At 35.1% G+C, this 72,089-nt stretch overlaps 1 protein-coding gene across 3 annotated transcripts; it reads right to left on the minus strand.

The window, feature by feature from the left end:
* Window positions 1–16,362: 16,362 nt before the first annotated feature.
* On the minus strand, window positions 16,363–58,096 carry LOC145296724 (peroxiredoxin 2-like). 3 transcript variants are annotated; one of them, XM_080142724.1, is made up of 7 exons: window positions 57,794–57,907; window positions 31,480–31,620; window positions 26,555–26,718; window positions 22,332–22,448; window positions 19,741–19,863; window positions 17,825–17,955; window positions 16,363–16,822 (listed from the first exon to the last, which is right to left on the minus strand). In XM_080142724.1, exons 2-7 carry the CDS (start codon window positions 31,609–31,611, stop codon window positions 16,737–16,739), a joined length of 753 nt encoding a protein of 250 aa, XP_079998850.1. In that variant the 5' UTR covers window positions 31,612–31,620; window positions 57,794–57,907; the 3' UTR covers window positions 16,363–16,736. The 3 variants fall into 3 exon arrangements, with proteins under 3 accessions (XP_079998850.1, XP_079998851.1, XP_079998852.1); XM_080142725.1 differs by lacking the exon at window positions 31,480–31,620 and having other exon boundaries at window positions 57,794–58,096; XM_080142726.1 differs by lacking the exons at window positions 31,480–31,620; window positions 57,794–57,907 and adding an exon at window positions 55,842–56,252.
* Between the last annotated feature and the right edge of the window lie 13,993 nt (window positions 58,097–72,089).

Here is a 72,089-nt window from a genome sequence, read left to right on the forward strand (position 1 = left end):
ATTTGGATTTATCTCCTTTCTTTCTTCAGACTGTTCTCAAGACGGCATCCAATATTTGATTTTATATTTAAAAATAAAACGATCAATTTGCATGGTTTTTGGTGTAGGATATTTGCTTTTCATGTACATCATACAGATTTTTCTTTGTTTTGTTTTTCAGGGAAGGGGTGGAGTTCTGGACAACCACCGTTAACACATTGTAGAAATCAATTTAGTTTTAGCAGTTAAATTCAAGCAAAGTCTCCCGATGCTTGCTGCGGGCTTGTTAAACTAAAATCAAACATTATAAAAAAAAGATATCCAATACAGAATATTCCCAATATATATATATATATATATATATATTGATTTTTTGGAATATTCTGTATTGGATACGTTTTTTTTTTAATCTTTGATTTTAGTCTGACAGGCCTGCAGCAAGCTTCAGGGGACTTTGCTCTAATTTAACCTTAGCAGAAAATCTGTTAATAAAAGAAAGGAATCGAGCAAGGAGACGGATGAGATTAATTTCGATAATCATAATTTTTGTATCATTATTTCCTCCCAGGTCTTTTCTAGAATTAAAAGCTAACAACTTCAATATATTGTTTGAAACTGCGACTAACAAATGTCACCAGTAATTTGGACATGATTATTATTCATTAAAGAAGCGTTAATGCATTTGTGCGGATATTATAAACAAGGCCAGGATAGATGTGACCATCCAAAGTGAAAAATTAATCTTTCGGAACTCAAAAGAGTAATCTGTGCATGTTTTACAATAGACATTGCACTGAGAAAATGCCAAAATCACCAGTATTATTGTCATCAAACGTAAAATAAGTTGCTTGCTGAAGAAGATTTTTGCGTTTTAACATATTTTAAAAGCATTTGGATCGAAAAAAAACAAGTACTGCAGAGTTGGTAAGACTGCAATATGGCTGACATGAAGATGCTATCTTTGGAGTGTCGATAATGGTTCAAAACTCGCAAAATAGACACGATAACACTTATTAGGTGCATTTCTATCAATGTTTCATTCAATTTTCGAGTTTTCAGCTATTATCAGCACTCCGGAGATGACATCTTCATTTTTCGCCATGTTGTGGTCATTTTAACTTAGCGACAGCACTACTTGTTTTTCAAACCGAATAAACGTTTCAAAATTTGTTAAAACACAGAAAAAAAAACTTATTTTGCCTTTGATAACATTTTTTATATACTTGTTTCTTTTTCATTTTTTTTTTTTTTTTGGTTTGTTGTCTATTGCAAAACATGCTTGAATAATTATTTTATTTTATTGATAATTTTTATTCAGTATAAATTCGATTCTTAGAAATTAAAAGAAAAATTATTGATTTTTTTCTTAATTTATTTGTTTATTTATTTATTTATTTTGTATTTCCGCTATTACATAAATTTGATGAAAAAAAAAGTTATGGCATTCCTTTATATCGTTTTGATTGAAATTTCAAGGTTATGAGGGTTTTTGGAACCATAAAACCGATGTAGTTGTTTTTGTATTTAATATTTTATTTATTTATTTTTATTTCAAGCAGTCCCTGTGATCAAGAGCGGCAGACTGCTTGAAATATAAAAAATAAAATATTGAATATGAAAAATAAAATATTGAATATAAAAAAGTAAATATAAAAAATAAAATATTGAATATAAAAAACAGCATTTTTATGTTTCAAAAACCCTTCGTAACCTTGAAATTACTATTCTAGGAGCATACGTAGACATTTTAGCATTTTATGATTAAAATGTTACTTCGTACTGTACATCGAATCGGAACCGATGCGCTCATTTAAACATTAACACTAGTGGAGAAAGGTATGAACCGAACTCACAGGAAAGCTAACAATTTGAGTTTCCAATAGGTTTGTACTTCTGCATAATTCACCCTACCCCCCTCAAAGAGTTGGTTTACCTTAAACAAATACAGGACAAATGGATTTATTTTCACAAACAGGAAGTATTTTTAATTTTTTAAAAGTTGTCATTGTTTTATTTTATATTTTTTTAGAAAATTGTTAGCCCCCTCTCCCCACCACATTACCTTTTTTAATAGGATCAACAACCGATTGTCGATTTTCCTCACGTGTGTCCCCCCACCTCTACCTTCAACGCCAGTTCATTTCTTTTTATAGAAAAATAAAAACACTTTTAAAATACTTGTCTTGCATTGTATTGTCTTTTATTTATAAAAAAAAATCTTGGCACTTTTGCATTTTAGCTTTTATTTGTTTTTCATTTTTGAAGAGTTCGATTTGACATTTAAAAATTCAGGTGATCGATCATCTTCCTCCCAAGAAAGACCAATCAGTCTCCTGTGCGTTATGAGTAAGTTGCTGGAATCTGTTAAATAGAGTAGTCAACCACCTCAGCAAAAATAACTTCCTCAGTGACATGCAATATGGTTTCCGTTCTGCTATATCTATGACACTATTGGTGTCATGAATGCATGCAGCGAGGGGGTGTTTGACCGGACGGGATGGAGTGGAGAAGTGCAGAGAAATGCAAAACCTTAGCTAGGAAAATAGGACCAACCGCCGATATGTCATTATGAGCTTGTTAAAGGCAAAGCAGATGTTATAATGTCTCAAAAATGGAGACAAATTTGGAATTATCTACGATATGTCAAAAGAGATGGTCGTATTAGAAGTGACATTAGATGATAACGGACCACACACACACAGTGCTGGGCAAAGACAAACCCCTGGGGACTGGCAATAGATATCAATCAGTGTGAGCACCCCCCCTCCCAGGAAAGGGAGAGAGAGAGAGGTGTTGAGTGGACAAGACGAAGGGTAAGCTCTGAGAGGAAGAAAGGGGTGTTTGTAACCACTCTCTGAAGGAGAGTTGAGGAAAAGGGGTTGGATTTAGAAAAAGAAATTCTAAAAGTGAAAGCTGCACAGGGAAGTGTAACATTGGGCAAGTATGGTTTGGGGAACATATTGGCTGTGGTGGAGACTTCGTTTCTTTGCACCAGAGTAGTTAGGAGGAACGATAGGCACCCTCCTTAGCTGGCACGTTGTGTTGTTTTTATATTTGGGACTGTTACGAAGAAATTATGGGGTATAAACGGAGATATTTTACAAATTTACAGATGATGGTCGTGCAATAAGCAAAAGTGCTCTGCAGGTTGGCAGGAAATATGCAGTCCATTAAGAAGGTTCTGACATTGTGGAAGTATGAAATATCATCAGGAAATTTTCCCCGATGCCAAGAGATGTGCATGAGCTGAGGAAGTGAGTTCTTTCTCTTCGTGTAAAGAATTGAGTGGGGGGAAAAATACAAAAATAGGTTGAAAAATTGCATGTGTGTAAAAATAATCCCCCAGTAAACAATTTTAGAGTAGAATTAAATAGGCAGAAAGGCCTAGAACCAATTGATATCTCAGGTGATACATTATTTTGGGACAGCAAATGGTGATTGGAGAAGGGCCGAGCCTTCCCAGTTACCAAACAAAATTATGGTTGAACTAGGACTGAAAATGAAAATCTAAAGAAAAAAAAAGATTGTTTTGCATGCATATAGACCAAGTCGTAGAGAAGGATCGAAATTAAAAATGAAAAAAAAGGGGGTTAAAAAGAAACGTTCTGCATGCACATGGTCTGATAGGTTGCCGTTAAAGAGAAGAAAAAAATGTCTTGCATGCACATAGATTAATTCGTGGAGATGGACTGAAAGGAAAAAAAAAGTGAAAGAACCGCCATGTTTTGCATGTACATGGTTTGATGAGTTGCAGTTATAAAGAAGGACTGAAAATAAAGAAGAGAAAACTGTTTTGCATGTACATGGTTTGATGAGTTGCAGTTATAAAGAAGGACTGAAAATAAAGAAGAGAAAACTGTTTTGCATGTACGTAGTTTGCAGCCATATTAAAAGGACAAGTAGAGTGAAAAGAAAAAGAGGAATTAACTCGTGAGAAAATAGAAATAATGCAAAATAATGCATGTGTAGATAAATATAGAATCCCTGACTCAGAAACTGTTGAGGTTGCAATTGAACTTTTTGGGGTTATACTGGGTATTTTGTTTCTTTGTTTTTTTTGACAGAACTGAGTGGAAATGCTGCAATGGCTGCATTTCCCCCATAAGGATGGAAGGGATATGACACTATTGGTGTCATGAATACATGCAGCGAGGTGCATATTGCGGTGAGAGGGGGTGTTTGACCGGATGGGATAGAGTGAAGAAGTGCAGAGAAATGCAAAACCTTAGCTAGGAAAATAGGACCAACCGCCGATATGTCATTATGAGCTTGAGATGTTATATTGTCTCAAAAAGGGAGAGAGATTTGGAATTATCTACGATATTTCAAAAAAGATGGTCGTATTAGAAGTGACATTAGATGATAACGGACCACACACAGTGTTAGGCAAAGACAAACCCCTGGGGACTGCCAATAGATATCAGTGTGAACAACCACCCCCTCCCAGGAAAGGGAGAGAGAGAGGTTTTGAGTGGACAAGACGAAGGGTAAGCTCTGAAAGGAAGAAAGAAAGGGCGTTTGTAACCACTCTCTGAAGGAGAAGTGAGGAAAAGGGGTTAGGGTTAGGGTCGGATTTAGAAAAAGGAATTCTAAAAAGAGAGTAGATTCGTAGCAAACTGAACGGTTGGGCTGGTCCAGCACTCCCGACTTGGAAGCCCTCGGGGCCTTATGTTATGATGTTAACTAGACTGTGTTAATGGGAAATCTGTGACTTTACTTGTCTGGTCTTACATCGTTTGTTCACTGCTATAGTCAGTCACCTCAATTTAGACAGTAACTGTTATGAAATTAATAAATACTTTGTTATTGTTATAAACCGGAGTTCTGTTTGTTTGTGGTGAGGACTCTTCATTTTGCAGCAAGCCGCAAGGACCAGCAGAGTGATTGATGCATCCAGAGACTACACGGGATAGAAAACGATTCGGTCAAGAGGCAAAGCACCCCACCATGAAAACACAACGGGTGAAGACGATCAACAGGCCAACTTGTGACGGAATAATGTACAATCGAATGAACACCTGTCATATCGGGTGGAGTCCGACGAGGTTAAGGACACCCGGTGGTGGTTGGTGCAGTATCGGTCTCGTTATATATCTACAGCAGCTGTGCTAACAGTTATCTCATAGGATTAGCGAATCTCTCAACGGAGGCTTCCTTTCAAGGGCAATTGCCGTTTGATAGAGTATAGTATAAAGGTTTACTCTACAAAATTTTCAACTATGGTATAGCTGAAAATGTCTTTTCAATTATTAACTCTTTTTCTCTCTGATAGGTTCATAAGAGTAGTGATTGATGGGCAAAAATCAAAAGCTCACAGTATTAATGCTGACGTCCCCAAGGGGTCCATCTTGGGTGCAACTCTCTTCCTCAATGATTTCTCAAATCACATACTAAGATCATTCGTAGACATTTGTGCTGACTAACATCTATGGCAACAGTTCAAAGGTTGTAAACAACCAAGTTCTTTCTGATTCTCTCTCCTCTGATCTTGAACACGTGGTGCAATGGAGAAAGGGGTGGCTGGTTAATTTTAATGCATCTAAAACCAAACTTCTATTTTTCCATCATCAATGCTCTGCTCCTCATCTGGCATCAATTGAAATGAATGGCTCTCATCTTTGGGAGGCTCCATGTTTTGACAAGATTTTAGGTCTGACCCTTACTCCTGATTTGAAATGGAACACATACATCGAATTCGTTGCCAAGACTGTTGGAAAAAATGGTAGGATCATTCTACCACTCCGGTAGATATTTCATTGCTGATGCAATTCTCTATCTGTATAAGAACCAAGAACATTCAAGGATGGAGTACTGTTGCCACATATGGGCAGGAGATACTAAAAGCATCTTAACCTGCCTTCACGGATTTCAAAATAGACTTTGTAGCCTAGTGGGTGATGCCCTTTTCTCTTCTCTGCAACTTCTTTCCTACAGAAGAGACGTTGCAAACCTGTCTCTGCTTTATCATTATTTTCATGGCAAGTGCTTGTCTGAGCTCCAATCTATGACCCCCCCCATTTGGCCTGACTTTCACGAAAAACACTCATCTAACTAAAATCACTCAATAATTTCTCTCACTCTTTATCTGTGCTTTAATCCAAACGTAGATTCCATGAACAAAGCTTCTTTCTTAGAACTGAATGCCTGTGGAACTCTGTTCCCTTTTCCTGCTTTCTAACTGACTAGAATATGGTCATAATCAAGTCCAATGTGAACAAGTTCTTGATGAGTCGTACCCTTAAGTAATCCAATTTATCAAATTTACACTATTAAGGATTACTACATTTTCCCATTGACTACTGTACACTCATTACCTTTATCCTCGCGTGGCCTCCAGGCCTTGATAAGTATTGACTTCTTTTTTTAAAAAAAAGACACTAGAAAAAACAATAATTTTCTCCAGAAATGGATGTAATTTTTTGGAAATAAACTTAATTTTAATTTATTTCCAAATTTTAATTTATTACATAAACAGTTTAAAAAAATATTGCTACTACTACTACGTAAACAGTTTTTTTTAAATATTACTACTACTACATAAACAGCTTAAAAAATATTACTACTACTACTGCATAAACAGTTTTAAAAAAACATTACTACTGCTACTACATAAACAGTTAAAAAACTATTACTACTACTACAAAAGTTTTTAAAATATTACTACTACTACTACATAAACAGTTTTAAAAAATATTACTACTACTACATAAAGTTTTTTTTAAATATTACTACTACATAAACAGTTAAAAAATCATTACTACTACTACGCGTTTATCGTTACTTGTTCCCAAGTTCTAGGATTAAACGTTTAGGTCGTGGGCTTCTCTCCACTTGATTCATCCACTGCCAATGCTTCTGTTAACCTATATTTCAGGTCGACTGCCATGTGTTGAATGTGGTCAAACCGTTTCTGTATATATAAATATTGTTGATCGACTTTTTGCTATTTATAAGTACTATTGGTATTTGTGCTAATGCACATAATTGGATATCTAAAAAAATGTCAAATGCATTTTAAGTAGTTATTTAAGTAAAAAAGTTATTACATGATTACGTGTCGTACCGAAATTAGTAAAAACTAGCAGGCTGCCCAGCAATGTTCAGTCGTAAAATATGCTTGAATATGATATTTTGATTAATCCAGATTTCATATATTATATTGGACTCAATATACAGTAATAATTTTAAAAGTTAAAAAAAAAAAAAAAAAAAATGACTCGTGCACTGCACCAGTGCACCACTGCACCATCTACCGAGAATTGAAACCAAAACGTGTAGCTTTGACTTTAATGCCTGACATATGAATGTCATCTTTGCTACAAGGTTAAAAATTAAAACATGGACCAATAGCTACTACGTTACGCATGCATATTCACAATGCTATCGTTCAACCTTTTTTTTTTTTTTTAATTTTCCCGTGGTTTCGTCTAGTGGTCGAATTCATCTTCGGGTCGTCTTCGGTCTCCTTACGGTTCTGCTTTCAAATCAGCTTCCAACCGTCACCTGGGCTATCGGAGAAATATATTGCATTCACAACGGCGTTCCAATCAAAGAAAAGAAGTCAAAACTTAATTGGTTAACACAGAATTGATTATTGTCTTTGACTTTACAATATAATAGTTACACGCTGCCTAGTCATGCAACTTAGGGGGCTGGCAGTTTTGTTTCCTTTACCAAGCTCTCCGTTCTTCATCCACCGTCAGTCCACGGGAAAGAATCAGCGAAAAAGACGACAATTAGCTAAGTGTCTTGTTTTTATCAAAACAGTAATTCCTCCTCCCACCTTTTTGGAGTCACTCTTTCTCTCTCCAGCTTTTTATCTTTTATCGTATCAATTTGTATTCCCTTTCCTTTTTCCTCTTTTGAATTTCCTCTCTGTTTCCCTAATTTCTACTCCTTCTCTCGGCTTTTATCTATACCAATTTTTAACCCTCATTGCTTGAGGTGTTACTTATCAATAATTTAGTCACCTCCAGGTCGACCATGTCACTCCACAGGGTTTTAAAAACAACCTCTTCATTGTTAACAGATCTTTAACAGCCATTATCTCAAAACAAATTCTCGTTTGTCTTTCTCTTAAAGACCCCACCCTGGCCCTGATGTGATAAGCGACAATTATTTATCTCCATGAGTCAACATTTTCGGCTGGCGACCCTGTATTGCTTTTTCTGCCAACTCGAGAATCTCATTATCATTTATTTATTTCCCATCAAAATATTCACTATTTCTTCTCATAAACATCTGTTTTTCCTTGACCAAGTGTCAGTATGTACCCCCCCCCATGCCTCATCCTCTATTTGAAAAGCAAGATCAACTGGTGTCGCCAGGGATCTCGTCATATTAGCTCATTTGGTTAGAGCGCGGCCTCATTGCCTAAAGGTTTTGGGTTCGAATCGTGGTGTGAGATGTCTTTTTTTTTTTGATTTTTTAAATTTTAATATTGAAGCAGGGTTATTTAAGCCATTTTTCACATGTTTTTCAGATTTTTTTTTTTTTTTACTTCGCTTATTATTAGGTTTTCATTAACACCCCCCCCCCCAAAAAAAAAACATACCCGCTAGTATCGACATAAAAATAAAAATACATATGCAGCAAATCATCTTAGCATCAGTAGAGGTTGACAAAGACAAAAAAAAAAAAAAAAAAAAAAAAAAAGTATTTGCTTATATAATTGGTAAACAAACTTTTTTGGATGAGCATAATAGGTGCCTGTTTCCAGTGAAGAATACAATAGTAAAATATAAAAACGTGTGTGTGTGTGTACGCGCGCGAGGGGCCTTTCAAAAGTAATGCTTTTTTTTTTTTTTTTTTATTCCGGCTAATTTGATCAAAGTTAAGCAACAATGAACCTGGCTAGTACCATATGGGTAACCATCTGGGAAGGCTAGGTGCTGTAATGCTGTATGTATCGCACCCAGTAATAGACATTTCCAGGTTGGTGGGTGGGGTGGAATCAAGGTGGAAAGGAATGGGAAACTACCGTCTTTGTCTTCCCAAGATTACCTTAGCTCTACAATTTGAACAGCTGTGGGTGTCAAGACTGTTAAAACAGCAGGGCTGCTACATGCATGCAAAGGGATCAGATGAGATTGCATTGTTATCATAACCTAAAAGTTTCATATCTGTTGCAGATACTGACTGTGTGAGACTAAGAAAACAACCCCTGTCAGACATGCGTCAGTGAATTCCTGGCAAATGTAGAAAAATAAATTCTAGAGCACAAAAGGTTGCTTGTTTTAATAGTATTTTAATAGTATCACTCACATGTTTATAGATTTTAAAGTTAAAGTTTAAAGGACTTTAGGAGGCTTTACTTTTTGGAAACTATCTTTATATATCGCTACTATTATAAAATAAGAACTGTGTGAGGACATTCCCTATGGACTCTAAAATGGCTAGTTCAATTTTTAGGAAATTTCAAACGAAGCTACTTTATGTGCCTGGCAGTGTTCTTAGGTTAAGTATCAATCGAAATAATTTGATGAAAGAAGGAACAGACGATTTTGACCAAAGTTAACATCTTACACAACCTAACACCATAAGTGCATTTCAGAAGTTTTATTACCACACAAGCCCAAAGGCCCAACATATAAAAATCAGCAGTAGGTTTCTTTGATATGACGAGGAGGGGGAGGGGGGGGGGGTAAAAAAAAAATTATACCATGATACTTGACTTTTCATTTTTGAACATAAAATGGAGTCATTATCACCACACAAGCAGTAAAGCCAGGCATATAAAATCAACAGTAGGTCCTTTGATATGATAGGGGTGCATTCGAAATTTTTCCCCCAAAAATGGGTTTTGGGGAAAATATATAATTAAATTATTCATTCATACAAACACTGTTTCATGTTCACACAATCATCAGTGTAGGTAACAATTCCATGCTGGTCATTAGAGTCGAACCCAATCAGAAAGCCACCTTTTGCTCCATGTTTTGAGCCTCTACCAAACAATTGCCACAGGAAGAAAGGGAATTAATTTGATTGAAAATTGGATGATTTCAATTTCAAACACAAAAGTATTGAAAGTGTGGCACATTCATTGATCCTCATTTAATCCCGGGCAATGTCAGTTTTTCCTGCTAGTAAAAAACCCCTGATAAACTTACATCATTTTTGGAATGACTTATGGGTACATACAGATTTTCTTTATAATATATATAGAGGAAATTCTGAGAAGGGGGGGGGGGGGCATTGTGCTTAAAATTCTGAATTTCAGATATCTTTTGCCCTAAAACGTTTTTCAGTCATGAGCTATCACCAATCTAAAGTAAATCAAATCACACCTTTTTGTTCGGCTCAGATTTTCAAAAATTTCACAAGAATGTAATTATATAATGTCCATTGTATTTACCTTTATCATTCTAAGCTTACATACGAGGGGCGTGCAATAAGTAATGCCCCTGACCCACTTCCCATAGCAGTAGATCAACGAAACTTGGCACAGTTATTAGTCTTTCTCTAAATAGGAACCACCAAGAGTTATGCATTTCTCCCATCGTTTGATGCAGCTCTGGAGACCGGTTTTGTAGAACACCCCAGGTTGGTCCTCCAACCACATGATTTCAGAAATCAAGGCTGCATCATCTGTGAAACGCTTTCCTTTCAAAAACAACTTCATGGCTGGTAAGAAGTGAAAGTCAGAGGGTGCAAGGTCAGGAGAGTAGGGAGAATGGGGAAAGATTTCATAACCACATGACCGTGCTTCTGATCTGGCGACATGCGAGTTGTGGACCGGAGGGTTGTCCTGCAGGAGGAGGGTACTTTTGCTGATCTTGCCCCGCCTCTTGATTTCGATAACTTCCCTTAATTTCCTCAAAAGTGAAGCATAATAGGCTTTTTTTTTTTTTTTTTTTTTTTTTTTTTTTACAAAGGCATCACCACATTATCAAGGCCCAGAGGCCACTCAAGGATAAGGGTTAAAGAGTGTACAGTAGAAGTTGGTCAATATAGTAATCATTAGTAATGAAAATTTGGTAAATTTAATAACTTATATGGAACGGCTCATCAAGAACTTATTTACTTTAGACTTGAACAAAACCATATTGTAGTCAGCCGGAAAGCAGGAAAACGGAAGACAATTCCACAGGCGTGCAGTTCTAAGAAAGAAGCTTTGTTCATGGAATCTACGTTTAGGTTTAGGGACAGATAAAGAGTGGGGGAAATTATTGATAGTGTTTACAGCTAGACGAGTGTTTCTTGTGAAAGTTTGGCGAGGGGGGACCATAGATTGAAGCTCAGTTGAACACTTTCCATGAAAATAACGATACATCAGAGACAAACTCGCAACATCTCTTCTGTGAGATAGAGGTTGCAAGGAGGAGAAAAGGACATCTCCTACGAGGCTACGAAGTCTATTTTGAACTCTATCAAGGCAGGCCAAGTCCTTTCTAGCAGCTCCTGCCCAGATGTGGCAACAGTATTCCATCCTTGGACGTACCTGGCTCTTATATAGATAGAGAATAGCATCAGCAGTGAGATATCTACTGGATCGATAGAAAGATCCCACCATTTTTCCAGCGGCCTTGGCAACAGATTTGATATACGTGTTCTATTTAAGATCAGGAGTAATGGTCAAGCCCAGAAGCTTGTCAAAACTTGAGGCCTCCTGAAGACGAGAGCCATTCATTTCAATTGATGACAAATGTGGATTAGAATGTTGATGATGTAAAAAGAGAGAAGCTTGGTTTTAGATGCATTAAAAGTAACCAGCCACTCCTTTCCCCATTGTACTACGTGCTCAAGATCAGAGGAGAGAGAATCGGAGAGAACTTGGTCGTTTACTGTCTTAGATGTGGTACCATAAATGGTAGTGTCGTCAGCATAAATGTCTACAAATGATGTAAGGATATGATTTGGAAGATCATTAATGTAGATCAGGAAAAGAGTTGGGCCCAGGATGGATCCCTGAGGGACACCGGCATTAATACTGTGAGCTTCTGATTTTTGCCCCTCAACTACTACTCTTATGAACCTATCAGAAAGAAATGATTTAATAATTGAGAAGACTTTTCCAGCTATACCATAGCTAGCGATCTTATGAAGTAAACCTTTATGCCATACCCTATCAAAGGCTTTAGATATGTCAAGAGCAATTGCCCTAGAAAGATTGCCACCGTCGAGAGATTTGCTAATCCTATGCGATATAACTGTAAGGACATCTGCTGTAGATCTAGCAGAACGGAAACCATATTGAGTGTCACTAAGAAGGTTATTTTTGTTGAGATGTTTGATTACTTCTGTATTTAATACAGATTCTAGCAACTTACTCATGACGCACAGGAGACTTATTGGCCTGTACTGAGAGGGGGATGAGCGATCACCTGAATTCTTAAATACAGGGCATACTGATGAGATTTTCCAGGGAGATGGGAAACTATTCTCCTTAAGACAACGTTTAAACAGTTTTGTAAGTATGGGCGCTAGTTCAGGTTGAAGTTTTTTGAGTACTATAATTGGAATACCATCAGGTCCAGTTGCTTTACTCGAATCAAGGTTTTTGATTAGCTTCGCAACATCACGTACAGATATACGTATATCACGTAGCGTGTTTTCTGATACAAGAGGAAATATTGGGGGTTGGCGGTCTTGGTCGCAAAGGGTAGAATTAGCTGCAAAGTTCTTGACAAAGAGTTTGGCTTTGTCTGATGCTGACGAGATTACCTCAGGTCCATTGATAATAGTTGGGATGGAGCACACGCTTCTGTTCAGGATTCTGTTTGCTATTTGCCAAAACTGGTGGGAACCAAGCCGCTGCTCAGCTACTTTGGACTTAACAGATTGAGCATATAACTCTCTTGCGTTCCTTATTACTTTCTTACAATGGTTGCTGGCAGTCCTGAAAACAGCTTTAGTTTCCATACATCTATTACGTTTGAAGCAGTGGAAAAAGTGATTTCTGTGCGCAATGGCAGCAGCACATTCTGGAGAGAACCATGGCTGGCTGTTAGGTTTTTGCTGAAACTTTTTAGAGGGTATGAAATGGTCAATACCTACAATTAACCATTCAGTTAGGTCTAATACTATAGAGGACACATCCTTTTTAAACATGGAATGCAGAGGTAGATCAGATATAAATGTACGGAAGCTATCCCAGTCAGCCTTAGTGTATCGATATACTGTACGATGAAGAGGTACGTCTGGGGACTTATTACATTTCATTGTTATCTTAATTGATACAACAGAGTGGTCGGAAGATCCAAGAGGCGACAGAACAGAAACTGAACATAGTTCAGGGCAAGTTGTGAGAAAAAGGTCTAGTAGGCGCTCCTGTAATTGTGGTATCCTTTGCCAGGAAATTTGTCATCACTACTCCGTTCTGGTCCCAGAAGACTGTGAGCATGACCTTGCCAGCTGAGGGCTGCACCATTGCCTTCTTTGGAGATGGTGAGTCCAAGTGCTTCCACTGCATTGACTGAGCTTTGGTCTCTGGATCATAGTGATGGACCCAAGTTTCATCCTGTGTAATCAGTCTTGAAAAACTGACTCATCTTGACAAATTTACAAATTTATCCTCGAGCACTATGCATTCTCGCTTCTGTAATGGTGTGAGCAACCTGGGAATCCATCTGGCAGACACCTTATGCATATGGTCATGAATGAGTTTCCACAGACCCTGTACTAATCTTGACTAATAGTAATGCGCAGATCTTCCAAAATGGCAGCCTCAACTTGACAGAGATATGCCTCATCAATGGTAGAGGGAGGGCCCAGGTCTGGGAGCTGTTTCCACAGACTTCCGGCCATGTGTGAATTCATGGTGCCAGCGTTTTACAAGGTCATGGAGCATTATCACCATAAGTTTCTTTCATTTCATCAAAAGTCTCCTGTGGTGTGCATCCTTTCAAATACAAAAACTGAATCACTGCTTGACCTTCAACAGGCTCCATTTCACACCCGACTCAGTTCAAACAAACCACAATTAGTTAAGAGCTGTAATTTGCCACAACCCATAGAAATATAAATCATTGCACATGCAAAATTTCAGCTAGATCAGACAACTGGAAGTAGGTCAGGGACATTACTTATTGCACGCCCCTCGTAAAATAAAATATTTGATAAAATATCAGGTGACAGGTTTTATTTTTTGTGCTATTAATTATCTGGAAAAGTGCAGAAGACATGTGACCCAGTTACACAAACTGGACAAATACTAGGAATGTTATTAAATTTCAAAGACGAACAGACAAGAACCGGGCATTCTGGAATGTTAAGATCGCCATTAAATATTAAGTGTCCATTCAATCTGAATACTTTTATTTTTTTTATTTTTCAAACAAAGCACATTGCCACAGATATATACTACTGTAAATCCGGGAGTAAGATTTATAAGAGCATCCTAAGTGGGGAGTCATGCAAAGACGATTGTTAACATTACATTTAAGAACCTGCAGGATAGTGAGGAACTAATCTATTACAATAGAAATCCTTCCAGCTTCTAAGAAGCTGGAAAGCGATAGGGTCTGATTTTGCTTAGCAGGGGTATTTACATTGAAGAATGTTTCTTCAGTCACGTTCATCCCTAACAAGGTATATCGCCATTGGGACTTAAAGGGCTACTAATTGGGGCCATGCCTAGGAAAGATTAACAAGATATTGGTTTACATTACATTTAAACTTCTGCATATCAGTACAGTCAGGTAGCATGAAGGGAATTCTAAAGCCTAGCTGTTCAAGGGGAAAAAAAACTATTAGAGTAGAAAGTTTTGGCAATTAGGGACTTTAGTGAAGGGGTGTGATTTTGTTGCTAGGCAGATTTGTTAGGGATATGTACATCAAAGGAGCACAAGTGCAACGAGTTCAGAACACATTTCATTAAAATATTTGTTAAACAGGCAGTGATGCAACATTGCGGTGAGGAGATTGGTTGGAGTTTAGTTGACAAAGTGGAACCTATTTGAAGACTTTCGGACCCTATACAAGAGAGAGACTAGGCACCAGCCCAAATGTAGCAAGAATACTCATGCATAGACGAATGGTGGCTTTGTAGAGGTACAGGATACTCAGGTGTGAGTAGTCTTCTAGCTCGATAGAGGGAACCCACCTTTGCAGTTTTTGCAATGTCCTCAATGTGTTTGTTCCAGTTCATATTGCCATTAAGTTTGAATTTTGGCCTCTCAATATAGATATGGATATAAAATTGCCAAAAGCGAGATAAGCTTGAAATCTTGGCAACTATTTATCAGATTTTAACAAATGAGAGCTCGTTGGAAAGTTAATGACCTGAATTGCGTAGTGGGCTATATGACATTTGCCCTTGGAGGTCGCACATTAAGGGGATCATCCAGAAATTTAATATTTTTCATGTGTTATATCTACCTTCGGTTTTAATATATAAAGTAAATTTCAGTGTTTAAGGTTTATTTGATACTGAGATATATCGTACCAGATTTCCAAAAGAGGGGATATATGAGAAATATAAAGAATCAAGTCTCCCCTTGCTGCTATTTCAGATCATTTGAAACCATAGCAAGTTTTTAGTCTCCCCTCCATCAAGGACAGGTTTTGGGGAATAAAATTATTCATTTATACAAACACTGTTTCAGTTTCACACAATCATCAGTGTAGGTAACAATTCCACGTTGGTCATTAGAGTCGAACCCAATCACAAAGCCACCTTTTGCTCCATTTTCTGAGCCTCTACCAAACGATTGCCACAGGAAGAAAGGGAATTATACATACACATCTATACTAGCAGGCAGAGATGTTAAAAAAAAAAAAAAAAAAAAAAAATTAAAAAAAAAAAGAAATAGATACTCAGGGGTCAAAATTGAAAAACTTGAGACATAGTTCGACATGTGCATGCTCAAACATTTACACATTTAACTGTTTGCCAAGTTTTGATATGTGCGCGGCATAGCGAATACTGCTAGAGAGCTAAGTTTCAATTCTGACAGAACTAAAGTTTTTAGTCACTACTGTATATTCGTATAATATAACCAAGATAATTGGCTTTATAATGAAATCTGCATAAAATCAAGATATATATGCATGCGCTTAAATATATATAGATGGACAATTATTTGGAATCGTTTGCGGTATCAAAATTGGGAAAAATTCTTTTCCGATAAACTTTAATTTTGTAAAATAAACATTTTTTATAATAAAGTAGTAATAAAAAACGTAAAGCTGAAATACACCCTCCACACACACTTTAGAGAAAATATGCACATTTAATATGTAATTGGCAAAAGACTAGCAATTTGAGGAAAGAAAAAAAAACCCCCCGGTAATTGTATCGAAATTGGGGAAAAATTGGAATCGTGCCATCATGATATAAAAAGATGCCGCAGTGATATTTTGCAAGAACATTAACATCTTGGTCATTCTACAAATGAAAATACTGAAAACCTCAAATTTGAAAAATCAAACAAAACAAAATTATCTTTAAATACTTTATTGGTCATTAAATGATATTTGCCACAGTCCACAACGTTTGGTCATCTTACTACAATCGTGCAAGACAAGTAGCTAACCATCCCTCAAGAAAAAAAAAATCCCAAATGTGGGTGGATAGAAAGAAACTAAGGGGCAATGAAGGCCAATCGCTACATCTCTTCCAACTCAATCGAGAAGTCTAAACAAGGCCATTGAATATGAAGATGGTCAGAAGATGAAGAGGGTTGGATAACACGTGATATGTTGCTGCTTTTCTACAACAGCTGCCATTTTTATTTATTTCTTACAAAAATAAGCCTGTTGAAGAGGGGGTGGGGGATACGGCACTGGTTTAACAAGAGTTAAAATTTGGAATTTTAGTTGGCACTTTTGAAGTATTCTTGGCTTTTCTTTGGGTCAGGCTTCATGGTACTGCTACCTGGTTTCCAGCCAGCAGGACAAACTGGAAGAAAAAAAAAAAAAAAAAAAAAAAAAAAAAAAAGGTTTAAATGTTGAACTTTGCTAATTCTCGAACATAATTCGATCCAGGTATAAAAAAGCTTGAATCTATACAATAAACCAACACATTTCATATTTGTATACATGTTTATTGCCTTCAACACGTTTAATAAAAATTGGATCAGCCGATGAGAGAAGAGGATTCATTAATCTAACAAAAGATTACCATTTCACTTTATATAACAGAAAAAGTCTCACAGTTCAAAACTTTTCCAACTATGCCCCCCCCCCCCCGGCGCCAAACTTTCACAAGAAACACCCGTCTAGCAGAAAACACTATCACTAATTTCCCCCACTCTTTATCTGTGCCTAAACCTAAACGTAGATTCCATGAGCAAAGCTTTCTTAGAACTGCATGCCTATGGAAATGTCTTCCGTTTTCCAGCTGACTACAATATGGTTGTCAGCAAGTCTAACGTAAAACAAGTTTTTGATGAGCTGTTCCATATAAGTTAATTTACCGAATTTCCATTACTAACAATTACTATATTGTCCAATTGTTTACTGTACACTCTTTAACCCGTGGCCTCTTGGCCTCGATAAGTGGCGATGCCTATGTAAAAATAGGCTACGAAGTTGAAAGTGAAGGTAAGAATTAAATGAACATTGAGATATATCACTGATCAAAAGGAGGTGGGGTGGGGGGAAATGGCTACAATAAATGGGTGCGTGAATAACAGAATTTGATTGGCTGACTAGCAAACCCAATAGCACAGGAACATAAAAACATGAAGCAGCCGACTTTCACACAAATCCTTACACGGATGAAAGGTGGAAAATTCTGTAACACTTACTACCTAGCTCTACTTGCGTATCAAACACTAAATGCCGAAAATATTTACACATTTTCATATAGACACAATGTTAGCTCAGGTTAAGGGTCCCTTAATTTCCAAGAACTTGCATCTAAACAAAATTAGAAAGACTTTAAACAAGATTAACATACCTTCACCATGCTTGTCTGTGAATTGGAATGCTTGCACCAAACGAAGAGTTTCATCCACACATCGTCCAACAGGAAGGTCATTCAGGGTTATTTGTCTTAAAATTCCATTGCCATCAATAATATAAAGACCTCTACAAGAAAAGAAAAAAAAGTTATGTTTATGTAAGTTATCTATTATAACCGTTTTTACAAGAGGCGTTCCAAAAGTAATGCCTCCTACTTTTTCTATCCCACTCAAATCAGAGGGATTGCAAATTGCATTGTTATGACTTATGAGTTTATAACTAAAAGTTCTGCCTGTTAGAGATATTGACACTAAGATTAAAGAAGCAACCCTGTCATGGACATGCGTCAAAAGCAGAGACAAGTCATTGAATAACTGGCAAAAGTGCGTTGAGAATATGACTAGAAAAATAAATTCTGGAGCATAAGAGGTAACTCATTTTAATGGGACTATTCCTGTGTTCATGCTCTTCAACTTAGAATTAAAAACAGGCTTTACTCTTGGAACAATCCTCGTATATATCAAAATATATTGAACAGGAGAAAGAATTGCAGACATTAGAATCTCCACATGAAAGATTCTAAGACCAGATGTCCAGAAATCTGGTTAGATAGGAACTTGGCGTTTTCAGTTCTTGGTTGGAAGACAAAAGGTTTTGTGCTTTAAATGAACAAGTAGCTGATGCAGGTTCAAGTTTTATAATTTTAATCCAAATAATTTAATACCAGTTTTTACATGTTGACTTTTTCAGACTACCAGACTAGTTTATTTCTGGCCAGGTCTTCATCTTTTAAATTCAATCCTTTTACTTTCGTCTCCTGTAAACTAACCATGCTATCTCAATTCTTCTACAACTAGCTCAAGAACTCAATTCCTTCAGACATACTATCAAAGCATTGCGTGCACTCATCTCCTTAGACTGTTCAAATTTAATCTTCCTGAGGTCATCAAAACTAAGCTTGCCTCGAAGACTCATTGCACATCCATCGTATCATTCTGTTTTCTTCATGTAACAGGTCATCAAATCCTCATATTACAGGGTGTACATACACCCAACAGCCTCTTCACTGTCAAGTGTTAAGTCTCAACTGGTTTGTAACACAAGTTCCTTAAACTTATGCCATCGACCCTTAACTCTTGCAATCTTAGTATGTGCTCCAACAATATTAATGTAACAGCTTCTGTCTGAATAACCTTAGAGGCTCACCATCTAGAAGTACTTTCTCCAGATAATTTCAGTTTTATTTTTAAGGGGCCATTTCACATTTGAATTTTTCAAGCCATTTTGGACACATCTCCAGTTGTATTAGTTATTGTATTTATAGGGCAACTCTTAATATCGATGATTAAGCTTACGTAGGATAAAAATGAGTTACTATGCATTGCTGACCCCTAGGTCAACAATCTTATAAACTGGTAGATATAATCAGCTAACATACTTCCTCATTTCTGGTGTGTGCTACCAGAAGAAGTGACAAGGCAAATTGTCACGGTTTTCACTTTTATTGTTCTTTATTATTTCTATTGTGAAGCTTATTAAAAATATACAGATAAAATAAGTCTATTTGCGCTTTTAATAATAAAAAAAGTTTTATTTGAAATTTCATAAATGTTTAAAAAATTAAATTTTAAAACTAGACTTCAATAATTAAAGCATTTTAAAACAAGACCGAAAAAATTTTCAATAGTTAAAAATTCACCATAAAAAATAAAATGAAAAGTACATGCACAGGAGTAATATAGGCACAAGAGAAGAAAAGCAAAAGGAACTTATTTACCTTGTCACCACTTCCGGTAACAGACATGCTGTTAGTTAGAAAGTATGTTAGCTGATTATTACCACACCAGCAACTTCTAACACCTGTTATCAGACAAAACCCAAATGAGTCAGAGGGAAAGATGCAAGTCTTACCTGAAAGCAATTCCAGCATCTTCTTTCAAGCAGCCATATTTCCTGGAAATTTCCAGGTCTTTGTCAGCCAACAAAGGAATGTTCATTTCACCCAAACCACCTTGTTTCCTGGGAGTGTTTATCCTACACACAAAAAAAAAAAAAAAGGAAACTTTAGCACTAATAATCGAGCAGTTTATGGTTTAAGTCAATATGAGAATCATGATTAACATCCAAGGATAAAGTACATAAAATGAAATTCCATGGAGACAGGATGTATGAAAATAAACATAAGAAATCAAAATTAGATTAACACATTTGAATCTAAAGTTTTCAGAAAACTAGAATCGAACTCCAAGTTTCTACAGGATGCCCCCCCCCCCACCAACTTAATAGATGCTCTGATTAGCTATATTAAATGCATTTTGAGTAAAAATGTTGGTACTTGTACAGTTTAAGATATTCAAAAGTGAAAATATCGAAAAAGGTTTATATTGTACATCTGTTTTGGAGGAAAAGAAAAAAGATTTCATTTAATTTGATGAAATCGTTTTACAGTGAAAAAACGTTCTTATGAGAAGAGCGTGTTGAAGTCAGCCATTTTAGAATTTGTTAAACACACCATGGGGAGAACTCCATGTAAAGTGCCCACACTCCCTACATCTTTAATAGTAGCTTGATATATAAAAAAAAAAAACTTGATAAAATTAAGTGAAAATTTTTTTTTTTTTCGGAGAACTTTGTTCCATATTGGATACGTGCAATATAACCTTTAGATATTTTTATTTTTGAAGGTCTTGATTAAACTGTACAATTACCAAAATGTTTTATGCAACATAAACAAGTCGCTTCCCTTGTATTTTAATTTTCTATGGAGGTGGCCATTATGCATGTGTATCTTGTAAATTTTTAATTGGATACTTATATTGGACTTAAAGTAAAATTGCATCCAGAATACATTTTTGCTTATTCATAAACCAGTTAGCCATTATAATTTTAAACAGCAAGGTAGAATAAAGACTTTGCGACTACTAGTTTAAAAACAGATTAAATAAACCTAAATCAACTTTTAAAATTCAAACTAAATGGAACAAGAGAACAAAATTCCTGGATGTATAGGGTGACGAAAAAAAAGCCCCCCCACCCATGTACACTTTATGTGATATTCACCGATTGCTCTTATTTTATAGGACATGGCAGAATCAACGACTGAGTACACCAAGATCCCAGTGGGAGCTCGGACAAAGAATACACTGTTAAATTTTATAAAACAGGCTCGTTTAAGAAAACCCAGGACAGTTTCATGCGTCAGTTCAAATGTGAAAAGGCTCCATCCAAAAGCAGAATTCAGAACTGGGTGGACCACTTCAAGTAGTATGGGACCGTGGAGAACCTCAACGCTGCCAGAGAGAACCATCCAAGCCACTCAGGACGTCCCAAGAAGCGAACAGCCGAGCAGAGTCTACGCAGGGAAACCCAGAACCATCACAGAACTCAAGGAAGCCATCAGGGAGGAGATGAGAGCCATTATCAATTCGGTCTGTAAGAACATGATGGACAACTTCGTGCTGCGCCTCAAGAAATGCACGGAACTAAACTGAGGCCATCTAGAACATGTGCTGTAGAATGGAGAAAAAAGGCCAAAGACCCAAGTATTTTGATGTGATGTTTTGAATATAATAAACAAGTTATGACCAAAGTTTCATTCGGATAAAACACTAAGAAATGGGGCCTAATTAGAGCTGGGGCCCCGTTCTTTTTTTGGTCACACTGTATATGAAAATTAAAATATTGTACAAATTTCTATCAGACCCTAGCAATTTGGAGGAGGGAGTGGAACAATTCACACCATTTTGATTTTGGACAAAGTCTGTACCAGAAGATTTTTTTAGCTTCTTTACTAATGAAATTACATTTAATTGGAAGTCTTTAATCTGAATACAAGTCAAAACACTCCAATCATAACTAACAATTTAAGAGAAATTTACAGCCATCTTGAAGATTTTCAGGGCAATGGTTTCCAATGTCATATTCCAACTGGCATAAGAGCAAAATTATATTACATTATTTGGTATGATTAAATTTAAACCAATTTTACTTTTAGAAAAAAAAAAAAAAAAAAAAAAAAAAAAAAAAAAAAAAAAGTACTTTTTGTTGTAAATGGAACTGAATTACAAATTTAATTTCAGATTAGAATATGGCCAATACATGTACTTTGGCTTCTAAAAATCATCTATAACATTCTGCTTATTCATTCCTCTGTATGTTATGCTTTAAAAAAAAAAAAAAAAAAAAAAAAAAAAAAAAAAAAAAAAAAAAAAAAAAATACAATTTTTTTTGAAGGTTAAGTTGCTTCAAAAATGGTCAAATTCGCCTTTAGAAAAAAAATCAACTTTATCAAAAGCTAATAATTGCATATATTTCTCATTCTCTAGAATTTCTATGGATCCTGCTAGTCAATATATTTAGCTTAAGGGGCAAACCCTGAAAGGACAAGAGCTGTGGATATCAAGTAATGCCAAAATCTGTCTAAATCAAACTGGGGAAAAAAATTTGACCCAGATTGAATCTTACATGTTTGGATGTCAATGGAGAAATTAAATAAAGCTTACCATGCAAGATGAGAGAAATGACTATCTGTAGAACACGCTACGACTTCACATCCAATCTTCCTGAATTCTTCTACACGGTCACTGAAGGCGATGATTTCAGTTGGACATACAAATGTACTGGGGATAGAAGGTAAAAAACATTGAAGTTTTAAACTTGATGGATCAAGTTTATCTAGAATGAAACAGCTGGAAAAAAATGTTCAGTTCAGATTGAAAGTCATCAACCAGATCACATAAGCCACAAGAAAGTCAGAATTAGACTATCTGTAATCAACACCCAACTTCAGAGATTTTTATAACTGATGAGAGAAGCTTATATGGTTGCAAGTTTACTCGTGCATTAAGGTAGATGAATTTAAAGAAATTTGTTTTAAATTTCTAATATCTCAAATTTCAAAAATTTGAATATCTTAATCATTTTAATTTTTAATGTGCAAACACTTCAATTGTTCATTCTGTTTTTGTTTTTAGAGATGAGAACTTTTGTATATCGTCTCTGGCTGCAAGATTTAGAAAATTTCCAAAAACATCAATTCATTTCAAGCTTAGTCTTTTGGAATCATTTCCAAGACGAAGTCATATTTGGCAACAAAATTCTTATAGGTACCGTTAAAAATCTGCCAGATAAACAAGTATATTATCTGTTCTGATGCATCTCTCTTCCTGTTGGGAAAGAAATCCTTTCAGACAGGCAATTTTTAATTTAGTACCCCCCCTTTTTTGGCAGAGATGATTTTCCCCACATTAAAATCAGATCTTATGTCTGTTCTCATGGAGAGGACAAGTAAATATAAATTTACTACCATTCGACAACTAATTGGAAATTTCATGAAATTGTTACTTAACATTTTAAGATCTTAAATTTGTTTGAAATTAGGAGCGTGATGTAATCAAGTTTGGCAGGGATTGGCCAAACAGTACAGATGATGGGTTGTATATAGTTAAATTCAACCAAATATGTAGTGAAGGTAACAAAAATGCTTGACCCAGGCAAGGCTTGAAGCTACTTAAAGGAGTTAAGAACAAGACAATTAAGGCCAACGATAATCTGGAAAAGAACAATGAAGGTAGGTAGAAAACAGTTAGCAGAAAGAAAATTCAACAAGTGCATTCATTTTGATGTTTCAAAAAACTAATTTTGAAACTGGTTCTGCAAGCTTTCGTCTGAAGTGTCTTTCAGAAAGACTAACAACTAACTTGTACATGTAAACTATGAAAATATCTAGTTTTCAGAGATAATTTGCAATACAAGTGGATTCATCTACAGCATTAGACTTTTTTTTTTTTAATTTTACAGTGATCACCACTTATCAAGGCCCGGAAGCCACTCAGGGATAAGGGTTATTGCAAGTACATTACGTTAGGGAGGAGATTTGATGAAGTGTTTACTTAAGGGGGCGGTTCATTAGGAATTTGTTAACATTGGACTTGAAGACATCCAAGTTGTAGTCTGGAGGGAAGCAGGCAGATGGAACAGAGTTCCACAGGCATGCAGTTCTAAGAAAGAAGCTTTGTTCATGGAATCCGCGTTTTGATTTAGGCACAGATATAGAGTGGGGGAAATTTTTCACAGTGGATTCAGCTAGACTGGTGTTTTTCATGAAAGATTGGCGAGGGGGGGGACCAGCAATTGGAGTTCAGACGAGCATCTGCCATGGAAATAACGATAAAACAAGGACAGGCTTGCAACGTCTCTTCTGTGGGAGAGAGGTTGCAGAGTAGAGAAAAGGGCATCCCCCACTAAGCCATGAAGTCTATTTTGTACTCTGTCAAGGCAGGATAGGCTGTTTTTAGCAGCTCCTGCCCAGATATGGCAACAGTATTCCATCCTTGGACGTACTTGGCTTTTATATAGATAGAGAATTGCATCAGTAGGGAGATATCTTCTGGAGCGGTAGAAGGCTCCCACCATCTTTCCAGCGACCTTGGCAACAGACTTGATGTATGTGTTCCATTTCAGATCAGGAGTAAAGGTCAAACCCAGAAGCTTGTCAAAACATGGGGCCTCGCCCAGACGAGAGCCATCCATCACAATTGATGCCAGCTGGGGATCATAGCGTTGATGATGTAAGGATAGGAGTTTGGTTTTGGATACATTAAAGGTAACCAGCCACATCTTCCCCCACTGAACCACGCGCTCGAGATCAGAGGAGAGAGAATCAGAGAGAACTTTGTCATTTACAGCCTTTGATGTGTTCTCCAAGCAGCAACTATATAAAAGACAAGACTGGTTTATCGTCTTGTCCAAAGTGCTCTTACTAGCAAAGGAATGCTGCAAGAACTTTTTAGACTTTTTTGTAACTGGTCAAAGTACCTTCTTCGGTACAGTACCCACCTCTATTAAACAGACATCTGGTCTACATGGGAAGGTAGATAAAGATTTGGGAAGTGTTAAACTGAACACTCAAGATTCAGCTGTAATAAAACCGTAGCACTGGCTAATTTGCATAGATTTTTTCTCCTGAACATTATACATGAAGACAAAGGAAGCTACAGAGTGAAAGGAAGCTACGGAGTGAAAGGAATCACAGATTAACATTTTAATTTGAATTACAAAATTTTTTTTAAACAATCAGGAAAAATATCTAAATATAAATTACAAAATTCCAGCCCATATGGAATAGCAAACGCTGCTCTTAAAAATAATTAAAATTTGCTTGGGCATAAAATATGCTTAAATGATATTTTAATTTGTCCAGATTTCGTATATATTATGGAGTCGTGATTTCAAAAGTAAAAAGTATTTAGGTGCCATCAGCTAGAATCAAAATCTAAACTAGTATTCAAAGCTGGTGGTGTTACCACAGACGTGACCCGCATATAAACCAATTAAATTAATAACCTAAGATGAATGTACAAAATGTTTAACGATTTTTTTTGATTGACTCATTTTTGACTACTTAAAATTTTAATCAGATGAAGACCCATAAAAGAACCACCCTTCAAAAAAGCCAATCATTTGAGACCTCTAGAGCTGCTCTGCGACTTCCTGGAGATCGTTTGAAAATATAGCAACAAACGGACAGATGTAGCCACTTAGATTAACGCCAATAAAACTATCTTATATGTATTAATCTATCTGGAATAATTAAATTAGTTTAAAAACTATTTACCGAGTTCCATTTGATGTTTCTCATGACCATTAAGACACCATGTCGACCATCTTGTTGCAGTCTTACTATCCTCTACAAGATTGCTCAACCAATAATCATTTCCTATGACATTAAGAAAATTATTCCTGGAAAGGTAGATTCATTGTGGCACATGTGCTTCTTGCAATAACAACCAGACATAAGAGGCAGAGTAATGCTAAACAGACTAGGTTAGATTTTTTTTTCTAATACTAAAAAAAATTTTTAAAAAAAGCTTATCAAGACCTAACGGTCACTCGAGGACAAGAGTTAATTGAACTCAGATTAGCATTTGCACTTATATAAATACAAAAGTAATTTATATACAAGTTTTTTTTTATGAAAGAATTTGGATAATTTTTAAATTACGAGGGATGTTCCAAAAGGCATGTCTTTTTAAACTTTCTGCCCAAATGGATCAGAGGGGAACTGAATTTGTGCTTTCATAACCTCAAACTTTACTGTAGATATTGACCAAAGCAACCAACCCTGTCATGGACTTTCTGATGAAAAGTCCAATAAATTCATCCATGTATGAAAAATTTAACTGATCAACATTCACTGGCACCTGTTGAACACCTCCGAAGCCGACGCAATAGATGTCAAAGTTAGATGGGTTCAGATTGGCAACAGATGCGAGTTATAAAGCACTTTTACAATTGAAGCATCAAAAGAGATGAGTAAAAATGCATTAACAGTGACAAAAAAAAAAAAAAAAAAAAAAAAAAAAAAAAAAAAAAGGGGGGTTATTTTAAAATAGTACCACTCCTATCTTCATAGCTCTTCAACAAGTTTTAGTTTTTGAAAGAAAAACTTTTGGAACGACCCTTGTAAAACAAATCTGAAGTTAAGTAAATGTTATCCAAACTTTTACTACATGTTCTGGTGCCAGCTGAATACTTGTGTAAATGCTTTATTTGTGCATAAGATAAATACAAGTCCACATGCAACAGATATAAAGATTGCTTCTAGAAACTAATGTCAAACATTTCATATCAACCTACTCTTTGAAAGGTTCCTCAGATCTGTATCAAACTATCTGTTCATAAGATATTTGAAACAATTTTAAGAGAAAAAAAAATTAACACTCACAAGTCTAATGGGTAGAAAAAGAGTACCAAATATTTTCCTTTATAGTCTGAGAGACTAATATCTTTGAATTCTCCATCGACAACAGCTGTGCCCTTGAAGTCAGGTGCTGGCTCAGAAGGAAAAATGGGAATCAAGTTCTTGCACACCTGCATATTTTCAGAGTTCTGAGAAAAAAAAAAAAAAAAAATTAATCCGTCAATATAGCAATATTTCACAGCTCAAATTCATTTTACTAGTTTTTATGTCAACTATTTTAAATGAGAATGGCTACAAATATTTACAAATTCAGAGTTACAAATGGTAAAAATCTAGTTTGTACAGATTTCTCTCCTGAACATTAAACCATGAACAGAAGCTACAGAGTGGAAAGAATGACAGAATAACATTGTTAATTTGAATTAAAATTTTAACTTACAAATAAATTCAACAATAAGGAAATACCTAAATATAAATGACAAAATTCCTGCAATTTTGCAAAAAAAATAAAAAAATAATTTATTGCCAATTTGATTTGAAGGAGTTGTATTTTTAGATTGCTATTCTTATCTTTTAGTGTTATTTTCACGTTTCAGTTATCTGATCTTCAGGTCAGCCTTGTTGCATTCAGAAATCTGTCACTTCGGAATCTTTACAGAATTTCATATGGGACCTTTTATTTATTCTACAGATATTAGGTAGAAGTCCCAAGTCATTTGGGATTGTATTCACCCATATTGAGGATCAAACTTTTAACCTCTAAAAAAAAGTAATTTTACAACTTAATTTCACCAAGTACTTCATCTGCTAAGCCACGTCCTTTTGGATTTCAGAATTCGACAAGATACACTTGAAGATTGGGTTACTTCTGAAACATGAAAATAAAACTCCAAGATGAGAACAGTAGTCCAAAGAACCTAAATATCAATGATTATTCCTAATCTATAAAATTCAAATTAAGCTTTCAAAAAAAAAAAAAAAAAAAAAAAAAAAAAAAAAAAAAAAAAAGCAGCTTGATGCATTCAGTTTAGGTAAGCGTTAATTTGATTTAGTAGAGATTAAAAATTGATTTAAATAAGGAATGGCATTCATAGAAATAGAAATGCAGGAAAGCAAGAAGGAATAAACAAAACTGAAAAGAAAAGCATGATAGACCAGGGCAAACAATGAGCAAGTGGTCTGCAGAGCTGGAGAACCATAGGTTTGGTTGTTTTACAGCATATCAACTCTTTTCAGGTTATTTAAATGCCAAATCCAAAGATTCGGAAATTTTTTTTAATAGAATATATTTGCTTTCAAGTCGGTTTCTATTTTACCCATAGTTGGAACCCTAACAGGTACTACTACTCCAGGTCAGAGTGGACCTGTGAGCAATGGCAATTAAAGGGTGGCTCCACACTCCCCAAAGCCCGCAAGCTGGGGCCTCACCACTATATAGTTTAAGGTCATATCCAGGACAAAGCACCATAGGATTAGGATATTTACATCCTAATTATTTAGCTCTTTTTCAAGTTAGACACAAGGTAAATTTTGGAAGTATTTCTGAAGAATGCACTGGATTTCAACTTTGCACTTGCAGGTTTTCAGTAGTTAACCACTAAGTCACACCTCAAGGACATTTCATAGTTTTTCATAAATGCATATGCTAACCTGCATTTCAAAAGGGAGGTGTTTGTCAAGGAGAGACCACGGAAATTTACAGAGAGGGCTTTACATTAAAATTGAAAGTTGCATTTGCAAGTGATTTTTTCAATTATTTTTTCTTCAATTTACCCACAGAACAAATACTTGCAAGTGATTTTTTCAATTATTTTTTCTTCAATTTACCCACAGAACAAATACTTGCAAGTGATTTTTTCAATTATTTTTTCTTCAATTTACCCACAGAACAAATACTTGCAAGTGATTTTTTCAATTATTTTTTCTTCAATTTACCCACAGAACAAATACTTGCAAGTGATTTTTTCAATTATTTTTTCTTCAATTTACCCACAGAACAAATACTTGCAAGTGGCGACTAGAAATGACGCATATCTTTTGGTGATTGTTTCACCAACAATCTTATCGAGTAAAAATCTTTTGAACATTTAAAATGAGCACAGTCAAATTATTTAATTAAAAATTTCAATAGAACACTTTAAAAGAAAAAAAAAAAAGACACAAACGGGGGGGGGGGGGGGGGAAAGAAATTCTAACGTTTATTAAAGTCTCAACATTAAGTTTGTTGCATATATAGAATTATTTATAAACAATGTAAAAATCTTTGTACATACATGTCACAGAACGAAGAGGTCATATTCCAAAAATCACAAGGGGTTTGCTAGTAACTTCTATTTGGTTAACAAATGAAAATATTTAGTTATCAAAGGTCAACTAAAAGATAAGTCCTGACAGGGAAAAATTCAGAAGCTTTTTTTTCAGGCAGCGCTTTCTAATTTCAAAGATTTACTTTTTAATATAATCTATTCAAGCATAGCATGAGGAACTTCAACTTAGGACACATTTTGCTCTTAAAAGATCAACTATGTACTTGCTCAGATAATGTAACATATAGAGAGAAAAATAGATAAGCATTTGGGGGAGAGAAAAAAAAAAAAAAAAAAAAAAAAAAAAAAAAAACTTGATTAGAAGCAACCATCACACATTCACAATGATCAAATTTTTAATCTCTTGTGCTGAAGAAAAAGTAGCAAGTTCTGAGTGGGATCTCACTATAAATTTGAATTTATTTATTTATTTTTTTTTTAATTCAAATTTTATTTTCTGTACATCTATGATATTGTTATGTATCCAGCAAAGAATTTTCCTGTTAATTTGGGACTCCCATAGTTCCACATCTTTCAAGAAGCAACCAAAACTTGCTTTCAATTAGAAAAAGAAAAAGTTCTACTCCAAACTGGATTATCAAGATGCAAACAAAAGCACAAACATCCAAAATCAAAACAATGAGTTGATGTATCTACCAATTTTTTTTTTTTTTTTTTTTTTTTTTTTTTTACTGCAATGGAATCTTGAGATTCCCATTATTCCAGTAATTATAGGAACAACTGGACTCCTGAAAATAATTTAAAGAAAACTATCTTGCAAATATCTGGTGACCCAAGTGCAACAGCAATCCAAACAATTGCACTTACGACAGTTAATCTTAAGGTTTCAGTCGGAATTTATGAAATAGTGGCTGAATGTCTGGCATCTGGCAGGATGCCCTATCTCAGCTTGCACATACAGTGGAAATTAAAATTAGAGCAATTCAATGCCCATTGAATAAATACTTGAAACAAATGTGGATTTCAGATTAGAAACGCTGTAAAAATGTAACAACCCTTGAAGTTATCAAAATAAAGGTTTTTCATATACAAGGTCTGCTATATTTTGGATGATTTTCAAAAGGATTCACTCCTAAACCAATTTACAGATTATATATTTTGAAACAGTTGCAAAGCACAAGGGTTTAAATATAGGCTATATTTAATCTTATGCAAAAAGTTATACATGGAGGGAGCCCCTAGCGAAAATTCAGATACAATTTGTGAAATATTTAAGACTAAAATTTATGAGCACAAGCTCATGAAAACTCATTTCAGATTTGCAGTGAATTTGATCTGATCTACTTGAGGGAATTAATTTTCAGGACTCCCAGACAATACCGTAACACTTAGTATACATGAAAATCTATAAAAAGGGAAAATCTGTGAAAGACTGATAAAATATCAAACGTAAAAAATGTCAACTATATTGGATTTCTGAAGTTTGGAGATTATTGGAGATTATTCCTATTTGGATTCGAACTACTGTTCATCGAATGTCAATTTTCAAAGTTTTGGTTGATGTAACTTTCAGATTTTGCGACACTTAGAGTACTTTTATACTCCACTATTCTAATTTTTACTTCATCCCATTAAAAAATTTTTTTAATGGGATGAAGCTTGTTTTAGATAAAGCACCAATCTTTTAAAAGGTATGGTTAATTAATGAAGTATCTTGTACAACAGTTAACTTTACTATTGGTATTGCATATACATAAGCAGCATGATTAAAAAAAGTTATGCTGTAAAATTAAATTAGCTTGAAATAGTGAAGTGTTCTTATAGAAAGGAAGCTTATAGAATCTACATAAAATCTAAGCATGTATTTTTTATGTAAAATTTTCCAAGGGAAACAATTGAAATGTTCAAAATAAAGTGAACTACAAAGGTACAGCCTTTTTAACTGAGAGTATTTTCTATTCTGAAATTTTAAAGCAAACTTTTCCGAATAATAGAAGAGTCAAGTTTCTACATTGTGCAAGATTTACATTTCCCATCTTTAAGTGATCCCTTGGGTACAGAATTCCCGTAAAATTTAATATCTATGATTAGAATGAACTATATAAATTTATATTTTGCAACGTTTCTGACTATTAGGGAGAATGCAGAGGGGGGGGGGGGGGTGACAGTTTGACCTCTTCGCCCTAAATTAAGTTACACTTTCTAAATTTTTCCCAGAAAAATGTAGATGGCTTAGAAACGAGCGATCCTTGTAGCAAGGAGGTAAAAAATAAATATTTAGATTCTCCCCGGGGGGGGGGGGGGGGGGAGACTAATGACAAAATTAAAAAGGACATTTTCCAATGTGCTAAGAACATGACTGAGCATCTGTGTTCAAGGAAATTAGTAAAAACTCATGCAAGTTAGTCACATGCAAAAAGCAACTAAGTTGAAAATCGTGGTGGAGGGAGGAGTACCAAGAGAACTAAAACTATACCAAGAAAAAAGGTGAGAGGGAAGGAAAAAAAAAAAAAACATGCTTTCTTATTGCCAGATGGGAAGAGTACAAATCAATCTTGCAGAAGAGATCATTACAAAGCTTTCAGTTTGAACCCACTTCAATAAGGGGTCCAGCTAATTTACTCCCGAGACTAGAGCTGTTGGACAAAAGTAAGCTCATACAATAAAAAGAAAGGAACCTACTCCCTGACACTCAAACTGGGATGTTGAGCTTTCATAATCCCTGTCTCTTTGATCTGCTCGTTTTGATGAAGGAAGGGGTAAACTATCATCTCCGATTCGCTTGGATGAGGGTGGATCTATTGCAATGGACATTGGATAATTCTGAAGAAATAAAGGGGGTTTATACAAGAAAAATAATACTCAATAGCAAAGAGCTTCATTATCTCCAGTAGGATCATTTTTAAAGTGAGACGATCTAGTATTGCAGAACGAGATTTTTTTTTTTTTTTTCTTTTTTAAAGAGATTAAAGAGTTTGGTCACATCTTTGCAAAAAATTTCAGATTAATTTGAAAATAGAGAAAATGTTAGGAAATATTTTATTCCTCTCCATGGGGCTGACCCCTAAAAGGGGTTAATACAAAAATGTAGAGAAAAATCCCTAAAAACCAGTCTAAAAAGAAAAAAGCGCATTACAAAATTCAAATTTTGTAACAAATTTAATCACCATCTTGGAGTCTTTTGCAATCACCAGATTATGAGCGAGAAGTCATTTTTCGATGAAGGATTTCCAAAACTTCACCGTTTAAATATTAAAATTAAATCTTTTGTTTTACAAAATCAACTTAAAAAAATAGCCTTAATTCAAGGACAGCTTTGGGAGCAACATGGTAGAAATTGGAATATACAAAGAGCGAAGCAACAAGTTGTGAGGTTTGTTTTTGTTTTTATTTATATTTTATTTGTATTTATGTATAATCTTTGTCTTTTTTTTTTTGCCAACCTTATCTTGACTAAAGCTGGAATACGTTATATGTATTATAGGCAAAATACCGTTTCACTCTTCTATTCCAAGTAAGCTAGCAGGAAAAAAAAGCCTATGCAAAGCAAATCCCAGAAGTTTCAGAAACCTAGACCCCCCCCCAACACACTAGAACTTACGACTAAGTAATATACTTAATATCTACAATGACTATAAACTAACTTGTATTGAATATGTGGCTTCCTTGCTATTTCTAAACAAACCACGGAATATAGTTTCCCTTACTTTCAATTATATATGTACCCAAAATATACAGTGATCTTAGATATGTCACTGACTTTCTGAATAGATACACAATGCCTTGTACCTGACCTAATTGACTGTCGTTAACTACGAATTCCGACGCACCAGTCTTATGGTAGAAACACCCCTCTCTTGTGTGCTACGTATATCCAATATATTCATTTCCTCCAAGACGACTGCCATTGTCTAATTTGCATGTTAAATAAAAAAATTTCTATAACTAAATTTTACTTGACTATAAATTCTAAAAATTCTGTAAGTTAATCCTCTTAAAAACTAAGTCTACTCTTTCTAAGCTGCTACTAACACACGCTTAATATAAAGTTGCTCTGTAACGCGTTATCCTATTCCTAAGCCAACAAATTAAAAAATTTTTCTAAATTTAAAGGAAAAATATTAAACCATATCTTAACTCTTTTCAACCGACCTGTTGCAAATATAGTTGCTTTCGCTGCATGAACTTTTATTCACCCTCTCCTCCAGTAACAATGTAATAGCAATGTCCCTTAATCACTTTCAGGAGTGTAATTTTTCAGTAGACAAACTTTTACAAACTAACCTAGTAACATTCATTAGCCACGCCGGTTTGAAGAAATACCTGGATTAGGACCCAGGTGCGGGGTAAACCCTCTCGGTGTTGGACCCATAGATCTACCCAGGTCATCCGTCAAGGAGAAAGAAAACTGAAGCTAAACCTAAGGGGAGGGAGGCCCCTCCATTCTTGGAGGGCATCCTTCCTAGAGCTGGTGACTCAAATTACCGGTCTGCAAACCTAAACTGCTTAAGGAGTAGATAGGCACTGTCTATCGCCCGGCTTCCATACTCTTTTACCTATTAGCCAGGTATAGAGGTGGAATCACAGGGATTTGACAGAAACACTCAGTGGTCGATCTTGTATCCTGACTAGGAAAACGAACAGTTTTCCCCCTCTCCGGACACATCCCATCCCCCTCTAAACTGGGCACTTGTGAGTGCTTGAACACCATAATGCCAGTATAAGTAGATTGGGTTGACCATCGTCTAATGGGTTGAGGGTACTGGATTGACAGTTCCTGGCTGCCGTTCCCGACGGGTAGTACAGGAGTCCTAATTCTTTGGTAGCGCTTAGAGCGGCTGCTCCATCAACAGTTGAATAATATTGGGATGTTTATAGTGCCATGTCGCGCATGGAAAGGGACCCTGCACTCATCCCCGGTGGGCTTTTGAGGCCAGAGTCTTAGTAGATGGAAGGTCATCTGATGGTCTACTTGTGTTGCATGCTTGGTGTTTTGCATAACCACTTGTTCAGCACCCCCTTACCTAAACTGAAACTAAGGAAGAAAAAAAAAAAAAAAAAAAAAGACAGTACAATCTAAAATTACGCTTAAACCAGGACAAAACTAAAACCAAATTGCCTCCTCCCTTGAGGATTGCATTTATGAACATCTGTGGGCTTAGAACTAATTTAAATGACGTTGAACATTTCTAACAAACACCCCGGATATCTTAGCACTAAGTGAGACTAACCTACACTCCTCCATCCCCTCTAACTACTTTAACATGCCCGGATATCTCCCACTGCCGTAAGGACTGACAGACATATGCACAGGCTTGGAGTCTATATTCGAAACACCCTCCCCTTGACTAGAGAAAGAAAACTAGAATCGGACGATCAAGCCTTTATGTGCTTTAGACTTAACATGCAACATAATATTAGTTACTTTTATTTTCTCTACCGCTCTCCCTCGACCCAGGACTGTACCCTAATAAACAAAGTCTGACAGCATAGATACAGCACTTTCCCCTCAACACTAGCGCACAAGTTTATGTATTTGGTGACTTCAATGTCCACCACAGTAACTGGCTTGGATTCTCTAATTACAGACGCAGCTGGTACCACAACGCACAGCTTCTTTATCTCATTCCTGTCAGATGGTTACGTTTCCCTGACCAGCAAGAAAAACATGCATCAGTTGTAGATCTGTTTCTGACCACAGTTCCTGACGATTGTGTTACGAACACCCACAACCCATTTGGGAATGCTGATCATGTAGTGATAATAGTTGAAATCACCCTGAACTCAAGAGCCAAAATGGAAGAGCCATTGTTCAAAAAAATGAGATATAAAAAGGCTGACTGGGAAGCCATCAGGGATCTCATTAGAGACGCCCCATGGCGAAATATCTTTTCACTTCCTGCTGAACAGTGTTCAAATGAGACCACTGAATGGTTCAAAACAGCAATCTAAGCAATGCCCACACGCGAAAATTTTATAGCAAGCCCCACTCTCCCAATGGTTTACTTCCACATGTGCAGCTGCCATCGCGCACAGGCAGCACACATACCAGATTTAACCGACAAATCCATATATAAACATAGTATATAGAAGCCAAGAGTAACTGTAATAAAGAAATAGCGATAGCTAAGAAAATTTGCTGAAACCACCAAAAAAACGCATCAAAGCTCAGAAATTAGAAACCCGTGACTTCTGGAAAATCTACAGTGTAGCAATCCTCCACTATCCAACAATCATGAAGTTGTTTGCTCAGCAACTGAGAAGGCTAACATGCTTGCCAGTCAGTTTGCCTCCAACTCCACACTAGACCATGCTAACCGCCCTATCCCAGACTTTCCTTTGCAGACAGACGCCACACTTGACGATCTGAAAATCACCCCGACTCAGGTGCATGCTATCATAAAAAAATCTTGACACTGCAAAAGCATGTGGACCAGATCTCATCCCAGCTGTGCTATTAAAAAAGTTCTGCTTAAGTAGCTCCAATCCTCTACAAACTTTACAACAAATGCCTTAATGAATCTTGCTTTCCTGCCAGCTGGAAAACTGCTTCTGTGGTACCAGTTTTCAAGAATTCTGGCGAAAGAACTGACCCAGTAAATTACCGCCCCATTAGCCTCCTCCCACTTTTGGCCAAAATATTTGAGTCCATAATTAACCAAGCTCTAGTCCATCACCTTACAGATGCTAAACTTCTGACCGACCAACAATATGGATTTAGGCAAGCCCGTTCCACAGCAGACATTCTAACTAATCTGAGCGTATATACCATTCACTTGACAAAGCAGGGGAGGGTAGAGCGGTAGCTCTAGATATATCTAAGAGCTTTGACAGGGTATGGCATGAAGGTCTTAGAAAAATCAGATCATACGGTATCACTGGAAGAATCTTTAACATAATTAAATCCTTAAGAGAAAAATCCAGGTTGTCCTCGATGGCCCTACATCCAACCAATATGATACAAATGCGGGAGTACCTCGGGGTCTATCCACCTCTTATTCATAATCATAAATGACCTCCCTGACAAAATTGTCTGCGAGATGGGTATATATGCTGATGATACCACGCTCTATAACAGACACGACAGGAAAACAAATGAACAAAAAAAAAAAAAAAACACTAGAGGATGACCTTCAATCTGCAGTGGAATTATGACAAAAAAAAAAAAAAAAAAAAAAAAAGTTGGATGGTCACAAGCTGCCAAGACTAAACTTGTTTCCTTAAATAACTAAAAAACCTTCCATACCACCAATAGCAATGGCCAAAGACTATCTGAAAGCACATCTTTAAACTCCTCGGCCTAACGTACACAGGAAATATGAGTTGGAACAATTATATTGAGAGCATCGCCAAGACCACTGCGAAAAAGGTTCTCTACCATGCTAGAAAGCTACTAATGCCTGAAAGTATCCTGTACCTAAGGCCACCATTTGCCCATATATGGAGTATTGTCATATTTGGGCTGGTGCATCTGCTACTAGTCTCATTTCTAGACAAGGTTCAAAAGAGTCGCCAACCTAATAGGTCTTGAACTGTCATCCAAGCTTCAACCTGTCCCATCGACGCAATGTAGCATCCCTCTGCCTGTTCTACAAGGTGAATGTTCCGGACTGCAAGCACTTGTACCCCCGCTATGTAAATACCCCTGACAAACAGTACAATCCCACCCCTTCACAGTAGAGATCCTTAGATGTAAGAGTTTTCTTCAAGTAGTTTCTTCCCCAGAACCGCTAAACTTTGGAACTCCCTGCCAGGTTCCTGCTTCCAACTGTAACGTGAACCGACATCTTGCTGCCCAATTCCCCACCTAGTGCCCGTGTAGCATGTGCCCCCTACATCAAAGTGGCAATGTACCTTGTTTAGGGTAAAAAAAAAAAAAAAAAAAAAAAAAAAAAAATTTACAGAAAATTAAACTTGAAAAGTTTAGAATAACTCATTTAATATATAAAAAGTAAAGTAAAATTAATTCTCCAAGCAGGAGTTGAACACCGATTTTATGTCCACCCCCCTTAAAGATTAAAAGATATGCTAAACTGTTTAAAATTTAAAACTCAATGCATGATTTTGATTCTACAAATGTCTGACATTAAGCAGTTTTTACTTGTTAAAATGTAGACAGTGAAGAGTTTACAGGTAGGGGGCATAACTCAGCATATTTTAGATTACATCGTTAATGGCTTCCAACATTTGTAGCGTAGAGCGATAGATTATTTTTACTAAAGCAATAGTTCTCAGATTTATGTTAGTATTTCCATCCATATCCCTTGAGGGGCATAGGCCATCTACAACTTTTGTAGATGTTTTTGTAGCGAGGAGTTCTTTTACAGGGTGAGGGTGCTGGCTCCACGCCCAACCTTCCCAGAACATACATACAGCACCTTGCCTTCCCAAATGGTCACCCATCTGGTACTGGCCAAGCTCAATGTTGCTTAACTTCAGTGATCTGGCGAGAACCAGTGTGTCAACGTGATTGTGACGCATGTTAGTATTTGACATGTAATATTGTTTTTGCTTTCAGCAACAAATAAAATTGGTTTGTTGACCATCTAAAGCACAAACTTTAGGGAAAACCTGATAACGTTTAATACCATTGTTAAAATTCCAACCTTTTAAAAAATAAACTAACATAATTACATCGAACGTCTTGCAGCCATGTTCTAAAACATGACTTATCAGAGTGAAAATGCACAACTTGTATAGGTAAGTGCTAGAGAGCTTTTATAGGCTTATCGTCAGCATTTCTTAATTCAAACATTTGTACAGATGTTCACAGGACACAAACGATTAATTCTAGAAGAATCTCATCCTTTTCAAGTACTGAATACACTTTCCATTTACCCACAGAACAAATACTTGCAAGTTTGTTTGAAAAAAGAAAATGGGTTTTCAAGAGCTTTATTTGCCCGAGCAAACACCAAGATAAGTGCAAGAAATACTTCACAGAAAACATGTCGATTAGAAACAATTCCAACTGCTATTTGTACAAAGTTATGAATAGAATTAGAGTTGCGTTATCAAATTGATGGCTGCATAAAAATGCCGGGGGGGGGGGGCTAGAGAATAAAATCAATCAGAATAAAGATGCGAAAATATGGAAAAAAGAAAAGTACAAGGAACAGATTTTGTTTGCCAATCACTGAATTGTGATTTCACCGTTTAAACATTGTAAAACATTCCATTGTTTTTAGATGAATTTTTCGTATTTGGGATGAAGTTTTACATGCTGCCAATTGTTGGCCAGATCATTATCCTTCCAAGTCTTATCACTTATTCCCATGGCCTTAACCTGTGAACCAAACCTGCTACCTCAACTGTTCTACAGTAGCAACCCTAAAACTCTTCATTCTTTTGACAGCACAGATCTATAGATCTGATTCAATCTGACCAAGGTTATTAGATCTATGCTAGATCTACTCACATTCACCGTCCTCATCCTCAGATTTCACATCATTGCATACACACACCTGATGAACTCTTCGCCTGATCGACAACAGCAATGCTTTCCTGGTTAGTAACGACAGAAGTTCTCTGAACTTAATCCATCCATTCCTAACTCTTATAATCACTTGCAAAAATGGTATCAAAATTTAAACTCAATACCATTGCATCTAATGGACAACTAATGGAAATGGAGGAAAAATACATAGTGGTATCAGAAAAATTTGCCTATTTTCTGATGTCAAAAACGATTTATTAAGAGAAAAAAATTTCATTGCTCATACTAACGAAAACAAATTTTTTTTTTTTAAATCAATTTATACATCAGCTCCTGCTTAGCAAAATCACACCCCTTCACTTGAGGTTCCTAAATGCCCGAAAGCTTTCAATTTTAATAGCTTCCTCCTTCAAACAGCTAAACTTTGGAATTCCCTTCCCGTATTGATATGCAGAAGTTCAAATGTAATTACAAACATCTTTTTAGGCACGTTCCCAATTAGTAGCGATTGGCCTTGTTTGGGGTGAAGGTGAGGTTAAGAAAACTGACTAAATATGTAGAGATCTTAAAGTATCAGAATAGAGTTTACAGAGATCATCCCATGACTAGTCAAAATATACTTCTCATTGCCATATTGTGCATGCACATTGCAACCTACCAACAATTCTGCCATCAATGCTTAAAAAAAAAAAGCATTTTGAAACCTTAAGGTTTAGACTAGTATATATATAAAAAAAAAAAAAAAAAAAAAAAAAAAAAAAAAAACTCCTGGAGGTGAAGATTCCATCGAATAAGTACTCAGCAATTCAAGGTGTTTAATCATTTATGTGAAAATTAAAGCCACTATTTCATGACAAATATGAAAGGATTAAATGATTAATCGACTGAAAACAATTACTAACAATTACTTCCACAGATAGGAAGTTCTTGAAAACTGCTCATGGAGACTCAATTTGATCCTATGTGTACAAAGGAAAATCTTTCTGAAGTTGTGGTAGGAAGCCAATTAATAGAGACTTGAATTTAAAGTGCAAGAGGTTAAAGTTTAACGTGGGGAGAAGAAACTTGTTAGAGAGGATCAGTTGATCCTCTAAAATCAAGAAAAAAATAAACTCATCGTAAGAGATAAAAAGGTTTGACTGAACAAAATTTATGGTCAAATTTTTTTTTTTTTTTTTTTTTTTTTTTTTACTATAAATTTGTCCATAAAATTCAATGAGGAAGGAAAGAATTTGCATAATCATAAAAATAAAACTGAATCACTAGGGCTATGACAACAGAATATTGTTTTGACGAGTATATATCCAACACAGATACAGTTAATCAACCGATAACATCACTATATAAAAGCATATAAGATATCAAAATGGATACACACTCAAGAGTCAAAACAAAATATTTTGTCCTAATCATTAACTTTGATAAAACACAATAGCAAAAATAGAAATTCCTTTGAAGACAAGTAAAATTTCATGAACAAGATTCACGCCTACAAAGAAATGCTACAAACAAGTTTAAACAAGACTCGTTTATAATTACATTGCACATCAATAAAGAAAATCTGATCAAATGTCAGTTTTAAGAGAAAGACTGACGTAATGGAAGTGGTGCTTTTTATCAAGACAGTCTCTTGGTGGCTCCTTTTGTTTTCATTAAGGGAGGGGTAGGGAGTAAAATAAGTTCTGTGCTCTGCCACAGAGTCAAATTATCTTGGAATATACCAAGAGGAAATTCCAACCACTTTGGTAGGAGACGCAAGATACAAAGCCACTATACTTAGTTTCGAGTCGCTAGTTTCAGAATTGATACCCAAAACTAATACTTAGCAACATGAAGCAGTAATCAAGCAATTTCTTTTGAATGAAAAACTCAAAGCCACTGCCTCCTAGCATCACCAAGTTTCAAAGGGATGGGCATGATTCAAAGACCAGGTTTTTAATAGTTCCATCTCAATTAGCCTTTCCCTCTTGAAATTGGGTTTTGTTTTTGTTTTTTAGATTAAAACAGTAAATTTGCTATTATAGGGTAGGAAGTAAATAGAAATGAGGCAATGTGAAGATTTTATTTCAAGCTAAAAAACTATAAATTATAAGTGTTGGCATAGTTACAAAAGAATGTTCATTTTGATCAAGGAATTTATGATTATGCCATTCTAAGAAAGACTACTGACAAGATCAGTTAAGATTGTAATGTTAGGGTAATTAATCAAAATTGAAAACATATATACATACATACATACATACATACATTATATATATATATATATATATATATATATATATATAATTCAAGCCATTATGTTTGAAGTGGATTTATTTATGGCATACATTTATAGAGAAAATGCTCTAGACAAGGCATGAAGCCATGTGATTAAGGAGCTAGTGTTTGGAGTTTAACCTAAAATACAATTCTTCACCCTTTGTCAGAAAATCTCATGGAATGTGAGGAATTAAATGACAAAAGGGAAGCCAGAATTACAAGGCTGCTAAGAATAACCTTAAGGTTACTGTGAAAAAAATGATTATCTTACTCAACCAATATTTATGGCTCCAAACATTAAATAAATATACTAAAATGGCAAGGTCACAAAACGAGTAGATAAACGGGTGAAACATTATGTAAATTTGGAATTTTTAATATTGAATTTTAAGGCAAACCAATGGTCTACTTAATTGTGTTACAGTAAGGAATATATCCAAAAATCGTTCACAACAGCAAAGTAAAAAAAATTAAAGACATTTGATGACAATGCACAAAAATATGAGCTTAAAAAAAAAAGTGTTCCAAGGGGAGGTAAATAGTATAACTATTCAATTTTAAATTGTTCTTTGCCTTGTTTTTAGCATAAACAAGTTACTTTCCTTATGTCACGTTCCCAAAGAAACATGAAAGTTATTAAAATTTAAAAAACAAAGTGATAATATTTAGGCACTTCTGACATGCCAAGCAGATATTGCTTTAATTGAAGCAGACATTTTCGTTTTCCAAACTTCGCTATTATGTAGTTGTGCTCCTTCAAAAATTGAACATTTTATTTAGCATTTGAGAAACTTGCAAAATAGTCAGGAAATATGGATAGATTTTATACATATAAAATTTACATGTTATTTTCACTTAATTTTTATTTTACATTTTTAAGACAAAAAGGCAACCATTACATTCAACATTTCTGAATTTTGGAAATAAGGATTAGTTATTTGTATTAGATTCTTTGTACTAATGTTCTCATCGAGTGTCAAGGACACATGGCATAATGGTTAGAATACTTGGTAAAATTCAGTTAGAAAAGTAATATTCTTCTGAAGATTAAAAAGGAAGAAAGCGAACATACAACAGCGAATTACTTGGGACTTCTATTCCAATGCTACCCCCCCCCTGCCAAATTAGAGGGTTCGATTTGAAATTGTGCAGATTTCGACAACATACACCTTAAGGTCAGATTACATAGACTGAACTGAAACAACTCCAAATGAGAACAAGTCTTAAAGTTAAAATTATTTGCTATAATATATAAAAAAAAAAAAAGTTAGAAGCAGCCCTATCATTTTAACTTACCAAAATACAAGGGTGACAATGCCATTCAACTAGACTTTATTTACAAAAAATTATCTGATCCATGTGATTTTTGGAGTGACATGTGGCAGATTTTTTGCAACCTAGTGTAAATCTAAATTAGTACCAACATCATTCTAATGAAAAAGTTAATAGCAAGTTCCAAAGGAGACCATAATTGCAATCAAAGACATTGCATGCCAAAATGTGATCATTGCATAAAATCAAGGGAGAAATCATTAAGATTAGATTCACCTTTGAACGAAAAATCCTATAGTGTATGTACAATTAAAATAGGCAGTTCAATCCTAAATGTTAGATATTCACGTATTAGATCTCGAGAAGTAGCCTGGACACCATACACTAACAGCAGTACAACAAGAGAAATGTTTCAGAAGAGTTTGCAGGACACTCAACCATAAAGAAAAATCTTGGAGCACTAAAGGCACCTATGATATCATTCTAGTCTTCATAGATTTGGGTTAAAAAATATGAGACTTTACTTTTGGAAAGACCCTTGAACAGAGTTGCAATTCAGATTTGAAATCAAAGGTCACGAAATAGTTTAAAATTTCGCCAGATATATTTACCAAATTAAAAATCAAGAGTACAAGCTATCACGTCTAGAAAGTTCAAGAATTAAATCTTGAATTTTGCGTATTTCTTTTAATTTCAGATATCCAAATCTAAATAAAATATATGTATGCATGTGTAAACTTCAACTACAGGTCATCTAACACTGAAATTAACAGGAAAGTGATCATAAGGATAGTTTATACGAGTAAAATCTTTTGGATGAATAAATAACACGTACAGAAATGTTGGCAATTTGAAATTCAAATTGCTCATTTCGATTTGTCCACATTTTTATTGGTTTTATGCATGCACAAATTTAAGTCATAGCTGGAAGTCATTTAATTTTAAATCTTATCTGTTGGCTTATCTCGAACCATAGAAACGCAACTGGAGTGCTAAAGGTTTTGGTTCTAGTTAATGACAGCCAAGTCATTTAAACTTTTTAAATCAGCGCTATTAGGTACAATATAATCTTCAATAGAAAATTGGCTCTAATAAGAAATCTGCATAAATTTATATTTTAAGACCAGCAAGGTCAGGCACACACTTATAGTGCGAGAGTTTGTTCCTTATAGAAGAGGAAGTGGCTGAACAGATTTTCTTTAAAATTTACAGAATAGTGTAGAGTGATCTTAGTTTAGTTTCAGAATACCCGATAATCCAAACCTTTACATTAATTTATCAGTAAAGTCATTTTTTCTAGGTCATCTGTGGGTTGGGTAAGTTGATGGTGCATTTTGTTTTTGCATGACCTGGTCTGTAGGTTCAAGCTACTCATGTAAATTTCTTAAGGAGTTCTTGTTTCCATTAACTGGAAAAAAAGTTTACATAAAATTTTATAAAAGAAGCAGTAGGTTCTCTAAAATGCAATGTAGAATAACATTTTGGACAAAGTTACTGCATGGACGCATATGAAGCTTCCTCCCGGGCGATTTCAGATTTCAATGACAAAAATATGGAAGTGAAATCTTCATTGATCATTCAACGTCGGGTCTTCCTGCTAGTATATATATATACACTAGGATGAAATGGTCCGCTATAGTTTTGGCTAACTTCAACTGTACTCAAGCTAGTAAATGGATTCTTATGATTCAGTTAAATCCGAAGATAAGAGAAAAATTCAGGTTGTCCTCAACGATCGTACATCTAAACAATGATATAAATGCGGGAGTGCCCCAGGGTTCTATCCTTGGACCTCTATTGTTCCTGATATTCATAAATGACCTCCGACAAAATTGCCTCTGAGATGGTATATATGCTGATGACACTACACTATAACAGGCACGACAGGAAGACGAATGAACACATTTCTAAAGAAATGGCAGAAACACTAGAGGAAGACCTCCAATCTGTAGTGGAATGGGGGACAAAAATGGTTAGTCACGTTCAATGCCACCAAGACTAAACTAGTTTCATTCAATAATTACAAGAACCCCTCTACCACCTACAGCAATGGCCAACGACTATCTGAGAGTACATCTTTCAAACTCCTTGGCCTAACATTTACAGGAAACACGAGTTGGAACAATTACATTGAAGGCATTGCCAGGGCCATTGCAAGGAAGGTGGCCTCTCTACCGTGCTAGACAACTACTAACACCTGGAAGTATCCTGTACCTCTATAAGGCCACCATTCGCCCATGTATGGAGTATTGCTGTCACATTTGAGCTGGTGCATCTGCTACTAGTCTCTCGCTCCTTGACAAGGTTAAAAAAAAGTCGCAAACCTGATAGGTACTGAACTGGCATCTAAGCTTCAGTTTGTCCCATCGATGAAATGTTGCATCCCTCTGCCTATTCTACAAGTATTTTAGTGGTGAATGCTCTGACGAACTGCAATCACTTGTGCCCCACGACGTGAGCACCCTCAAACAAACAGGCTGATAAATCCCACCCCCACACTGTAGAGATCCCTAGATGTAAAAAATCTTTCTACTCCAATAGTTTCTTCCCCAGAACCGCTAGACTTTGGAATTCCATTCCAGGTCTCTGCTTCCAACAGTACTGACATGCAGAAGTTCAAGTGTAACGTGAACTGACATTTTGCTGCCCAAATCCCTACATAGTACCCCAGTAGTTGTTGCCTCTGATAGTAGCCCCCTATACCAAAGTGGCAATTTGCCTTGTTTGGGGTGAAAATGTAATAAAAAAAATCTAAGGTTTCAAATATACTAAAATTTAACAAGCATTAAACTAACCTTAGTTAACACCTCCACGGGGGATTTTATATCTCCAAGAAGAAATATTTACAAAAATAGGTAGAATCTGAAGACTTAGGTTTGCATAGAAACTAATTTTTCTTACAAAAAAAAAAAAATTGCACATTATAAAATTTTTCAATGCATGCATAAAGTTATTTACTCTAGCAGACTTAAAAAAAAAAAAAAAAAAAAAAAAAAACCATTAAAGATCAGTAAACACATAGCTGTCAGAAGTTGCATACCAAACTGCTTCCTTGTGTACTCTTTCAAGAGATGACCAACAAGAGAGATTAGTCTAGACCGTTATCAACCACGTTTTGGCTTTCGTCTCTAGCAACAAACCTTGCTTCAATACATTTGCTATTTTCTTTGCTAACCGACAGCTCTGTTGTCGCTCAAGTATGGCTGGCATTAGTAAGTTTTGTTTGGAACAGTTTTCTCTGCTTTGTGTTTGCCAATGAAGATTTTGTTTCTTCTGATTGTGGAAGGGCAATTACATCAAGGTCAACCTGAAGGTGTTTGGAAGGTTTCTAGAAATTGCTCAGTCCTGACTAGTCAACACCAAGCTCCTTCAAACGAGCAGGATAGTTCCACCTCTTTAAAGTTACTAACTTAGTCATCCCTGGTTAGGGGATCCTTAAAATTTATTCTGTTCTGCCATAACTGTCTAGGTAAAACTTGAGATGTGTTAAATCTTTAGTTTTAAGAGGCCCAGATAGAGACCTAACACAAAGATGATTAGCACAGCTTAGCCAACACGTTTACTCAAGGGTTGCATTAAAATCGATGGGTCTCTGTACCCCTCCAGCGTTAGCAGCTCAAGACATTCCGGCGTCAAACAAGCATTGGCCTTAAAGATAGCAGTAGAATATTTGACCTCAGTTTTGCGTTTGTAGTTTCTTGGCATTTCTAAAACAAAACATGCTTACAATCTACATTTCATAAGGTCACAAATTAAAAACATTTTAATTTAACTTCTGTCTAGAATCAAACCAGGCATATTTCAAAACTAATGCTATGGCGAATTGGGCATCCCTGAAATTATCTAGCAATTTTTTTTACATTAGATTGGTAGGAAAATTTTTTAAAAATTGCTCCCACCTAACCATAATATAAAGAGGCATTTATAACTTCATACACTGCAGAATCGTCTCAATTCAATATTGAAACAACTTTTAAGGATTGAAGATATTTCATTAATACTATAAAAATGGATGCCATGACTGGAAATAAAAACTAACCGCGCATATGAGCACATGGGAAAATAGCATCAGTGAAGGATGGCTGGTTTGCAAAAAGATCAGCAATCAAACACGCATATGCAAATTAAGAAGTGTGCATAAGAAAAGAGGACAAACATGCAACACACGGTAGAAAGGAAAAAAAGTGCATGTCTAAGAAAGTGGACGTGTAAAGTAAAGAGAATGGGCCTGCTGTTGCTAGAGGGGAAAAAAAAAGTGTACACCAGGCGAGATGGACGATGGAAAGAGATTTAAGAGACGTCAAAATGGGAAAATAACGGTAATAACTTGTTAAAGAAAAAATGCAACCCGAATTTATTTCCAGTTTTATTTTTATGAATTAAAAAAATTAGAATGCCATGCAACATTCAGAAACCTCAAGACCTTCAGTTTTTTTTTCCAAATATTTTAATTATAGCTTTGACAGGATGTTCTAGATTAAGGATTTAATGTCAGGTTTCAAAACATTAAATTATAGTGTGAAGTTTTCTAATAATTTATATAAAAAAAAAAAAAATTAAAAAAAAAAGGCACTGTGTGTGAAAGTTCATTCCTATGGATTCAAAAAACTGCAGAGCCAGTTTTAAAATTGCACAAATGTGTCTGGAAGTGTTCCTAGGTTTTGTATCAAAATGCCTCTAATAAGTATAGAAATCAGATAAATTTGTTTAAAGAAGGAAGTCAGATTGTAGAAGTTAATATCCTTATACAGCCTAACATCACAAATCATTTTTTTATCAAATTAAATTTAGGTTCTCTAAGATAGGGATGGTTTGAAATGTTTAAAAACAATTGAATCAAGATACTTGACTTTCTGCATTTTGAAAAAATTCAGATAAAATTTGAACAGTAGATTCTCTACAGTACAACATAAACAGTGTATTGTGGACCAAGTTACTGCAGGGAGGCATGTGAAGCTTACTCCCAATGTACCAACAGTGGATTCCATACTCGAGCAGGTAATTTTAAATTTCAATTTGTTAATGCCCATTTAATCACAGGCAATGTCAGGTCTCCCTGACAAATTTTTAAAAACGTCCTTTACATCTACCAGCTTAGAAACACTGACTGGTGGCCAGGTTATAAAAAACATGGGACAATATGATTCACAATGATAGTATCAAGCGCTGGAAAAAACGAATCTTGTAGACAATCAGTGGTAGCCTGCTTTACATAGTGGTAGTTATGTTATGCTATTTTATCAAGCAGTTTCTTCTGGGAGGGGGCACTCGGATTTAGGGTCAGTTTACCATATGGAGAGGGGGGGGTCATCAGTTTGGAGATGGTTCAATTATCAGTAACCATTAATATTGGTGAGAAATTTGAAAAGGAGACAAAGTTGGGAATTAGTCAAGAATAATTTTTTGTTTATTCCTTTGTATATAAGAAAAAAAACTGATCCTATGTAGTGATTTTGTTTTATGCCACATGGGTTATTTAATGCCAAATTTTTCAAATAGAATCGTATAGGTAAAATTTTATATAGTTAAAAGAAAAACTTTACAGTCCAACTTTGAAGTAAAGATTAGTCAGGTTTGCATAAATAAGTCCTTTAGATCAGTGTTGGTTTTTATAAAATGTTTTCATTGGTAAAACACTATTAAATGCAATTTAAATCAACCTCTAATTCTTTACAACTAGCAATTCAGCCCAGCTTTGCTCAGGCCCCATGTACTGTTCATAAATTTATGTGCACACATTAAAAAGGTTAACTCCTGTCCAGGTAACCTACATCTAAAATTTCAAGTTTTCATACCCAAAATTGGCAGGGGGAGTTTGGCAGAGTCTGCAACGGTCAACTCTTTCAACGGACTTCTTGGCAGCCAAATTTTTGTCCAAAAACCAATTAAAAATCTTGCTGCATCTCTAAATACCCTTCATGTAAAATTTCAAATTTTTAGACCCAAAATTGGCTGAATAGTTTGCTAGAGACCAAACAGGTACTTGAACTTTGATCCCTTGGAAGCCAAATTTTCAGCCAAAAACCGATTAAAAGCTTGCCTTATGTCTGAATACATTATTCAGAAATTAGAAATGTTTAGACCAAAAATTGGCCGAGTAATTTGGTAGCAACTGCAGATGTCATTTAACTTTGATCCCTTAAAGTTTATTTTGAGCTCAAACCAAATTAAAATATTTGACCCATGTCCAAGTAACCTACTTTTAAAATTTCAAGTGTTAAGACCCAAAATTGGCAGTGGAGTTTGGTAGAGTTTTCAAAGATCAAATCATTGAACTTTAACCCCTTAACAGCCAAATTTCTGGCTTAAAACCAATTAAGATTTTCCCAAGTCTCAATACCCCTTATATCAAGTCTAAAGTCTGTAGACTTAAAAATTGACAGCTTGGTAGAGAAATGTACAGAGAATTTCACTTTTAGATATAAATTATCCACAAAATTGAAAATAAAATTAATATCAGCAATGATAATTATCTTTGGGTTTTAATATAAATAAATAAAATAAAATAAATAAATATATATATATATATATATATATATATATATGGGGGGGGGGGGTCGAGGTGAACTTAAATACTAGGGCATGCGGACCTTTCTGACTTGCCTAACCATGTCTACTTATACAACCGAACAAGCGACTGCTCAGTCACCAAAATTCTAAAACATTACAGGTCACCAACTATGACCTATAGATGGTTCAATTTTCTGGAACTAACCATCTGAATGGGAGGTTGCAGTCTGCTAATTTGCGGCCCTGCTAGTAGGGCAGTACTCCTGTCAAGTTACTGTAGCAAATATTGATTGAGAACAAACAAAGGTCAGACATCTGTTTAGGAACAGGAAGTAAAGTACTTAACCAGCTCTATGGATTATTGCACTCAATATTTACATGAATATTAAATGCTTATATATCCCGGTTGAATACAACATGGTTGCCTCCAAATTCAATGCAAGTTCTTGTTGAGCAGACCCTATAAATAATCAAATTCTACCCAATTTCCATTACTACACTACCACCTTACATTCATTAAGACTTATCCTCGAGTGGCCTTCAGGCCTTGATAAAAAAAAAAAATAAAATAAAAAAAATGTTATGGACTAATTTGATATATAATTTGCTAGAAAATATTTTAAGCAACATATATTAGAAGTTACTTATACACCTATAAGTAAAACAAACAGTTTTGTTAAAAGATCAGTATTACCTGACACATTTTATATTATGAATAAGTGTATGGTGGCGGGAAGAACCAGATAAACACTACAAGTTTAATTTTAAGCGATTGATTACTCAATCGTTTATTAAAAAAAAATAAAATAAAATAAAGTATTCAGTTCAACAACAGTTTGTCCCTACTCTTTTGTTTATTCATTTCGGTCTTTATTAGCAATTTGCTAATTTGTTGGTAAAATGTCGATATCTGTTATTTCTTGTGAGGTTATTTGATAATATCGAAGGATAAGAGTGTTTTTTTAATGGGAAACGGTAAGGGAAGCAACTTAGATGTCTAAGTATTAAAATCTTCCTCTTACGTTTAGGTGGGACATTTATTCTGCTGTGCTTTACGGCGTAGATCCTAACGGTACAGATTTGTCGTCTGTCAGTTAGCAATATTGTCTGTCTGCAGCCATCTCATCTTTCAGGCAAGCTGTCAAATCTCTACGTCATAGTAGCAGTATCTAGTAGTAGCACCTTCGATGTATTTGTTGATCCTTAGTCTGGGGATTTGACCAGTGGTCTGGTGTGGAAGTCAGCATTAGCCAGTGGTAGACCGGTGAAATACTTCTCATATCTTGGTTTTAGTCGAGACCCGTGACCAAACCGGCCAGGGTTAAAGTTGGTTGCTCTCCTTGAGTTTGAAGTCAAGTTTTCAACAGACAGGGATTTGTGTGGCGTGCGCCAGGCTCAAGCGAGTCTCCTCCGATCAGCTAGGCTCCTCTATTTAAATGTAAACATAGGTGCCAAGCTCCCACGATAAGTCATTTCTGATTGGTTAAAGTTGAGATTTTGACAGCAATCAAATTGGAAATTAAATCAAAGTTGAGTATTTTGGTATTTTTTAAAAAATTTGCAAATATTGTTTCTAGCTGCTATTTGTTATGGTTTGGCCTGTCCCTTCTAATTCCATAATGAATTTGCTGCTCCTGCTAATTTGTTTTCTTTGCGAGAAAGCTTCACAAATAGAAAGATCTCGCACTCAAATATCACTAACATAAGGTTACAAAGGGTAAATAAATTAACTAATACCATATTTAGACAGTCACACCTGGAATATTCCAAAATAGCCAAGGAAAATTTCAAGTTGTATACCACTCCTGCTAAATTCAATATGTAAAACTGCAGAATGGCCTACTCCAAACCGATCACTTAATTCTAAGAAAAATCTTGCTTCCTATACAAAAAAGTTTTACTTTTAAATCCATCTCACTTCATGAATCTCCCTGTAGTTCTTAATTGAACTACATAGAAATTAGCAAAACGTTTTGAAAAAAGTCATACGTTGGCATTAATACTTCTTCTCCGCAATGCAAAGAGTTTCAGTGGCCATATTATAAAGATAAAAACCGATGCAGTTCATGGTGGACACAAACTTTGGGAAATACTAACTTGGGAGAAAATAGGGACAATCATTTGTAGCCCACTTCACCCCCGGGTTAATTTTTTTGCCCAACAGAAAAACCATGACGTCATATTTGGCACAAAATGTCGTTAAATCCGTTTTTAATGAACTAACTTTTCAATCATCTTGAATGTTTTGTTTATTCTAAAAAGATAATTAAAACCTGCAAAAGTCAATCCAACGATTTTTCAATGGTATCTTATCGTATAATTAATGAACCGATCGGTGTCAGATAAAATACTTGAGCTCTAAATTAAGTCAGGTACGAGAATCTAAAAACATTACAAAACGCCATACAATTAAAATCTTACTATAATAAGTCATTTTCCGTGTGTGCGTGGGAGGGGCGGGGGGGGGGTAATGAGATTGGAAAAGAGAAAGGCAGAAGTACTTTTTGTTTACAAACGTTATCAAAGACAAAATAAGTTAATTTTAGGTAGCAAATTAGTTTCCTTATTTCAATTACCCATTTTATCCACAATAAAAATATTCATTTTGACGGAAAAAACTAAAAACGAATATATTTTAAATGCAAATAAAGGATAAAACAAGACAAATTGTAGTTTTTCTAAAAACTTCATAAAACAAAAAAACAGAACAAATGAAATTTTCAAAACAAATAGTATTTTTAATGCCTAAATAAGTTATAAAACTATTGAAAATTATATATACAGCAAGTGCTAAAAAAAAAAAAAAAAGTAATCAATTTTAACAGCGTGTTAAATAACAGAAATGAAATTTTATTAAATAAACAATGCTTAATTCAATGGTGATATCGCTAGTTAGGAGAAACTCATTTTTCTTCGAGTTATATCGAATTCATTAATACGGATTTAGGGGCTTTTTCGTAATGTTCCTGTAAAAATTTTATTTTTATTGTTACAAATTTGCTTTTAAAAAAAAATTTAGAATTCATGGTTTTCAGTAGTAAATATAATAACTTTAGTAAAGGTATTTTTTGTTTAAACAAAATACATTTCCACTAAGATTTATATAAAAAATAATTAGTTCATTTATATTCCGCGATCATTATTTGATAAATATTGGAAATTTCATTAAAATTGGTTAATTTCCCGATTTTTGGTGATTTTCTTTAAAGGGGGGGGGGTCAAAATATTTTTACATTTTGAGCATCGCCATTCATTTTGCCCGTACCTACCATCTAAACGTTGGTAATGGCTTTAAAAAACAAATTGATGTCACGGTGACATGTTACATGCTCGTTTCTTTAAGTTTTCGATTTGATGTCTTGTAAAACAAACCCAATAAGTTAAATTTTTGACGGCATTTTGTTTAAACAGTTAGGTGAAAAACTAACTTGAATAAAAATGTTAAAAATGGGTTTAAAATAAAAACCTTATTTCAACACGATCCGTATTTTGCAAACAGACTTTTTGCCGGTTAACACCGGCAAATTTAGAAAGCTATTTTGGCATTTTTACAAGAGCATCCAACATAGTATAAACACTTCCAACCTCCCCATGTTAAGAACGGCTTCCGAGGTTGGGTGTTTATTCCGAAGGCTGTTCTTAACATTGGGTTGGGGTTTATACTAAAATACATGGTACTCACACTTATCGATCGTGATGAAATAACGTTATTTAAAAAGCCATTATTAACATGGGGAAGGTGTTTTTTCTGTACTTTAACCTTAAAATTGAATAAAAATATATAAAACTTTAATTAAAGTTGGAAATAAGATTTAAAAAATAGCGCGGATCAGTAAGTGCATTAGCACACTCCTAAAGTGGATCAGTGGTTTCATTGTATTAACTATTTGTGGCCGAGTGAAATCAATACAACTCAGCGACTTTGAAAAAGTGAAACAAAAAAAAATAAATAAATAAACATAAGTGTTTTTCTGTTTGAAAAGCGAAACAACGCAAACAAAGTCGCTGATGAGTTGTATTGATTTCATTCTGCCACAAATGGTTGATTCAATACAATGAAACCACTAGTTCGCCTTCTTAACATGTGGCCGGGGGAAGTTAACTTTCCGTTATCGCAAACAATTTCGCGAGTGCAAAGAATTCGTGTTAATCTGTAACAAATTAACTAGTGTATTTTGGACCTTCAAAATACTGGAGTACATGGTAAGTGTTATGTAGGCACGGCCAAAACAAAAGGGAGTAAGCTTTTTTTTTTAGTCTTTAAAAATCTACCAACAATCAAGTAATTATCCAATCAATACGAAATTTTCAAGTATTAACTTTAAATGTACTTTTTCATAATCGATATTTATTTTTGCCTACAAAAAAAATCACCTTTATCTTTGTGCTTAAAATTAGCCGAAACTGAGCAAAATATATTGTATTGTGTGGGAGGGTGAAGATTGTAGATAAAAAAAATCTACGCATTTTAAGGTTGAAAATCCGAATTTTTAATGTTATTTTTCATCTTTGTTTTAAAGTATGAAATTTGTTGAATAGGTTTACCTTTCAGATAAAATTTTATATTATTTGTGCGAAAAACGCTACTTTTAAATCTTTGAAAAGATTTTCTTTTAGTGAGCCCAATATTGCTAATATAGTATATTAAATATACCATTAAATAGAAAATGCCTTGAATCGATAAAAGAAAAACAATAACTGCATTTTGCTAAAAATAGGATAAAGTCTTTCGGCAATTTTTTATTCACCTGTGGTGGTGGCCAAACCGCGATAGATCACAGAGCGGTTTTCAACACATGACGCCTAGTATTCTCAAAATGAAATACACTTACAATACACATAATATATGTGTATGAAAAAAATTAAACCCTTCACTTAACTGTCAAGTCAAACGTTAATACATGGCTGAATAGTTTTAGTCCCCTCCAGGTTTCTAAACTTATTTTAAACTATCGTTAAACTTCGTTTTATTAATTTCGCTACCGCAAATCTAAAGTGGGATAAAAAGTTGGAATAACTTGAAATTCAGGTACTTATATTTTTGCATATAGCAAATCAAAATCATCCTAATTTTAGAAAAAAAAAAAAAAATGGTTCAAAAACCTTTTAAATATTTTAATGTTTTTAGCGATCGCGACGAATGACTGAATAGTGGTGTCTGGTGTGCCTTTGGAAAATTTAAAGTTCTAATAGAACAAGAATTATATTCTGCTTTTCATGATACAATTTAGGCTTTTGTGTTTCTGGAAAACTTTGCTCAAGTGCTCAAGAACGGATTTTAATTAACTTTCACTGTATCCAGCATTATGGGATTGCGGCCAGAGCAGAATGTTAGAAAAAAAAAAAAAATCTGGGTACTTGTACACTTTATCACCGAAACTGGAGACGCCATTTTATTTCACGCACCTGCAGTTTAAATGCAAGGGAGAAATTATTTTAAATGATGGCCGAAGCATGGAATAAAAATTAAACTGAGAACAATTGCTTTCGTTAAAAATAAAAGATGGCGCTTTTCGGTTTCATTTAAATTAATTTGCTGACTCTTCAAAGTTGCTTTAATTAAAAAAATTTTTTTATAAAAATCCAATGTTGCTTTCATCACAATTGTTTATTAAAATTATATTTTCTTACGCAAACGTTTCAAATGTTTTTACAATTATATTTGATAAATTTTTATACAATAAATGTTTCGGTTTTCAAATGGCGCTCGCAGTTTAAACAATTATGAATGCCATTTCATTTGTTTTTAATAACAAAAAAAGTTTAATGAAAAATTATCCCGTTTTCCTTAAGTCGAAATATTTCCAATTAAATAGTGGATATAGGTTCTTTCACTTTACTTTTCATAGTTCTTTCGGGAAGTTAATTTGTTATTTGTTTCTAACTTCAACCATAGTTTAAAATACTGATTTCTCCCTTGAGATTTGGACGGCAGGTGCGTGAAATAAAATGGCGTCTAATTTCGGCGATAAAGTGTACAAATAGCAAAATCTGTATAAGAATTAAACGTGTTTTCAATATTAAATGGGGAATTTGTTAAAATCAAAGGTCAATGTCAAGTTTCTTTCCAACTAAAAAATTTAAAATGACTTAAGGTTTTCAGTTGAGCTGAAAACATCAGATAAGTTTGCAGGATAAGAAAAAGCTTTAAAAATGGTGGATCACTTTCCTATATGAATTTAACGTAAAATGAGAACTCACTTTCTAACCACCTAGTAATTTCTTCATATCATAAAACAAATTTAACTGATATTCGTTTTCAGCACCGCCGAAAACAGGCGCTGTTTTTTTTTTTTTTTTTTTTTTTTGAGAGATTCGTTCATTTTTCTTAAATTAGAACGTTAATAATGCTGCGTGCAAGCTTACACGAGCGGTTTACAAAAATATACTTTTGTTTTTCGTTCGTTTTTTGGAGGTGGGTATTATAGAACTTGTATAGTTTTTAACAAATGCTTCTGTAGTTTAATTACCCATGTTTCTGTAAGTAACGTGCCGACATTAACCATTAATCAGAATCGTATATTTCACAAAAAATTCCGTTTACATTAGGGGGGGGGGCGGTGTTATGGCAGCCGCCACAACACCACCTAATTGAAGCAATGTGAAATATTAAACTGCAGAAGCACCTGTTAACTACAAGTTCTATAATGAAAAAAGTATGTTTTTAACTTACTCGACAGCATATTTAGCGTCCTAAATTATGGGATGAAAAAAATGAACGAATCTTAGTTAAAAAAAAAAAAAAAAAAAAAAAAAAAAAAAGGGGGGGGTGCTGAACAAATATCAGTTCAGTTTTATATTAAACAATTACTAGGTGGCCAGAAAGTGGGTGCTCATTTGATCCCCACTTAATAAAGTAAATTCTTCATATCACGAAAACTACTTATCTGCCCTAAATTTAAATGATATTCGTTTTCAGCACCACCGAAAACCTATAAAAGTCGTCATTTTAAAGTTTTAGGAGTTGGAAAGAAACTTGACATTGACCAAATCGAATTAGTATTATGTAACTAGGAAAAAATACGCATTTTATACGAATAAACGAAATCAAATATGAAGGAAAACTGATGAATCCGTCGAAACAAGCGCACAGAGTACATTTTGTTTCGACCGAGTTTAAAAGAATTTATTCTTAAAAGTAAATTTCAATCTGTCGTCTTAAAAAGCACCGATTTTCCTAGTTAAAAGCTAATTGATCAATTTATGTAATTTTTTGAATATGACGTTCCATCCATTACTAGGTTAAGATTTTTCCATATTTAAGTATAAACGAATATCTAGCGGATTAAAAACCTCAGGTGGAAAACTCCTTTATATTTTTCTTGGGCCTTTTCGCCAAAGCAAGAAAAAAAAGAAAAGGCGGGAATACGAAAGAATATGGAAATGGTTTTGCTCTTTAATAGAAAACTGGATTTATTCAATAGGGCTCAAAACATTTTCCGGAATAAAATTTTCCCTTTTGGAGGGTGGCGGTGCACCGTGCAGGCAGCGCGTGTAAACAATCTTGTTCAAAAAAAAAAAAAAAAAAAAAAAAAAAAAAAAAAAAAAAAAAAATAGACTCCATTACCTTAATTAGGAACAAAAGATTAAATGCTGATACACTTCCTCTTGTCTCCGGTCAGAAATCTGAAACTAAGGCAGTTATTTTTCTAACTGAGAGTGCCCCCTTTAAGGGGGAGTATTCCCAGTGCCTAACTGCCTTCGTGTTTAGATAAGTATGGAGAGTCTCAAAGCTCCTCCCGCACTTTTCAAAGTGCTAAATATTAATGCATAGACATCGGTTTTCTAGAAATTTCATTCAATTATCTTCAAAGGTCACGCACCAAGCAAAGCTTTCTTACCGGGTAAAAAGGGGGGAAAAAAATTGCTTATTAAATGTTGAGCGATTCTCATCTAGGGAACTTGGGGTTATATTGAAGTTGTTAACTTTAAGATGGCCGTTACAGAAACAGGTTATAGTTTTATAACAATTTAGTACAATTAGTTTCCCTTTTGTGGGAATGAACTTGATTTACGAAACCGAATCCAACTTAATACATTTGTTTCTGCGTAAATGATTTTATTACAAATAAATTGATCAGAAAATTTTGAAAGGTATTCGGGCGCATTTAAACTGTCGAATTGAATGAGATTAGATTTAAATTCTTAGACCATATTAGATAATTAAGTAATAACTTTAAAGAACCCAGGTTACAGCTAATTGTAAGAATTAGCGTTATGGGTTTGCCGGGTCCCAAACCAAAAAAATTTACTATAGTCAATGTACTATGTAAACCTGACAAATGTAATCTCGTGCCCGTGATATTTACTGTTAGTTTTAAACGGAAACTACACTGAGATATAAACATTTGAACTAATAAAAAAAAATAAGGTGCTAATGCAGAGAGTGATCCGCGCTATTTTTTTATTATTCAATTGTAACGTTAAAGTACAGAATAGGTACAAAACACCCTGCCCTCCCAATGTTAAGAATGACTTTAAATAACGTTATTATTTCCTCACTAAATAAGAGCGCTCTGTACCTTCTCCGCATAAGTACATTTCAGTTCGAGTATTGACGGAGGATCCCGGAAATTGCGAAACTTTACGCTTTGAAATCTCCCCCACCCCATAGTAAACCCCTAACCTTCCGCAGGTTTGTTTTCTGGCGTTTGCAGCTTTATAATTGTTATTAACCGATCTATAAATTTAAACTCGGAAGTGTCAAGCTAGACAATTTACTTGCTAAACATTGCAAAGTTAGACACAAGGCCACTTTGTAGTGGGAAAGTGCGGGGGATGGAAGCCGCATTCTTCAGCCAACAAACACCAAAGGCGATAACGCCTGGGAAAGTGGCTTCCTGATAACGATTAGAAAAGATACAAATTTTGATTAGACTTGAAGCACCAAAAACTCATTTAGCAATCACAGTCCCCATTGCCTCTCCACAAAACAGATTTTAATAGTGAGGGTGGGTTCAGCACAGCAGCACCCACCACCCCAAAAAATAAAGGTCGGTACTAATGGGATAAATAAAAAATGCCAATTGTCTTAGTCTAGATACCGACTAATACGAAGTACAGTATACTAGCCCAGAGGCTAAGGAAGTTCAGCGATAGTAAAGTCGTGTAAAAAAAAATAATAAAAATAAAATAAAAATGCATAACGTTTTTTTTTTTTTAGGGGGGGGGAATATACAGCTAAACTGATACTACTCATGAAAATTTACGCAAAAACAAAGGTCCGATTAAGAAAAACTTTAAAATCGTTTTATCCTTACTTATTAAGCGTAGAGAAAACGAAAAAAAAAGTGTATGGAAAAGGGGGGGGATATATTAAAGAATGGGTACTCATGCAGGGAAGATGTTTTGTACTTATTCTGTACTTTAACCTTACAACTGAATAAAAAAAAAATTTTAAACATAAAACTTGGAAATATGATTAAAAAAATAGCGCATATCAGTAAGTGCATTAGCACCAAAGACTGACTATGAACAATCAATGAAATAAGGATGGATAACAGACAATAATGAACTCACTTTTCGGTAGACTTGCAAATACGGAGAGGGATGTGAATGACTTGCTGACGCAAAAGCGACTGGCGTTAGTTCGGAGCACGTGATATAATAAGCTGATTTTGGGTCAATCGAAAACTAGGATTCAAAGAAAGCTGAAAAGAAAGAACAATTCACACACAAGCCGGAATGCGGATCTTTCACGTTTTGTAATGACCAATCAAACAAAACGTTCGAAGAAAACGCGACACTTATCTTTAACTTTTCTCTCTCGGATTTCCGTGTTTGTCATTTTTTCTTTCTAGTCATCATCAAGACTGATGGACTGCATGATGATGATGGTGATGATTATGATGATGATGATTAAAAAAAGAAAAGCCTTAGTAATTTTTTGTGCGTGTTCAGAAAGAAGCGACAGATTGATTTTTTTAATATGTCAGTTTAAGTAAAAACAATATTACTAATTTAATTGTCATGTCGAAAATAGTAATATATCCAAAAATTACGAAAATTATAGTTAAAAATAATTTTTACGGAAAAGTGGGGAAAATTGGGCACTTTTACACTATTAGGATGAAATTTTGTAGTCGATAAATGGAGTTTAAAAAAAAAAATGGTTTCTACTGATTTTTTTTTTTTGTCAATTCTAATAAATTACATTGATAGCTTCCAAATCATGCAGTCGAAATTACATGAATATTACTGCATTATTTAAAAAAAAACCCAAAAAACTTTAATCGTGTTAGTAGATGAATAATTGCTGCCATTTTGTTTTTATAAAATAAAGCGAAACGAAACCATAAACAAGGGAAGTAGCTCTAAATGTTTAATGAAACTAACGCAAAACAACAAAATAAACATAACATATACACAGTAAACATGCCAAAAGTCCATGGGCATGCAGGAAATCAGAAATACGGACTTTGTTTGAGCAAAAATAATAAATATCGCACTGATTCAATTCCCTCAGGTCCATTTGAAAATTTCCTAAAACTTTTTCCAAGAATTATCGTGAGGAAATTACCTCCCTCGTGAACTCTCTTGTGTCTTACATAAGCAAACACAATCGTGTTCTTCAAATTCTATTTTCTTTAATAAATAATTTTTTACCTTATCGATTTTCGTAATTTTTGAATTAAAAATACAAGGAATACGTAGATACCACAGTTTTCATATGAAATTCAGTATTATGATTATCCAAAATTTTATCCTAATATTGTAGAAGCGTCAAAAATTGTATTTTTCATAGATGTTATAAAGTAGATGGTGAAGAGTGTGTGACCTGGTCCTTCGCAGATCGACAAGGTGTTTTAGTGTGGCAGGACCCGTCAATCGATTTGGTTGGTCTTAATTTCGCAACCAGGTTGATATGTCGCTGCTACGTCGATCTGTCGCTCTAGAAGGAAAGCAATTTCATGCACACAAAAGAAAAACAACTCGGTGCTCTATTCTACTGATTAAATTCAAGAAAGGCTATACAAATATATAGTTATGTACAATTGTCTACAGTTTAATGTTGATTTTGACAGACTCTGCTGAGTCGATAGGTAGATTTCTCTCGGTATTGCCGTGGGGATGATGCGGGAAGAGAGGGGGAGCGGGTGACGATTCAACGAGATGTTCTGTCTCAACTCCCAACAACTCGGACTCCAAATTCAGCTTCGCCTCTGATTTAACTGACGGGTTCGACTCTACGCCCCATTCATATACTTAGGGAAGGGGTGAAACTGGGGTTGTTCCCTCGACCAATCATATCCAGTTATGTCACCCCAGGGGAGGTTCTCCCCTTCTCAAGTGCACCTGTGGATCTGAAAACATTCTCAGGCCCTGAGAGGTCATTCCCTGTGACCCTCTGGGTCGCGCGTATTGTGCTCAAACTATAAGCATCCTTAGTCTTGAACGCTGAGTCATTCCATTTTCGGAGTACAATTTACAAAAAAAAAACATGATATTGTTGCTGATTCTCATAACAATGAAAATCACAAATCCAATCTTTCTCTCAGAAGGGTCTTTTGCCGTCACCTGGGCATACCAATAATAATTAAAGAATAAAAAAAATCATATCTGCCTGCCTTCTCCAGTATTTCAAGAGTCTTGACCTCCCCCCCCCCCATGGGGAGCCCAATCGCCCCTGGGATGGTTACGTCACAAGTGCATACACAGGGGACATAACTCAGAAAGCATATTACATCGAAATGACGTCTAACACGTGTAGCCGATAGAAAACTACTTTTCTTTTTATTAAAAATACAGTAGCAGTTGTTCGACTTGATGAATTTTCGTCGTAATTTTTGGATATATTACTAGTTTTGATTGACAATTCACTAAGTAATATTGTTTTTTTAATAGATCTATCACCTATTTTTGTATAAATGCTTTTATATATATAGTAAAGGCGTTTATATATATATACACATATATATATACATATATGTGTGTGTGTGTGCGTGTGTGTGTGTGTGTGTGTGCGCGCGCGCGCGCGTGTGTGTGTGTGTGTGTGTGTGTGTGTGTGTGTGTATTGCAAAGTATTTAATAAAACTACAAGTAAGCCATAGAGTTTACTTGGTAAAAGTTAAAAAATAGTGATTGAGTTATTTTTAGAACAGAAAGGCAATGTCACAATGACCCAGACAAAATAACGTTGAAGTGGTGCAAGAATTAAGGCATAAAAAAGGGGGTCAAAAGATATAGACAAGTAATGACTTTCAAATGAAATTATCAGCACGGGTCACAAGATTGAAGCAAATCAATTGCGTGGAATGAGGAGTTATAAATTATAAATTGTTTCTAAGTTAGGGCTATGAGTTTAATGGGGAAAAGTCTATATCTAATAGATTGGGAAGGGTATTGAAAGTTGTGATAAAATGAACTTTACTTTATAAATATTAAGTCTTTAACTGTACTTTAAACTTTACTTTATAAATACTTTATAAATGTTAAGTCTTTAATATTTATAATATATTTTAAGTTTACTATTCTGGATTATCTTTGTAAACTTAATTCTAATTCTTATTTCATTATATATATATATACAGGGTGGCCGAAAAGTCCCAGGACACTATACATGTATTTTTAATAAAAACAGTATTTTTTAATGAAACACACAGAAAACATATATATTAAACAAAAAAAGAGAACTTTATTAGAAACAAAGCAGAAAACAACTAGAGTAATTTAGTGGTCTAGGGGATCAGTATGTTGGCCCTCGTTGTTCTTGCACAATTCCATTCGCCTCCAGGTTCTTTGTGCCATTTTTTTTAGAGAATTCCTTGATACGCTAGCAAAAGCTGCAATCAATCATATTTAACAGCATTAAAATATTAAAAATAGAGTGTCCTGGGACTTTTCGGCCACCCTGTATATATATATATATATATATATATATATATATATATATATATATATATATATATTTGTTGCGGGGCTGAATGTCGGTAGCAATCGACCCTACTAAAAGATGACACAGGCAAGAAGACGAAAAACGAGAATGGCAAAGAAGAGATGACAAACGCAGTGGGTACTGTTGCGAACAAATATAGATTCGTTTAGGTTTATTTTTCATAAAGAAAGTGAATGGTCGTAGGAGGTGTCAGGCCGAGGGTTGGAATCCAGCTGGTGTTTGAACTGGCATGGCTATGAAGTTGTCGCTAATGGCTACGGGAAAAACGTGCTGGCTTGAGAAGCTGGACTGCTGAGAATTGAGTGCGTCGACGGTGAGTGGTCGTTGCTATTGGGTTCGGTTGTTATTGGGGAGGTAGTCTAAATCGTTCTGTATGGCCATGACTTCTGCTGAGTTGGATTGGGACGTTGACGGAGGAATCCTCACTGCCTGACGAGCCAGGCTGGTCTGCCTTTGGTTGAAATAACTAACTGTATTTATACTCGCCTGGCAGGCGTAGATGTAGACACCGTGGCTTTGCAGTGCTGGTCGTCATTTTTTGTTCTTGATTTGTCTTTGTCTTTGTGTCTTTAACATGCTGAAGGGACTCATCTGTTTGAGATTTATATTCATATGTCATATCAAATTGAAGCTGGGAAAGTTGTGAGTATTATTCTAGCGGGACTTGTACTATTCAGAGTTCCACAGGAAAATTATTCACGTCAAAGTACTTGTCGAAGGGTCGTCGGCTGTGGTTTTTACGTTTTGAATTGGGATCCATTTTTGATGAGCGGCTTCTTTTGGTTAAAACCGCGACACACACACACACACACACACACATATATATGTATATATATATATATATATATACATATATATATATATATATAAGATTGTTAAAATATATATAAATATATAAAATATATATATAAATAAATATATAAGATTGTCAAAAAGTTAAATTATTTTTGTATTTAATGAATTGAAAATATTGTTAAATTTGTAAAAAAAATGATATTCTACTTTTTAGGCGATTATGTATCAACACCCTTTCAGAGCAAACAAATATTTTTCATTTTAGAGTGGGGAATAGTTGAATATATAAAGTTAACAAGTTAACGTAGCGACCCCCTCTCCCAGTTGCAGGCTGCACTAGCTTTTTAGGGCAGTTAACCAAATCTTTTTTTGTGTGTGTGAAAAAGCCACAAACGATAATTTTTGTGATTATAGGTGGAGGGGATCATGCTGAAAAGTTAGTAAAAAAAAAAAAATACTTTTTATTATTTTAAAAATTTGTTATTGAATAAAGTAATTTAATCAAAAAATGAACGAAAAAGTGACAAAGATCAAGAGTTGGTTCTTTTGTACTTCTGAGAACCCTTTTCAAATTTGCTGTGAAAACGTTTCAGCAGTATATGTGATTCACAATTTGTCTGACTTTATGTTCTGAAACAGGTTTTTCTTTTTCAAGTACTGATTGATAGTTTCTCATTTTTACTGCGTCCAGCAGGGAATTTGACAACTGAAAAGAGTTTGAATAAATCAGTTTGCTGTCATAGTGTCCACTTCTGAATGAGCGTTGGTAGATTATGCACTTTTGTTCTAGTGAACATAAACTAGACACATCCACCGGCATTCTGGTAAATTACGACCATGTAATCCCTAGAGCCACCTACCTTGAAAATGCTACTGTGAAACCTGACATAGTTATATGGAATAAGTCAGAGAGAGTTGCAACCTTGATTGAAGTGAGTGTTCCTAATGATGGCGGTCTTAACAGAGCTGAAAGAGAGAAACAGACCAAATACCAAGGTCTCATGTATGATATGAAAAGAAACTGGAATCTTAAGGAGATATCAATCATACCAGTTATCATAGGTGCCACGGGGCTTATGAAGAAGAATCTGAAGTCCTACCTAACTAATATTCCTGGTGAACCAAGTGCAAAAGAGATTCAGACAATTGCACTTAAGGGAACAGCGAGGATACTAAAAAGAGCTCTCGGTTGGTTTCAATAAAAAAGCGGGGCAATGTTGGCAGCTGGTTTGGCTGCCCCATACCCAGCATTACAATCTTCAAAGGAAGAAAAAAAAAAAGGTAAATGATAGTCAATGCAGCAAATCACGTTTCTTGACCTTCAAACAACAGAAAGCATGTTAAAATGATTTGGCAAGGGAGTGTTTCAATTCTCACTTGCCGAAGTTGGAAAATGCTGCAAGAAAGAAGTACAGAAGATACACAAAACTGAGATAAGGATAAGATGTGGATTGAATTATTTAATTAAACAATAATAAAGAAAAGTTCTTGCAAAACTGATTATGTTTGCAGCTTTAGAAGTCTAACTATGATAAAGTTCTTTTACGTCCAAGAAATAGAGGCCCTGGATATGACCTTAAACTATATCCGATGGCGAGGCCCCAGTTTGCAGGCTTTGGGGAGTGTGGAGCCACCCTTTAATTGCCATTGCTCCCAGGTCCACTCTGACTCGGAATGGTAGTACCTGTTAGGGTCCCAACTATGGGTTAAATAGAAACCGACCTGAAAAAAAGAAACAAATATATTCTATAAAACATTTTTCTTCAAAATCACTTGATTTGGCATTAAATAACCTGAAAAGGGTTGATATGCCGTAAAACAAAAACAATCAACCAACCAACTAAGAAATAGGCCCCCCCCAGAATTTTCAGATTTAGATAGTCACATTCAACTTAAAGAGGAAATGTAAACAAATTCCTGGTGAACAGCCCGCTTAAGTAGACACTTTATTAAATCTCAACACTAACGTATTGTACATGCAATAACCCTCATCCCTGAGTGGCTTCCAGACCTTGATAAGTGGTGACCACCTTGTAAAAAAAAAAGATTTCCTTACTTGTTGATTTGACGACTTTTCCTCCAGTAAAGAGGGAGAATAAGGAATTTTTACATTCAACCCGACAAATAAGGTGTCTGCTGATTGGTTAGAAGAATTGCCTTGATCAATTAGACAAGCCCTTCTTTAGAATAGCAACAGACAGATAAAGTTAGACGTGATTTATGAAATACAAACCTGAAATATAAGATTTTTGCATTGATTTATGCATTACTGATGCGCAAGCCTTTTCTAGTCTTACACAAAAACATGCGTTCAGCTATATTACTTGTCATATACATATGCGCACACAAACATACACGCCCACGTCCACACACATACATATATTCACGTTCGCGTACATACACTCACATTCACACGTATACACACACACATACACGCTAACGTATGCACATACATGCACGCATGGACAACGTCACTTCCCCTTTCAAAGGAAATCCACATATGCGCAAAAGACCACCGGAAACACCTATAAAAGAAAGAGCAATAAACGGCTTCTTCCTTTTCCAACCTGCCTTCCGAGGTGGTTGGTTGGCGTACCAGCCACCGCCGTTTCGGCAGGCGCGGACATGCGCGTACCTCACGCCACTTGCTACTACGTGGGACAAAAGGCTAACAGACCGTACGTACACTTTATATGCTTTCTCTCTCCATGAACTAGATTGACATTCTCACTCTATCTCCCTTTCAGCTTAGGTCCCTCAACACAGACATGTGCGCGACTCTCTACTGAGCTTAAACCTCTCTTTCTACAGGCCGGCTTGCCACTTCGCATTTCTCTATTGCATTCCTCTTTCCTTCCACACGCGTAGTCGTCAACAGCCGAATGAACACGTGTACACCCAAAACTTACATTTCTCAACAGAAAATAAACGACATGTTTATTTTATTCCAGCATTTGAGTTCTTTGTCTCCTTCATTCAATTCGTTTCATTATTTTTTCTTGTAGCGAGTTAGGGTATTTATATCCTGGTCCGCAACACTGATCAAGATATACCATTCTTGGTGTTAAATATTGAGCAAGTAAATCCATTAGTATATAAATTAGTTAGTTGAAAATAACAGAAAATGAAATGTCAGTCGAGATCAACTCGCTAAACTTGAGATTAGGATGGCTAGACTGTGGAAATTGAGAAAAACGGAAGTAATATCACATGGCTCAAAGAGTGTGTGTGAGAAAGATGTTTTTTAGTTGTTTGGAACATTATATGTGTGAACGTGTTAATTTAAAATGCACTTTTATTATATGTTTGAACAGTGATTATCTCTCTCTCTCTCTCTCTCTCTCTCTTTCTCTCTCTCTCTCTCTCTCCATTGGTCAGTAATTTGGAACGACTATCAATTCAAATAAATCTTCTTTATCTTCCAACAGTTTTGTTTCAACATATGAAAAAACTTATTTGATGGCGACATTTCACAGTACAAGGTGTATTAAATAAGTTTCCTGATTTTTTTGTACAAGCATTTAAAATTGTCATAGACTCTTGAAAATCCAGTATGTTATTGCTATACGTCTTCTGAGATGACTGACCAATTTTTATGATTTCAGATTCAAATGAAGAGCTACAGCAACAGTTCAAATACACTCTACTAAAGCCTGATTGTCGCAGCTGGTGAATTTCAAAAATACAATCTAGACATGAGGACACTTATGCATTAAAATTCTGTTTTAAACTTGGAAAAAAATGCCACAGAAACATATGGAATCCTTTAGACTGCTTTTGGACCATCTTGCATGAATCAAGTATTAGTTTTTCAGTGGCAGAAGATTCAAGGAAAGTAGGGAGTCGGTGAGGGACGATGAGAGGTAAGGGAGGAGTAAGGAAGTCAGACTACCAAAATTGATTGGCCAAATAAAGAATTTCATGGATAAGGATCGCTGTGTGTCTATAGAGGCAATAAGTGCACAGTTTGATGTCAGTGTGGGAACTGTACACACAATTATTTGCGAGGAATTGAAGAGGTGGAAGATGTGCGCAAAATTTGTCCCAAGGGTGCTCAGAAAAGATCAGAAAGAAAGACGGGAGATGGGCAAGAAAACAGTTCCTCGCTTTCCCTATAGTCCACACTTTGCTCGCTGTAACTTTTGGTTATTTTCCTAAGCTCAAGAAAAACCTTAGAGAGTGTCGTTATGAGACAATTGAGGAGATGAAAGAGGTTGTGATGAGGGTCACTGACACACTTACATCAAGAGGACTTCCATGGGGCCTTCCAGAAGTTGTTGGAATGGTACAACAAGTACATTGCAGCCAGAGGAGATTACTTTGAAGGGGACCAGAGTTTCATGTGTGTACTATCAATAAAAGTGTGTGTACTATCAATAAAAGTGTGTGTACTATCAATAAAAGTGTGTACTATCAATAAAAGTGTGTGTACTATCAATAAAAGTGTGTGTACTATCAATAAAAGTGTGTACTATCAATAAAAGTGTGTACTATCAATAAAAGTGTGTGTACTATCAATAAAAGTGTGTACTATCAATAAAAGTGTGTACTATCAATAAAAGTGTGTACTATCAATAAAAGTGTGTGTACTATCAATAAAAGTGTGTACTATCAATAAAAGTGTGTACTATCAATAAAAGTGTGTACTATCAATAAAAGTGTGTGTACTATCAATAAAAGTGTGTACTATCAATAAAAGTGTGTACTATCAATAAAAGTGTGTGTACTATCAATAAAAGTGTGTACTATCAATAAAAGTGTGTACTATCAATAAAAGTGTGTACTATCAATAAAAGTGTGTGTACTATCAATAAAAGTGTGTACTATCAATAAAAGTGTGTACTATCAATAAAAGTGTGTGTACTATCAATAAAAGTGTGTACTATCAATAAAAGTGTGTACTATCAATAAAAGTGTGTGTACTATCAATAAAAGTGTGTACTATCAATAAAAGTGTGTACTATCAATAAAAGTGTGTGTACTATCAATAAAAGTGTGTACTATCAATAAAAGTGTGTGTACTATCAATAAAAGTGTGTACTATCAATAAAAGTGTGTGTACTATCAATAAAAGTGTGTACTATCAATAAAAGTGTGTACTATCAATAAAAGTGTGTGTACTATCAATAAAAGTGTGTACTATCAATAAAAGTGTGTGTACTATCAATAAAAGTGTGTACTATCAATAAAAGTGTGTACTATCAATAAAAGTGTGTACTATCAATAAAAGTGTGTGTACTATCAATAAAAGTGTGTACTATCAATAAAAGTGTGTACTATCAATAAAAGTGTGTGTACTATCAATAAAAGTGTGTACTATCAATAAAAGTGTGTACTATCAATAAAAGTGTGTGTACTATCAATAAAAGTGTGTACTATCAATAAAAGTGTGTACTATCAATAAAAGTGTGTACTATCAATAAAAGTGTGTGTACTATCAATAAAAGTGTGTACTATCAATAAAAGTGTGTACTATCAATAAAAGTGTGTACTATCAATAAAAGTGTGTACTATCAATAAAAGTGTGTGTACTATCAATAAAAGTGTGTACTATCAATAAAAGTGTGTACTATCAATAAAAGTGTGTGTACTATCAATAAAAGTGTGTACTATCAATAAAAGTGTGTACTATCAATAAAAGTGTGTGTACTATCAATAAAAGTGTGTACTATCAATAAAAGTGTGTACTATCAATAAAAGTGTGTGTACTATCAATAAAAGTGTGTACTATCAATAAAAGTGTGTACTATCAATAAAAGTGTGTACTATCAATAAAAGTGTGTGTACTATCAATAAAAGTGTGTACTATCAATAAAAGTGTGTGTACTATCAATAAAAGTGTGTACTATCAATAAAAGTGTGTACTATCAATAAAAGTGTGTGTACTATCAATAAAAGTGTGTACTATCAATAAAAGTGTGTACTATCAATAAAAGTGTGTACTATCAATAAAAGTGTGTGTACTATCAATAAAAGTGACCATACGAAAAATGCCCGGAAACCTATTAAAGGTCCCTCATACAAGGAAAACGTTCTCCAAATAAGGTAGGAACACAATTTATGAACTTTCATGGGATTTTGTAATAATTACGCAACTTGATTTTTTTTTTTTTCATATATGACACAAGATTGAAATGCAACACATGTATCTCCCAACAACTACAAGCAAAATAAAGAATGAGAAAATAGCGAGGTGGAGAATTGAACTATCTTGTTTCTCCTTTAACTGCAGCTATTGACCCGGCAAGAAAAATCTAACAGCTGATACACTGTCAAGAGTACGCTGTATGCTATCAAGTGAAGACGAATTCCGAATGCTACATAACAATTTCTGTCACCTGGGCATAACTTGAATAGTTCATGCTGTGAGGTGTAGAAACTTGTCTTTCTCAGTGGAGAAGGTAAAAAGAATTACAAATTCCTGCTGAACGTGTGCTGAAATAAAGCTGGCATTTTAATAAAAGCAACACAACCGTTTGAAAGACTCAATCTTGATTTTAAAGGACCGCTTCCAAGCAAAACAAGGAACCAATATATATTAACTGTTGTCGACGAATATTCATGGTTTCCTTTTGCCTTCCCTTGTTCAGACTTATCGGCTACTGCAATTCTACAATGCCTCTGTTCACTGTTCACTGTCTTTGGAGTTCCTGCCTATATACATTCGGACTTAGAGGTTTCTTTCATGTCAGAGCAGCTTTGATACTTTCTACAGGAACAGAGAGTAGCTATATGCTGGATAACTCCTTACAATTCTATGTATGGCCAATGCAAAAGATATAATGGCTTATTTGGAAGACAGTTCAATTGGCTGCATCAAATAACGGATGTTCGATTGATAATTGAGAAAATCTCCTTCCTGTCACATTATATGCCATGCGATCCCTATTGTGTACTGCCACAAATGCCACCCCACATAAAAGGTTTTTACCTCTTCAGCAACAGAGTTTGGCAGGTGCTTCGCTTCCATTTTGGCTCTCTTGATCCGGTATTATGTTTTTGAGATGACATGCATGCTACACTAAGAATGATCCCTTGGTGGACGAGGTAGAGATCATAGAACCGAACCCCCAGTACGCTCTAGTACAACATGCAGATGGTAGAGAATCTAATGTGTCTTTCAGAGACCTAGCACCTGCCGGAGACGTACCAGGACCGTGGACAACCCCTGAGGACAGACCAACTCCCCCTGACACTGAAGCCCCTCCGGAAGATCATGGCACTGAAATTGCTTCACGTCATCTAATGACACTGTCTTCGGAATCATGGACTGCTGAAGTGGCCACTGCAAGTTCATAGGGAGCCTGGACATTTCAGAGACTTTTTTCCCTATCAGTAAGAAATTTAGTGGGGGAGAATGAATATGGATTATCTCCTCTTTGATAATCCAAGCTATAAAAGCTTCACATTTCCTCTTGTCAAGTAGATGAGTAGTAAGATTCTTAATTGAATAAAAGATTACAAGACGGAATCTTTTGTTCTGTTTTCATTACACCCATATATATATATATATATATATATATATATGTATGTATGTATATTCGGGTTGTGATGATTAATCGGAATCAAGAATCAAAAAAATCGGAACATCTTAGTGTATTGGAATCAGTGTTGGAATCAGAAAAATTTGTGCCTATTTTCCGATGCCAAAAACGATTCTTTTAATTATCTTGTTTTTATTTGATTATTTCATTCTGTTTAAAACAAAACCATTCATTGCTGGTAATAATGATAAAATAATAAATATTTATTGATTTTGAATTACCAGTAAAACTAAAATCTATAAATCACCTCCTCCATAAGTGTATTTTTACGTTTGAGAAACTATGTGCACATTTAACACGTTTTTATGATAATTGAGGAAAATAGTAACTTTATAGTTAAATATTTAGAGATTTATGAAGAATCGTAATCACTAATTGTATCAGAATCGGGAATTTAGTGCAAAATCTATGATTGTATCGAGATATTGGAATAGTCCCATCACTAATATATATATATATATATATATATATATATATATATATATATATATATATATATATATATATATAAATTAGTGGTTTTTTGGGGTTTTTTTTATGTTAGTTTACAAAAAAAAAAAAAAAACACTAACCTAGATTTAAAACAGATCAAGAAACTAAATATCCAGGCTAAATAGAGCACACACAAAGGAACAGGTCAACCAGAGGTCAAATAGGTCTTTGTCCGATAAGTGCATGCTCATTGGCTGATAGAAGGGTGCGGTGGATACTAGAAAGCTCATTGGCTAACTAAAATCTCAATAGAAGATGCGCATATAAAAACGACAAACAACCACAGAATTTGTGCATAAGCCTGAAAAGGTCTAGAGTGGATGAAACGCGGAATATTCAGTGTAGCTTAATCACCATATACATTTTATAACTTACTATATCCAACTTGCGACAAATATACCAGTAGAAGATTTGAGAACCCCTAAAGAACGAAACAAAGAACAAATCCTAACATACGTCTCCACACACAACACAAACAACCCAGAACTTTTCACAGAGATAACGAAAAACCTCATCCTACTTAACCAAAACAGCAAACTAAACAATTTCCTTAAAACAACAAAAATAATAAAAAGCAAACGCGAACCCAAAAACCTAAAACGCATTCTTACCTCATCCAAACTCAATCAAGACACAACAAAAGGAGTCACAAAATGCAACAAACAACGATGTGGAGTCTGCAACATAATATTAGAGGGAAACACATACACATTTACGAACCCCATACAAACATTCAAAATTAAAAAAAACCTAGATTGCACCTCAAAAAACGTGATCTATGTAATAAAATGTCCAGCATGCGATAAATCCTACATAGGCGCTACAAAAAACCTTAGTAATAGAGTAGCCCTACACCGATCCAACATCAAAATCGCGGAAAATAGACACCTACATGTATCACAACATATACACGCATGCAGTGGAGGCAGATTCGAGATAATGCCCATCTTCCAAACTGACAACTACTTCTACTTGCTAACTCAAGAAAAAAATTTCATAACAAAGTTTAACCCCGCCTTAAACATCTCTCCATAATTATACACATAAATAGGCAAAACACAAAATACACTTACACGCATGCATGCTTGGGTAGGTGTGCACCCTCACACACGAAACAACAAAAAAGCACAATAAGGCACACGCACACTTTCGCGGGTGCGCGCGCCCATACTCAGTACAGTACCATTTCTCTTAACTAAACAAACAACTAGAAATTAAACGTATGTATGTGTATGTGCGCGCGTGTGTGCGTGTGTATATGTGTGTGTGCGTGGGTGTACACATATGATTGTGTATGCGTGTGTGTATAATTATATATCATCTGTTATCTATGCTACATCTTGTTTGTATGTATACGTGCACTTATGTTTGAGTGACCAAATCCATGTATGCATATGTGCATGGATTGGAAAGGAAACTTCAACCAATATATACATAAGGTGGGATGTATGAATATGTATGTGTGTGTGTGATTGTGAGTGCATGTGCCTATATATATATATATATATGGGTGGATGAGTGTATACACATCCGTATGTATGTGTATGTATATATATATATACATATGTATGCACATGTATGAGTGGGTAAATGTGTTCGTGTGAATATGGATATACGCGTATGTGTGAGCCCCTGCATATGTCTGTGTGTGTGCATGTGTGTGTGTATGTGTATGTGCCTACATAGTATGTGGATGTTTGTGAGTGTATGTGCACATACATATATGTGTGTACATATATGTGTGTATGTGCGTGTATGTGTGTGTATATATATCTTCTACCTATTCTCCATCTTACTTGTGTGTGTGTGGGTGCGTGTACGTATGTCTGAATGATTAAGCGCATATATACATGCGTGTTTTGGTTGGGAAAAAAAAAAAGTGTATATATATATATATATATATATATATGTAAAATAAAAGATAAAGAAATAAAAATAATTGTTAGCGGTGGATGTATGCGAGTACGTGTGTGGGTGTGTAGGTGGGTATGTATATGTGTATATATGTATGCTCCTACATATATTTCTATGTATGTACGTGTGTGTATGTGTGTGTGCCTGCATACGTGTGCGTGTGCATGTGTACATG

This window comes from Euprymna scolopes, chromosome 17 (genome assembly GCF_053919585.1).
Source record: "Euprymna scolopes isolate OS-2025 chromosome 17, ASM5391958v1, whole genome shotgun sequence".
NCBI classification, from domain to species: Eukaryota; Metazoa; Mollusca; class Cephalopoda; order Sepiida; family Sepiolidae; genus Euprymna; species Euprymna scolopes.

Excerpts from the sequence above, each read along its gene's own strand:
- LOC145296724 (XM_080142724.1), bottom strand. The coding sequence starts at position 31,611 with ATGTCCATTGCAATAGATCCACCCTCATCCAAGCGAATCGGAGATGAT. Across the intron at positions 26,719-31,479 it reads CCCAGTTTGAGTGTCAGGGA|AACTCTGAAAATATGCAGGT; the intron begins GTAGGTTCCTTT and ends TTTTTTTCTCAG. Across the intron at positions 22,449-26,554 it reads TTTTTCTACCCATTAGACTT|TACATTTGTATGTCCAACTG; the intron begins GTGAGTGTTAAT and ends TTCTATCCCCAG.